Here is a 72089-nt window from a genome sequence, read left to right as displayed (position 1 = left end):
AGCATCAGAGTCTTTTCCAATGAGTCAACTTTGTGCATGAGGTGGCCAAAGTATTGGAGTTTCAGCTTTAGCATCATTCCTTCCAAAGAAATCCCAGAGGTAATCTTCATAATGGACTGGTTGGATCTCCTTGGAGTCCAAGGGACTCTCAAGAGTCTTCTCCAACGCCACAGTTCAAAAGCATCGATTCTTCAGCACTCAGCCTTCTTCACAGTACAACTCTCACATCCATACATGACCGCTGGGAAAACCATAGCCTTGACTAGACGGACCTTTGTTGGCAAAGTAATGTCTCTGCTTTTGAATATGCTATCTAGGTTGGTCATAACTTTCCTTCCAAGGAGTAAGAGTCTTTTAATTTCATGGCTGCAGTCACCATCTGCAGTGATTTTGGAGCCCCCAAAAATAAAGTCTGACACTGTTTCCACTGCTTCCCCATCTATTTCCCATGAAGTAATGGGACCAGGTGCCATGATCTTCATTTTCTGAATGTTGAGCTTTAAGCCAACTTTTTCCCTCTCCTCATTCACTTTCATCAAGATGCTTTTGAGTTCCTCTTCATTTTCTGCCATAAGGGTAGTGTCATCTGCATATCTGAGGTTATTGAGATTTCTCCCGGCAATCTTGATTCCAGCTTGTGCTTCTTCCAGTCCAGCGTTTCTCATGATGTACTCTGCATAGAAGTTAAATAAGCAGGGTGACAATATACAGCCTTGACGTACTCCTTTTCCTATTTGGAACCAGTCTGTTGTTCCATGTCCAGTTCTAATGTTGCTTCCTGACCTGCACACAGATTTTCATCTAGTCAAGGCTATGGTTTTCCCAGTGGTCATGTATGGATGTGAGAGTTGGACTGTGAAGAAAGCTGAGTGCTGAAGAATTGATGCTTTTGAACTGTGGTGTTAGAGAAGACTCTTTTGAGTCCCTTGGACTGCAAGGAGATCCAACCAGTCCATCCTAAAGTAAATCAGTCCTGAATATTCATTGGAAGGACTGATGCTGAAGCTGAAACTCCAATACTTTGGCTACCTCATGCACAAAGTTGACTCATTGGAAAAGACCCTGATGCTGGGAGGGATTGGGGGCAGAAGGAGAAGGGGGCGACAGGAGATGAGATGGCTGGATGGCATCACCGACTTAATGCACATGAGTTTGGGTGAACTCCGGGAGTTAGTGACGGACAAGGAGGCCTGGAGTGCTGCGATTCATGGGGTCGCAAAGAGTCGGACATGACTGAGTGACTGAACTGAACTGCACTGAAACTATCTTTGATTCTATCTGTGGGTTTTGTCTTCTGTCACAATGACCAGATATTTATCTATTCCTCCACTAAAACTAGATTATTTATGAAGACAAACTTCTATTGTAATACTTGGTGAAACCAACCCTCCTTGTATTTCCTATTTATCTGAATTTTCTTGGTTGACTTGAAGAATTTAGTTTTGGAGGTAAACCTTAAGTCAACCTCATTAGAACAAAAATTTATTTATCGGGACATGAGTCAGAGGCTTCCTTGGTGGCTCAGACAGTTAAGATTCTGCCCAAAAGGCAACAGACCCAGATCAATCCACTGGTTGGGAAGATCCCCTGAAGGAGGACATGGCAACCCATTCTCCAGTATTCCAACTGGAGAATCCCACAGACAGAGGAGCCTGGTGGGGATACAGCCCATAAATACGCTGAGTCAGACACAACTGAAGCAACTGAGCTGCACAAACACGGAATACTAAATCTGGCAGAGCATACAGAACTTGGTACACATAAAATCAAGGTGTAGAAGAGTGATTCAGTGTATTTAATACCTAATTTCACACAGCAGGTCAGAGAAGAGCTGAGACTCAAGGCCCTAGCCACTAGCTCCAAGTCCCAATTTCAGTTCCCAGTATGTAAACTTATGCCTGTCTGGTCAGAAGGTAGAGATATCTTACCAGTTATGCCACTCTTTATGTGGGTCATGCTGACTGTAGCCTGACATTGTGCTAGACCCTAGGAAATGGCTAAATTCTAGCCTCTCCCTAGTAGCCTCATAAACCTCCTATGGTAATGGAACTGCCCATTTAATGCTTTCAGAAGTAGGGAGAGGATTTGGGACATGAGACCATGTGACACATCCTGCAATTCACACTTCACAGCATGAGCTATTTCCATGTAAACAACGTTCTCACAGGGGTAGCTACTTAGAGCCACTCCCTTCCTCTTGGTTCAACACATCATGAAGTTCCTGGTCCCCAGTGCAGGACAAAGAACAGCAGTGGCACTAAGTGTCCCTGAAGAAATGCTGGCTCCTCAGAAGACACCCACCTAAGAAGCAGAAAATGGCAAATGCCATTGGGAGAAAGAGGGGACCAGTGATGACCCTCTTAGGCCATCTCTGATGTCACCTGTCAATAACCAGAGGGACTGGCAAAAATTAAAATGTTACTTCGCCAATGCTACTTCGTCTCAGTGAGAAAAAAAATTACAGGACTCAATACACTTCTGCTAGTGCATTGACACTAGTCCCCTATTATGTGTGAGCTGATTGACATGATATGGACATATTAGGTAACAAGAGGCTGGATGTGCAGGTGGACTGTGCTTGCATATTCTGCCACTGTGCTGAAGGCCAGAGTGAGACATATATTATCTATGCCCCAAAACAACAATTTTATCCAGCCAGGCTGGTGATGTCACAGGTTACACATTTGTTATTTTGCTTAGTCTTCACTCAACATCCCCATGTAGCAGATGACAGAATGACTTGGAAAGTTACAACAAACTTGCCCATACTCCCACAGCTTGCCAGGGACAGGGTGTAGGTTCTGTCTAACCCTGGTCCCAAGCTCTCAGTGACCACATGTGTCACTTCTCACCATCACTGAAAACCTCCTGCCTCACATCCTCCCTGCACAGAACACAGACACTGGCCACAATGGGCAATGTTGCAGTGATTTTATTAGATTCAGCCTGATAGAGGCCACATCAGGTGGGGAAGGTGTCTGGATTCCAGCTTCAGGAACAGAAGGAGAACAGGGCAGGAAGACCAAGTGCAGACCCAGCACAACTGGCAAAGCTTATCACACCAAAGAGAGCAGACTGGAAGCCAATCCTCTAACAGCATTCACCACCGAGGACAATTTATAGCCGGTGCAATCATTACTGAAGATGATAGACACCTGGAAGGGAGAAGGAGGTGGAGGGACTGGACCTGAGCCCACAGCCAGGCTATCCTGCCTCCCCAGGAAAACCTCACTCCTCACCTTCAGGGATTCAGCCCCATCCCTACCAAGAACCTCTGCCCACAGTCCCACCACTGGAAAGGGGGCTGCAAGCAGGCACCAGGGGGAGGATGGCTCTCTAGTAGACCAGGCACAGGTGTCAGGAGGGAGACAGATCCACCAGTCACACCAGGGAGGGGAGGAGATGACAAGGGTCAGCAGTGAACAGCCAGGGCTGATCCAGAAGGAGGAATATGGTGCTGAGGACTGGGTTTGGGTCACACCTGAGCCTCCTCGGTCAGGTGTCCTGGGTGGATGGAAGGTGCATGCAAGTGTCATAAACAGCCCCATGTGCCATGGGGGCTTCTATTAGTGCATGATATTCTGGATCATGGTAAACCACTTGTTTTGAACAGTTAACAATTTGAGGAAGATATACAAAGACAGGTTATTCAAATCTCAAATACTATATCAGAAGAAAAACAATCACAGCAAAAAGATGGTTCTTCGAGAGATACACTATTTGCCCAAGTGAGTGGTTGCATGTACCTAGAAACTGCCACAGGAGCATTAGGCACCAAAACCCCAGAGTGGAATTTCTGGCTTGTAGGCACTGAGACCATGTCGGTGGAAATGGGGCTCTGAGCCAGAGCAATGGCCATCAAAAAGGGATAAAGAGGAGGTGATGTGACCACAGGTCAGAAAGCTTATAAGCCAGGGAGTCCCATGCTGGAAGAAAACCTAAAAACCTGGGGTTCTTTTTAAATATTCCTAAAGTAGAGGTGACAGACTGCTACATGTATGAGAGCTGAATGCTTCATTTCCTGCAAAAATTAAAATGTTACTTCGCCAATGCTACTTCGTCTCAGTGAGAAAAAAAATTACAGGACTCAATACACTTCTGCTAGTGCATTGACACTAGTCCCCTATTATGTGTGAGCTGATTGACATGATATGGACATATTAGGTAACAAGAGGCTGGATGTGCAGGTGGACTGTGCTTGCATATTACAGGTGCTGCAGGTTGAAGCAAATGTTTATGTGCTTCTCTCTTTATAGCTCTATCACACATTCCATGACTGAATGATCTATTACCATGTGGCATACTGAACTATGTGCATGTGAGTTCTCAAGGTCAGTGTGGGTAAAGGTAAGTTACCTTATATTTCAGATGATTAAACCTGTCCTCAGGTTCTGCTTCAATGAAGCAATCCCAGAGTTTTCCAAAGGCTGCTTTTTCAGCTTCATTAGCATCGATCGAATCCAAGGTTTCATTCAATGCTTTACGTGGGAGTCCAAGGCTCACAGCAAAAACGGTTTCATAAAACACAGGGCAGGCTTCCACTGAAGGCAGAGACAGAAAACACCTTGTCAAAAGAATCACCAGGTTAGAAGGTTCTGTTTCCCAACACTTGATAGGAACTCATACATCCAAAGCTTCAGACTCACCTCCCACAGAGACCCGCCCTCTCCCAGGACTGCTTACATCCCAGGCAAAATCTTCCCTATGAGGAACTGCCAGCAGAGGGAGCAGAAAGAGGGGCTAGGCCTGGAGACCCCTCTTCCCTTCACCGCTGCCCCCAGGCATACCAGCCTGCTTCCTCCATCTCACTAAGCACCACTACCCCCAACAAACTATCCCCCAGGGTTTGCACAGATAATGACCCTTCCAGCTCCACACCACCAGCCCCATTCAAACACTGAAAGCCTCAGGAAATTTGTGCAGGACTCCTGGGCACTGATCTGACACCTGCCCTCAGAATCTGCCCCAGAAGTGGCTTGGACAGGACTGGGAAGGATGCAGTGAATGGCAATGAGCAAGGATCAGCGGGGCCATCCAGACTCTCCTTCCTACCCTCATGTGTCTTGAAGGTCAGCTCTCTGGTCACTATCAAGGCCAGCACAAGCAGTGCTCCCTTCATCATGGTGGCAGCTGGAGTGCTCTGCTCAGGGCAGGGTTTTGCCTGCTTTATAAACCACTAGCTCCCCAAGTCCAGCCCACTTCCCTCCCAGTTGAACGACAGGCCTGTGGCCAGGCTCCTGGCACAGGTGGCTCCCTTGGCCCTTGGGATATTTGCTGTGGAAAATCATCCTATTCTGAGAGCAGAGCTCTTAGAGGACATGTTGGGGTATCTTTGCCAAAGGACAAGTGGAACTAAGTGACTCCATTTGGAGCCAAATGCTCTATTTTCTGGTCCATAACCATCATCTGTTTTCCTGATCATCCTTCCCCCAACCTAACCTGGCTCTGAGGGAAGCATTGCCCCAAACTAAGCAGATGGAATCACAAAAATGTCAAGGACATATCTATGCCACTGTAAGGTAGAAAAAAGGTCATCCAGAATTCTGGCTTTTCCCCCACACATTAATTTCTATAGATAAGAACGTAGAGCTGGACCTTACTGAAGCCCCCAGATGTCTTAACATCTGCAGTCTCTAGACAGGGCCTGGACACTGCTGGTCAGCAGCTTTGGGCTCTGATTCATGCCCAACAAGGAACTTGCAGGACTTAAGGCCAAGTGGCTTTTCTCAGGTGCTGGTAATTCTGTACTTTGGGGTCATGCCACCAGCTTTCCTCAGACCCTTTAGCCCACTGGTTCCTGAGCAGGCTGCAGCCTTGTGCCTTCTCCTGGCTTTCCTTCTCCTCCACAGTGAGCCTGGTCTCAGGAGGTGCTTGCACTGTGCAGTCTATCCAGGAACATCAGGAAGAAGCTGTGGGTTTGAGGGTTTATCTCCTGGGGCAGAGACTCTGAGGTGCACAGCCCTACAGGCCACTGTGGACGGGAGTTCTAAGGCCCAGAGGGCTGGGTTGATCAGAGTTGGCAGTCTGTATGTGAAAACTCTTTCAGAGTCAAATTCAACCTTCCACATTAGGAAAGCAGTTTGTTGGGACAAACCATTTGAGATGTGCCGGGAGCCAGCACGGGAGATCCCACCCATGACAAGGTCATGTGGGAGAGACCTGACGGGCAAGGCGAATCAGGACTTGAGGGACCCCCTGGACCTGCTTGAGCATCTACCCCAAAATCAGAATCTGTCTGTTTTACTATTTTACGACTTTCACCAACTCCTCTGACATTAACGAGGGGCTATCCCCAACCACCTTTCTCTGAAGGAAATCAACTTAGAGCTCTAGTTAATAAGCCTCCTGGGCACAATAGGAGTGTTTCCATCCAAACCCCTCAGATGGCTTTCTAACTTGCCTGAATGGTTTATCTGGACTCTTACAGCTACGCATGTGATTGTTTACAGCCTCCCAACCATGAGAGGCACAGGAAGCTTAAAACATTCTAACAATATAGAGCCTTTTGAGGAGTTAGTAGTTATTAGAATAGAACTGGTGAAGGATTTCATTGTTGAGTCAATGTTTGCTGCCAAGTTTCCATATCCCTTACCCACTGTGTCCCTGGGAGTATATTAATTAATATAGTTGGTATATAGAAAAATAAGTAGTGGCCTTGGTGTTAACAACTTTAGACCTTGAGGTAATAAATTCTTTCCTTGCTACAGCCCACTGCACCTTTGCCCTATGGGAATGCAACTTTAGTGCTTTCGGAGAGTGGCACCAAACTTTAGAAAAATTACTTTTAGAGAAAATAAGTTTTCTGGTTAACTAACCTTTATCAGAACAAAGAGTCATAAAATGCTAATAGGCCTCCTGGCCAGAAGATGATGTAAATCACCTAAAGCCTTTGTATATGATAGGTTTGCAGAAAGAAAGCCTGGTCTCAACAAGGGTCAGGGCTGCTGACCCTGCATGACTCTGCACCGTGCATTCTCATGTATGTACAACTGAGGGTATAAAAGCTCATTTTAAAAATAAAGTTATGGGCCTTGCTCACCAAAGCTCAGTCTCCCCGTGTCATTCTTTTTTTCCCTTTTCTCTCTTTTTCTCTCTCTGTTCTTCTTTCAGGATGACTACTTGGAACACAGGGGCTCTCTGAGTTCACCTTTTTGCCTGGGCTTCTAAGACCCAATTGGGAAGGTGCCATGCATCTTCACTGGGGAGAGGGCGTCCTGCGTCCTCACCCCACCGAGAGGGTGCCTGTGGCCTCCGTGAACAGAGCAAGTTCCGTGTCAGGAGCTTTATTGGCTTTCTGTGTAAACCAAGGAAGATCAAGCCTCTTTCTCTCCCCTTTTACTTTCCCTATTCACCGACGCCATCCTCCTGAGGGAATCCATGGATCCTGCCAGGGCTGGACCCCGGTAGAGATGGCCCTTGAAAACACTAGAAGGAAGCCTGAGAATCTCCTAATGGCCAAACTGGAAAGGGTTTGACAGACAATATAAGTAACAGAGTATTTGATGATAAACCAATGTATAAAGTAATATGTGTGAATCCATACTGCCTAAATTGCTGTCTAAATAAATCAATGTGGGAGAGGAGGCAACCATTCCTTACAGAAACATCCTGAATAACAGCCATAGACTATCCCCTCCAGGAGGATGAACATACTGCCCTACCCTCCCTGAGTGTGAGCTAGACTTAAGAACTCATCTCCAAAGAAAAGAGGAGGAGGAGAGGAAAGCACTGCAGAAACCTGACAAACTCAAATAATCAGCTAATCAAGGCTGATTATTCCCAGTGGTAAGGCACACTGCTGTCACATGTATCCTGATGTAAGGGGACTGGAAGGGAGCTTCACCTGTGTGGTGTCTTCCTCGAAACCCAAAGTCTGAACCCCACTCGACAGTATCAGAACAACAGCAGCTAAACTTAGCTTGGGGGCCTTCTACCGTCCCTGGTCCCTGATAGTTCTCCTCAAGACTCTTAAGGCCATGACAGACCAGGAGAGAATGAGTAACTCGACAGAGCAGAGAACACCAGGGACACATGACAGTGAATGCAGTGAGTTTCAGGTCTGGATAGGATCCTGGAATCCAAGATTAATGGACAAGCTGCTGAAATTCAGATAAACTTAACACCTCATTAGTCATAAGGTTCCAATGTTGTCTCTCAGTTTTGACAAATATTTGCACTTTTTCCATAAAACTAAAATTATTCCAACTTAAAATTTTACTAATAACAGCTTGAAACAGGAAGCTCAACTCTGTCCTCTGTGACAACCTAGAGGGGTGAGATGTGTTGGAGGATGGGGATTATTCAAGACAGAACTGATTTATCTATGGCTGAGTCATGTTGTTGTATGGCAGAAAGCAATACACTATTGCAAAGTAATAGCCTCCAATTTAAAATACATTAAAAACAACAACAACGACGATGACCTGCATTAGGACACGGCTACATCAGCAGCATTTCTACATTGACCCTAACCAGCTCTTCACTCTGATGTCACCAAATGTCCCCATAGTTAGGGACATCTCAGAGGACCCTGTGGCATCCTTGAAAGGGCACTGGGCTGGATCCATAGTAGCCACCGGCATTACTCAGCACTCCAGGCCCTGGTTCCTCTCCTCATAGAGCTGCGGAGGCCATTTGGGGGCAGTGTCTTCTCAAGGACAGGAGGCATGGGATCCATGGGCAGCTGTCTCACCACACAGAAGTCCTGTGGCCACAGACAAAGAGCCAACGTGTGCAGCCTGGGCCATGTGGTGTTCACCTTCCTGCCCAGGAAACTTTAACTCATACCTACAGCCACCTGAGGCCCTCTTGAGGTGACCTTCACAGGGGTGGACCCCAGGCAGCAGGAACCATGGCAAGGAGTCTCTGCACAGAGGTCAACTGACATTGCAGCTCAGTACTTGGTTCCTCTTTGCCAGGACCAGTTACCGGATGTGAATCCTATTTGGCACAAGGTTCTGCCTATTGTCACACCATGTGTCCAAACCTCAGATTAGCTTTTCAGCAAACATTAATCTGCCACAGGTGCCTCAGAGAAGGGACAGCCAGATGCCTCCAGAGAAAGGTTACTTGATGTGACTTCAAACATTTTAATCCTTTACCTTATTAATTCAAGGCAATGTTCATAAACATATTTACAGTAAGTAGTATGAAAGATATTCCTGCTTATCAACTCCAGAGAAATGGAATATTTCTGCCATTATTCTAACAAACAGTGTGCAACATCTAATGAATGCTGGGCCCTCTCCTAGTCCTGGGATGCAACAGCACACAGCACAGTTATCGCTCTCCTGCAGCTCTTCATCACCTAAGAGGGAGTGAAAGACAGTGACCCCATGGGAAGAAGTGCTCTGGGCAAATTTAAGCAGGGGGAGAAGACAGACGGCCATTGGGGTAGGAGAGGGGCAGACTGCTTTGATATTTGAGCTCAATAGTTGGGGAAGTCTGTGCTGTGTGTTACCTGAAGACACCTGAGGATGAGGGAATGAATCATGCAGCCACTGGAGGAAGAGCCTTCCAGGCTGGGAGGGCTCCATGTGCAGAGTCCCTGCTGCAGGAGCACACTTGGTCAGGTCAAGGAGCAGACAGGAGGCACTGAGGGAGGGGAGAAAGGCATGGATAAGGTCATACAGGCAGCAGCAGTGTGGGGCTGGTTGTGCAACTGGCCCAGAGGTTGTGATCTAGAAGGGGCTTGGCTTTTTCTCAAGTGAAGAGGTGATCATGGGAACAGTACAGAGACACTCAAGAGGTGAAAGAGGTTGCAAAAAGTGATGGACCTAAGCACTGTCTTGCTGACTGAAATAAGTCAGAGAAGCAGAAACGTTTTATGACATACCTTATATGCAGACTCTAAAAAGACAAGATACAAAGGAATTTATTTACAACCCAGAAAGATGACAGACTTAGAGAATGAACTCATGATTGCTAGAGGGAAGGATGAGGTTAAGGGACAGTTATGGAGTTTGGGATGCTTGTGTACAAACCACGATATTGAAAATAGATAAGGATCATATGCCATGATCCAGTCAGGTATATTCAAGGGATGCAAAGATTCTTCAACATATTCCAGTCAATCAATGTGATGCACCATATTAACAAATTAAAACATAAAATTCACATGATAATTTCCATAACTGCAATAAAACTTTCAACAAAATTCAGCACCCATTTATGATAGAAATTCTCAGGAAAATTGGCATAGAAGGAATCTATCTGAACATAATAAAACTCATGTACCATAATCCCACAGGAAATATTGTTCTCATTGGTGAAAAACAGAAAGCATTTCCTCCAAGATCAGGAGCAAGACAAGGGTACCCACTCTGACCACTATTATTCAGTATAGTTTTGGAAGTCCAGCCATGGCAAACAGAGAAGAAAAAGAAATGGTGAAATACAGACAGGAAAGGAAGAAGTAAAACTCTCAGTATTTGCAGATGACATGATATTATACGTAGAAAAAAGTAAAGATGCTAAAGATACTAGAGGTAACAGTAAAGATAACAAGCTAATCAGTGAATTTATTTGTATAGTCATAGGATACAAAATCACTATACATCAATTCCTTGCAATTCTGTACACTAACAAAGAATACTCAGAAAGAGAAATTAAGGAATCAATTCCATTCACCACTGACATAAAAAGAATAAAATACCTAGCAATAAACCTACCTAAGGAGACAAAAGGTATGTATACAGAAATCTATAAGACACTGATGAAAGAAATTAAAGATGACATAAACAGATGGAAAGATATACCATGTTCTTGGAAGGGAAGAATCAATATTGTGAAAATGACTATACTACTCAAAGCAATCTACAGATTCAATGCAATCTATATAAATTTACCAATGGTATTTTTCACAGTACTAGAACAAAAAATTTCACAATTCATACGGAAACACCAAAGACCCCTTATAGGCAAAGAGATCTTGCAAAAGAAGAATGGAGCTGGAGGAATCAATCTTCCTGATTTCAGACTATACTACAAAGCTACACTCATCAAGACAGTATGCAACTGGCAGAAAAACAGAAATATAGACTAATGAACACGATAGAAAGCCAGAAAAAAGCCCACACACCTATGGGCATCTTATCTTTGACAAGGTAGGAAAGACTATGTGAAAGTGAAAGTGAAAGTTGCTCAGTTGTGTCCAACTCTTTGCAACCCCATGCACTATACAGTACATGGAATTCTCCAGGCCAGAATACTGGAATGGGTAGCCTTTCCCTTTTCCAGGGGATCTTCCCAACCCAGGGACCAAACACAGGTCTCCTGCAATGCAGGTAGAATCTTTACCAGCTGAGCCACAAGGAAAGCCCAAGGATACTAGACTGGGTAGCCTATCCCTTGTCCAGCAGATCTTCCCAACCCAGAAATCGAACTGGGGTGTCCCACATTTCAGGTAGATTGTTTACCAACTGAACTACGAGGGAAGCTACAATGGAGAAAAGAGTCTCTTTAATAAGTGATGTTAGGGAAATTGGTCAGCTACATGTATCATATAAGAATGAAATTAGAACACTGCCTAGCACCATACACAAAGATAAAATGGATTAAAAACCTAAATGTAAGATCAGAAACCACAAAACTCTTAAAGGAAAACACAGGCAGAACACTTTTTAAAATAAACCACAAAAAGATCCTCTATGACCCACGTCCTGGAGTAATGGAAATATACACAAAAATAAACAAATGGGAACCAATCAAACTTAAGAGCTTTTGCACAGCAAAAGAAACCTAAACAAGATGAAAGGACAACCCTCAGAATGGGACAAAATAATTGCAAATGAAGCAAATGACAAAGGATTAATCTCCAAAATATACAAGCAACTCATGCAGCTCAACATCAGAGGAAAATAAATTAAAAATGGGTAAAAGATCTAAACGGCATTTTTCCAGAGAAGGCATCCTAATGGCTAATCAACCCATGAAAGAATGGTCAACATTGCTTATTATTAGAGAAATGAAAATCAACACTACACTGAGGTATCACCTCACATCAGTCAGAATGGATATCATCAATAAATCTACAAACAATAAATGCTGGAGAAGATGTGGAGAAAAGGGAACCCTCTAGCACTGTTGGTGGGAATGTAAATTGACATAGCCACTATGGACATTCCTTAAAAAGCTAGAAATGAAACTATCATATGACCAAACAACCCCACTACTGGGCATATACACTAAGGAAATTATAATTGAAAAAGACACATGTACTCCAATGTTCATTGCAGCACTATTCACAATAACTAGGACATAGAAGCAACTTAGATGTCCATCAGCAGATCAATGGATAAAGAAATCGTGGCACCCATATACAATGGAATACTACGAACCCATAGAAAGGAATGTATTTGAGTTCGTTTTAATGAGGTGGGTGAAACTAGAGCCTATTATACAGAGTGAAATAAGTCAGAAAGTCAAAAACAAATGTTGTGTATTAATGCATATATGTGAAATCTAGAAAAATGGTACTGATGAACCTATATGCTGGGCAAGAATAGAGATGTGGACATACAGAACAGACTTATGGACACAGTGGGGGAAGGAGAGGGTGGGATGAATTGAGAAAGCAGCATGGAAATGCATACATTATCATGTGTAAAAGAAATAGCTAATGGGAAGTTGTTGCATAGAGCAAGTAACTCAGCCTGGTGCTCGTGAAACCTACAGGATGGGATGGGTTGGGAGGTAGGACAGAGGTAGAAGAGGGAGGGGACATGTGTATACCTCTGACTGATTCATGTTGATGTACGGTAGAAACTGACATAACACTGGAAAGCATTTATTCTTCAATTAAAAATAAATTTTAAATAAATAGATAACCAACAAGGATAACTGTAGAGCCCAGGGAACTCTGCTCATTGTTTTGTGTTAGCCTAGATGAGAGGCAACTATGGGAAAGAATGGATAATGTGCACACATATAGAAGAGTCCATTCATTGTCTACCTGGGACTATCATAACATTCTTAACTGGCTATAATCCAATCCAAAAAAAAAAAGTTTAATTAAAAAGAAGAAGGAGAGGCTGCAGAAAATATTCCTGTGTAGAACAAGGTACTATCAAAGCCAGTTGTCAAGTCTAGATCAAGAGAAAACTAGAAACCTGGGGCAGAGCATACAAGAGATTTCAGGGCTCTATAAATGATTTGGGAAATTGGCCCAACAGAGGCCACTGACAAGATCAAGGCACAGTGATAACAGCAGGGCAGGAGCCACCAGAGAGCCTGACAAGGGGCTCAGGGCTCATGCTCTGGCCTGCCTGGCACTTACTCCCTGTGAGACCATTCCTAAGCATGACCTTCCCCAAACCCACAAGTCCACACTAATCTTTCTTCAAGGTCACATGTTCTGACATGCTCCCACCAGCCATCATTCAGGAGGCATTATAGGGAACATTTTTATCCTTTTTGGTCAACCTGGGGATTTTCAGTTGTTAATATTCCTGAGTCAGCTGCCCTTTCCACAGAGCCCTCCAGTGGGGAGGAGGCTGAGCCAGTGCCCTCTGTGGACTCAAGGACTAGCATCTGGTCAACACACACAGCTCCTCCTGTGCAGCCCCTGGCACCTTCACACTGTGGCCTGGCAGAATCTCCTGATAAAAGAAAGCATGCAACACAGTCCCCTGGGGTGAGGACAAGCACAGGCATAAAAGGGCTCCAGGTGAGCAGGGAGCACCTGCCACCGGCACCATGACGCGGGCTGGGGCTCTCCTGCTGCTCTGCACTGCCTTGCTCTTCATCATGGGCGGAAGTGAGTGGCTGCGACCTGGGCTCCCCAGGGGTTCTGACACCTCCCCAGGGCAGCACTGAGCATGTCGGGAGCAGGAAGGGAATAGGGTGTTCTTATGAGTGCCTTACAGGGAGTGTCCCCTTATCTTTCTGTTTCAGAGTGTGATGACATCTGCCCAGCCTTGAGGGACACTGTTGACCTGTTCATGTTGGGAAGCCATGAGGCTTATATTGAACAAGTTGAAAAGTATAACCAAAACTCTGATGTACTGGAAACAGCCGATACCCTGAAGAGCTGTGTTGATGAGAAGTTGACAGCGGAGGATAAGCAGGATGCTCTCAGTGCTCTGGTGGGTCAGGCTGGGTGTGAATGTGCCTGTGGGGCATGTGTGGGTGGTGGGCGGGGATGTCAGGGCCCTATTCAGGGCACTTGGAGGTGGGGAGATCATATCCTCCCACCCTGGCCCTTCCCTGGAAACCTGGGAGGATAAAGATCCTTATGAATTAGGAGGTAGAGAGAATGTGGCCAACACCCACAGGGTGGGGAAGGGTCATGGAGGGAGACTCAGTCCAGCACTGGAGCTCCTGAGCTGGCCCTGGCTGCTCAGCTCTGCCTGGTCACAGGCCTGGGACCCTCCAGGCCCTGCTGATTCTGTGGTGCCACCTGCCTTTGGAGTTAGGCCCTCAGTGCTGGCCTCCCTGACTCCAGCCTCTCCAGCACAGGAACCTGACTCTGCAGCAATTCATTCCTACTGAGACCTTCTCTTCTACAAACATCCGTTTCTACTCCAGTGCCTCAAGGACCTACTTCGTTTCTCCAAACACCCACATATGTCCTTGGTCCCTGGATGCCAAAGGGCCATTAAGCCACACATACCCTAAGAGGAGGCTGTTCCAAAAGCTTCCCTCCTGCCCTCCCCAGGCCTGGGATGCTCAGAGTCGAGGGTCAGGGTGAATCTTTTCTCTGCTGCCATAGAGGTGGTGGGACAAGCAGCTGTTTCACCTCTAAGTGTCCAAGGGCCAGAGGGAGGAAGCAGACAGGGATCAACTCACCCCTGACAACTTCCAGGAGTCACTCCTGAGCCCTGCCAGGTGGTCTTCAGCAGTGTCCCCCATTCTATCCTGGGAGACTGCCCTCAGCCCTCCAGGGAGACCACACAGTCTCTGTCCCATTGGAGGAAGACTCTTTGGGATGTATCCACGTTTACCCACTCACATTCAGAGGCCTCTCTCCACAGACCCTTCCTTTGTGTTCAGTGCAGCTTCATGTCTCTTGGAACCCTGAAGCCTCACCAGGTTTATGCATCTTCTCTTACAGAATAAAATATACTCAAGTTCTCTCTGCTGATGGAGCCATCCCTGCCAGGAACCCAAGGAAGCCACTTGCCTGATCCCTAAGTCATGTCAGCAACCTGCCACATCCAGGTGTCTGATTATAGAGGATTCCAGCAATAAAAAGCCTTGCAATTCACAGGAGAGTGCTTACTCTTTGACTTCAGAGGGGGGTGGGGAGGGAACACAACCACAGTGGAGACCATCAGTGTGCCTTCCCACTGCAGCTGGATTTCAGTGCTGTCAGATGCTCCTCCAAACATTCAACAGGTGGAGCCTGGGTAATGATCATTGCATCAGCTAGAGGATCTGATCACTTCTGTCACATCTGCTAGAGTGTGTTTTCAATTCTGTCACCAAGCCCCACAGATCATGAGCATATTCCACCAAATTTCAGCCTTGCAGCAACCTGAAGCATAGGAGTAATAATCCTCATCTTACAATGGAGAATCTGAGGCTCAGAGAGGGTAAAGCTCCTGCTGAAGAGACACAGCCTTCCCCACCCATCCATGCTCGGGAGATGAGCTCAGCTAAATCACCCCATGACTGTTCACATATTATAGTCTTTCTTTGGGCCTCTGATTTCCATTTAAAAAATGGAACTCCCTCCAGTCTCCAAGTCTGGTGTAAGGCCAAACTAAAATAATGACTGACAAATGGCCCTTGTCCTAAGTGCCTGACAGGAGAGGAAGAACAAAGGGTCAAGGTCCATGTGCTGAACTCTGTCACTCTTTGGACCTCAGTTTATCCTAATGCCAACCCCCCAGTTGTGGACTCAGCTGCTTCCACATAAACACACTGTGAGTTGAGTCTCACGTTCAGAGTGGATATCCAGGGGTTTCTTGCTCCTCCTGTGCCTCTGCTGCCTGCCCATGCACAGGGCCCCGTGCTCATGCTGTCTCATTCTTTTTTCCTGACGCCACCCCATCTCTAAGAGCTTCTTCCCACCCAACAGCGCCTCTAAAGGTCAGAGTCTGCTGGGCTTATGCCACAGGGCTGGGTTTAGGACGGGGAATCTCTAAGGTCCTCATGATGAGAAGGCTTAGGACAGGTCCCCAAGGTGATCCAGAGCTGCTGCTTCTCCCTGTGGAGGGAGCCTGGGGGACATGGGGGAGGTCTCCTTACCCAGAGTAATACTGGGCTCTTATCTCTGCCCACCACTACATCCCCACCAGGGTCTGTCTGGGGGCACTTCTAAGATGGAGACCTGCCTCTGTGGGAGTTAAGGTGTGTTGAGCCTGTATGAAGAGGTCCTGGCACAGAGACCCTTCTCCTCATCTGACCCAGGATGTGTATTCCATCCCACCCCTACCCAACTGATGTGAAAGCTCCAAGCCTTCAGGAAGGAGGAATGCCACCCTGAGAAGTAAAGTGCCTCTTACAATGCCTTGGATAGAAACTCACCCTGCTCTCCAGTGAGTGTACAAATGTGATGGGACCTGTCCAAAGATTCAGTGGAGATGAGTGCGGGACAGTTGGTCCTCCTGGGATAGACACAATCTGTATCCTGGCTCTTGCTCAGCTGCACAGAACTCCTGGATCTGCTGGGAAGACACTTCTATATTGCCCACTGCCCCCTCCCCTCTCCCTTCCTTCCTCTAATCTCCGGCACCCTTATCTAACCTGGGGTTAGTAGAAAAGGCAGCATCTGATTTCTCCCAAATACTTTTCTGTCTGACATCCAAACCTCAGATAGCTGCGAATGTAACTAAAAAACCTGTGGCTTTGGATCTCTGATTCTCACATGACTTCCCTTTGAGATCATAGGACCCCTGTTTCATTTTCACCTAGGCCAACCTGAGTTTACCTGTAGCTGTGGGATAATCCCCCACTGTAGACACTCCCCTCCTCAAACTCCTGCATCTCCCCTACCTGCTTGGTGGATTTCTCCAGCAACTGGGAGCTTGCTGAACTATTGGTGCTTGTGTGCTCAGTTGCTTCAGTTGTGTCTGATTCTTTGCAACCCTGTGGACTGGAGCCCAGTAGGTACTGCTGTCCATGGGACCCTTCTGGAAAGAATACTAGAGTGGGTTTCCCTTCCCTCCTTCAAACCACTGGGAAGTTCACTAGGAGGTTCCTCACTTGGGCAACTGACATCACCTTCCTAATTACCTCCCTGCTCCCAAGTCCCTGTGTCTGGGTCACCTTTGTTGGGAACACAAATCTCATGGTGTCCTATTTCCATCTCCCTAATCAGGAAAGCCAGGAATTCAAGTGAAAGATACCCAGTAAAGACAGAAGGTAGAAGGGAGAGGGATACCATAGTTGAAGCTTTAGAGGCATTACAGAGTACAGGAGCATCCCTACACAGAGAAGAGAAACCTGTTTGGCAGAGGGAGATGCTCTCTGACCATGTATTTCTCTGTGGACCTTGCAATGAGATATTCTCAGTCAGCTGGGACAAGGTGTTTTGAGGGTGTACCCCAACCCTAGACCATAGGAATCGATGGGGGAATTCAGGCTGAAGCACACACTGCTCCATGGATCAAGACCTGGGAACCAGAAAGTCATAGAGAGATAAGAGCAAGATCTGGGTGGCAGGATAGAGGCTACAAAACTGAGACAAGCCTCCAACAAGGAAAAGGCCAGAAGCAGGCCATAGTTGAGGACAGGGCTTGCCTTCATGGTTGCAATATGAAGACCTGAAGAGATACATCCACTGCTTCAGTGTTACCATCATACCTTGAAGTTTCCTTAAAAATACTTTAAAAATATATTCTACTATATTGAATATAGGTCCAATGGTATAACATATTTACACTCAACTTTATGCTGGCATGCTCATGGATTCAGAACACAGGATACCCAGCTGGGGCTTCAAACCCAGGCTTCTGAAGGGGTTCACATGGAAGGGTCAGATGTTCTTTCATGTGCCCCAAGCAGGTACCTGAGGAAGCCACAGAGCTCAGTCTATCCTAAGGAGATAGATAAGATAGATGACAGAATCACATCTTCCACTCGGAAGGACATCATAGAAAACACACACATGTATTCATCATGTCCGTTTCCAGATTACTCAGGTAACAGCAAACTCACTACTTAATAGACAAATAGGTCCCCCTTGTAAAGCCTGCAGAGCTGCACAGAGGCCTGTGTATCTGGGCATTCGGGGCACAGAAACTAGCATGGTCAACACAACACAGCCAGGTGAGGAGGCCCTGAAGATGAGAGCAGGACAAGCCCAGATTCACATCATCACCGGTTCTACCACAGAGGCAGCTCTGAGCAAACACACAGGGCTGGCCCAGTCTTAGGAGCATCTTCCATGCTCAATTCATGAGGGTTTAGCCCATTCTAGATTCCTTCAGCACAGGCGTGGAAGGAATAATAATAAGTCACAGAAATATCTAAACGATTTTCATTAGTTGTCTGAGAGAAAAAATTAGAGCAAAGTCCAAGATAACTAATAAAGCTCCAAATGAAAAGAGACCCTGATGAGACTTTCCTGGTGATCTAGTGGTTAAGAATCTGCCTTCCAATGCAGAGGATGCTGGTGTGACCCCTGATAAAGGAACTTAGATGCCACTTTCCATGGGATGACAGAGACCTTTGTGCCACAGCTATAGAAAACCCTGCAGGCTACAAGGATCTTTCCTACATCTGCCACAAGAAGACCCCACATCCACTGCATTGGAAGACAGCCTCTTAACCACTGGATCAACATTGTAAAGCAATTATCCTCCAATTAAAAAATTAAGTTTAATTTTAAAATATTTTTTAAAACTTCAAAAAGAAGTAGAGAGAAAGACCCTGAGAAGAGGCCAGGAAGAATAAGTCAACACAGGATTCAGGTTGATGATCCAAGTTCAGGGGGACTTCGCACAGTGGGGTGATATGGTATACTGCTATGTGGTTGCAATACAGGCTTACAAAACATTCTACTCCTGAACCATCTGATTGCTTTGGAGTGGAAATTAAAAAGTGAAAAATAAATGACTCATTCTCCTCTCCTCAATATGCTATGAAAAAGATAGTAATGGAATTTTAAACTATGACCCCATAAGGACAAAAAGAACAATATGGGATTATCAGCTAATGATGAAATAGAACAGATATTCAGAAAAGAGAAAACACAGAAATATGGGGTGACTGTGGGCAGAGAAAGTCATATCTAACAAATAAGCAGAGCCTGTTTTTCCTACTTAATTCCAAGGAGCTCTGGGCTACAGAGACATGAGCACTGCAGTGGGTAAGTGTAAATATGGCTGCAGAACTGAAAAGAGGTAACCGATAAAAAGAGGTAAGTGATATCTACGTGGAATCACTGAAACCTCTAACCCTACTCCCCACCTCTTTCATGCACAGAATACATGCATTCAGGTAAACATCCTCCAAGTAGAAAGCTGGAGAGCCAGCTTGATATAATGGTTAAGATCAGGGACTCTGAAGTTGCACTTCATGGTTCCAAATTGTTTGCATTCAAAACGTGCACTTTCAATGGCACCACTGCAAGCTAGAACATAACAGGGGAGTGTCTTCAGATTTCTAAAGCAAATTTAGATTTCCATCCTGAAGAAGGTATCAATCCAAATACATAACAATCAAATAATTCTCCTTCCTTGCATCTTCTCTCAGGAATGTACAAGAGGATGTACTTCACTAACACAAGAGAACAGACTGAGAAGGGGAAGATGTCTGAATCCCCAAGATGAACTGAGGGAAATTCGGGACAACCTCTGCACTGGGCTTGGAAAGTCATCATTCCAGACTGGAGTCTAGAGGGAGGGGCGGCTCTAGGTAATATTGCTCTAGACAGGGCAAAGGCAGATCAATACATTGTTTTATGTGTCCAGTCATGGGAAGAAGAGCTTTCATTTTTTCTTAAATGAGATTTTTCGTAAAAAGAGCTTTTCATTTTCTCTTGGAATAATTTGGATACATGCAAATAAAAACAAAGTATGAGCAAGGCTAATATATTACCAACAAAGTACAAAAATATATATTTTATTTTTAAAGTTTATTTTATTCTAAGAATGCAAACATAGCTTAGCATTACAAATATATATAAAAAACTGCATAAATACAACTGAGCAGGACCCTAAGAGGTCTCCTCACAACAGATCAACCCCCAACCATGTCCTTCACATGCCTTTTGTCTGTAGAAACACTTTTGTCTTCTAGGCCTTTCCCAAGTTCCAAAGAGTACATTGGATCAGATACCTGAGAAAATGCAGAAAGAAAAATAGTCAATCAAAAAATATAATAATATTTGAGTCATTAAATAATGCCAAGGGCCTTCAGTTACTCTTCAAGTGCCATACATAATATTCTGAACCATATCCTTGGAGGTTTTTGAAGATACTGAAACCCCCATTAGGTGGAAAAAGTTATATTGAAGCTCAGGGCTATGTTCCTTTGTTGCTGGAGAATTTGTGTGGTATGTCTTGCTCTGGAACTTGTTGGCTCTTGGGTGGTGCTCAGTTTTGGTGTAGGTATGGAGCCTTGTGATGAGCTCTTATCAATTAATGTTGCCTGGAGTCAGGAGTTCTCTGATGTTCTCAGGTTTTGGACTTAAGCCTCCTACCTCTGGTTTTCAGTCTTATACTTATAGTAGCCTCAAGACTTCTCCATCTATACAGCACCGATGATAAAACATCTAGGTTAATGATGAAAAGTTTATCCACAGTGAGGGACACCCAGAGAGGCTCACAGAGTTACATGGAGAAGAGAAGAGGGAGGAGGGAGATAGGGTGACCAGGTGGAGAAGAGGGGGAATCAAAAGGGGAGGGAGCAAGCTAGCCAGTAATCACTTTCTTATGTGCTCTCCACAGTCTGGACCCCTCAGAGATGTTCACTGAGTTACACAGAGAAGAGAAGAAGGAGGAAGGAGACAGAAGTGGTCAGGAGGAGAAAAGGGGGAATCAAAAGGAGAGAGATAAATCCAGGCAGTAATCAGTTCCTTAAGTGTTCTCCACAGCCCAGAACACACAAAGAGATTCACAGAGTTGGGTAGAGAAGAGAAGGGGGAGGGAGGAGATAGAGGCAATTTGGTGGAGAAAAAGGAGAGTCAAAAGGGGTATAGAGCAATCAAGCCAGTAATCTCACTCCTAAGTGAAAATGGGTACTGAAGATTGGGTTCTTAAAGGTACAAAATTGATAACAAATATCAAAAAGCAAAGATTAAAAATCTAGACTAGAGGTTAGATTCTCAAAAATACAATATTTAAAAAACCAAAACAAAGTAACAAAAATTATTATATATATATATGTATATATATATATATATGTATATATATAAAGTTTGCTTTAAAAATAGGGTCTTTTTTTGCAGGGTAATAGGTTATAAAAACAAAAATTTAAGGAGTAATAGAGGTCTTAAATTTTTTTTTAAAAATTTAAAAAATGATAATAGTAAAAATATATCTAGGAATTTCTCTTGAGCTTTTGTAGACAGTGTGTGGTCAGTTCATTTTCAGATAGTTCCTTGATCCGGCTTATACTTCTTCTCAAGATCTATAGGCCCCTTCCAATGTAGTCAGTGCTAACTACAGGGTTTTAATCTGTTGCACCTGTCACTTCCAAAGCGGTTCCCTCTGTTTATTTTAGCTTCTTCTGTTTACTGGTCTCTTCAGTGTCTAATTTCTGCCCTGACACAAGAGGGTGATGGGGGTCACTTTTTTAGGCTCACTTGTTCAGTCGTGCTGTGGGGAGGGAGGAACACTGCAAACAAATCACTGGCGTGTGTGGGGAGTGCTCTCAGTGTTTCAGCCGCACTGGGTTTATCCCTGCTCACAACGTGTGTGCTTTCCTGGTCTACACTTCTCAGGCTCTAGGTTGCTCTGCCGGGAACTGTCTGAGGTGGGCCCTGGGTTGCATGCACTTCCCATGTCTAAGTTGCTCAGGTTCAGGTTCTCAGGTACTCCACAAAGGCGCAGACTCGGTTGGGCCTGCGTTTTGTGCCCTGCCCAGGTCCGAGCAGCTCAGGTGACCAGGTACTTGGTGAGCACAGTCACCCCCAGGTGGCGGGTGCATCTTATCGCCTCCCCCATCCCAGCGGCTTGCTTTTCTGGGTGTGCAATGGGCACACCTTCTCGGGTGTGCCATGTGTCTCTTCTGGGGGGCTGATCTCTGGCTGCAACCCTCCTGGTGGATGTCAACCATTCAGAATCCCAAGAAGTCTTGGTTAGCAATGAAGCCTGTTTGCAGTTTGGTAGAGGATGCCTCTCTGGGGCTGTGATTGCCCCTTTCCGGCTCTGGCTGCCCCGACCTGCCTGTCTCCAGTGGGGGATATGCCAATATGTAGCTGGCTAGCTCTGCTCAATCCTATGTCTGTGAGCGGGCCTGGCAGTGTCTTAGGTTAGGGCTTTTCACCAGATAGTAGTTCTCTCTCTCTCTCTCTCTCTCTCTCTCTCTCTCTCTCTCTCTCTTTCCTCTCTCTCTCTGGCTATCCCACAGTCTGGATTATATCTCTCGTTAGTTCCCTCATATTGCCCTCAGGGCATTCAGGCTCGGTCCTTACCCTAAGCAATGCAGCCCGCGCCTTCCTGTCCAGCCCTTGCTTGCTAGTGGCAGATGTGAACATCTGGGCTGCTTCTCCACTGGGAGTTGCCGTTAGGAATGTAATCTGTGGGTTTTAATTTTTTTTTTTTTTTCCTCCTGATTATGTTGCCTTCTGAGATTCCAAGACTTGCCACAGACCCGCTGGTGAGAGCGTTTCCTGGTGTTCGGAAACGTCTCTCTTTTTTAAGACTCCCTTCCTGGGACAGATCTCTGTCCCTACCTCTTTTGTCTGTCTTTTTATATTTTGTCCTACCTCCATTTGAAGACAATGGGCTGCCTTTCGGGGTGCCTGATGTCCTCTGCCAGCATTCAGTCATTGTTTTCTGGAATTTTCTCAGCATTCAAATGTTCTTTTGATGAATTTGTTGGATAGAAGTGGTCTCCCCGTCCTATTCCTCTGCCATCTTAGGACCGACCCCACCCCCCTGCCAGCAGTCCATTTAAAATGAGAAACAAGGTAATGATGTTTTAATGACTGTTTGTACTAAACATTTGCTATATTTATTAACCAATGCAGTACAAAAATAAAGTTTGATGATATCAAAGTAGACAACAGATAAACAGGAATATCAGACTTCCCTGGTGGTCCTGTCGGTTGGGAATCCACTTGCCAATGCAGAGAACCTGGGTTTGACCCTGTATGGAGAAGATCCCACATGCTGCAGGACAACTAAGCATGTGCATCACAACTACTGAGCCTGCCCTCTAGAGCACAGGAGCTGCAAATACTGAAGCCCGCACACCCTAGAGCCCACATGCTGCAACTACTGAAGCCCGCAGATCCTAGGGCCCATCTTGTTCAAGTAGACAGCTCCCACTTGCTGAAACTAGAGAAAGCCCACATGCAGTGAAAAAACACAGCCCAGCAAAAAAAAAAAAAAAAAAAAAGAGGAAAATCAATGACCATCCAAACCATGATCTTTGAAAAAGCAAAAAAAAAAAAAAAAAAAAGATAAATCGCTATTACTTATTTGAAAAGCAGTAAGACACAAATTATCACAATAAATAAAAGAAAGGATGACTTTATAGATTTATGTAAAAAATATAAGGAAGCATGAAGAACTAATTATGCCAATTAGCTGGATAGCTTAGATGAAGCATACACCTTTCTTGAAGACAAAAATTACACAAAGTGAATCAATACAAAAGAGAATACCTGAATAGCTCTATATCTGTTAAGAAAGATAAACTTTAATTAAACCATAATTCATAGAAAATTTCAGGCCCATAGATATAAAGTTGAATTTTATCAAATATGTAAAGAAGAAATAATATCAATCCTATATAAATGCTTTAAGAAAACAGGACAAATGAATCTTCCCAACTCATCTCTTGAGGCCAGGAGTTTCTCATATATTTTCAGGAAAAAGTGTTACCAGAAAACCATGGACTGATACCATTCATAAACATATACCCACAAAAACTAACATAACATTAGCAAATAAAATCTGGACACACACAAAAGAAGTGGCACGTAAACACAAGTGATGTTTATCCTGGGACTGCAGGCTTGGTTTAACATTCAAAGTCAATCAATGTAATTCATCACGTTAACAGAATAATGGGGAAAACTCATATGATCCTCATAACAGATGCAGAAAATACGTTTTAAAAATCAAAACATTCACTTGGGGAGGGGGAATGGGGTGGGAGTCGGGAAGGAGGTTCAAGAGGGAGGGGACATGTGTACATCTATGGATGATTCATATTGGTATGGCAGAAACCAACAAATATTGTAAAGCAATTATCCTCTAATTAAAATTAAATTTTTAAAAATAAAAACATTCATAATAAAACACATCAATAAACTAAGAGAAAAGTATACTTCATAACGTTATGAGTTACACCTACATAGCCACCTACAACTGACTATACCTAATGGGGAAAGATTGTATGCTTTCCTTCTAAAATGGAGCAGAAGGCAAAGATGCCCATTTACATGATGAAAACATCATGGAAACATTTTTCTGGTAGTTCTGACCAGTAAAGCAAAAGAATAGAAAAGAAATACAGACTGGAAAGGAAGAGGTAAAACTATATATCAAAACATGCAGGGGAAAAAAATGAAAAAGTTAAACATCCATTACATTTTTCAGTACAATAGTAATAGAAGAACAGGGATACAATCTAATAATTGGCATCAAAAATAACAAAGAAGACTTCAGCTACACTACATTTAATGAACAAAAGCTGAATTGTTTCTCCTAAGATCAAGGATAAGGGAAAGGTGCCTACTCTTTCCATTTCTCTTCAACATTGGACTGGAAGCTCTCACAAGTGAAATAAGGCAAGAAATGATGTAAAAAAAAAAAAAAAAACTACAGTTGGAAGGGAAAAACTCAAACTCTCTTCAGAGTAAATTATAATATACAGAGAAAAACCTAAGGAATCTATAAAAACACCACTAGTGCATATAAGTCTGTGTGTTAGTCACTTAGTCATGTCCAACTCTTTGTGACCTCATGGACTAAAGCCTGCGTGGCTCCTCTGTTCTTGGAATTCTCCCGGCAAGAATATTGGAGTGGGTTGCCATTTCCTTCTCTCAGGGACATATAAGTGAGGTTAGCATATTTGTAAAATACAAGTCAATATATAAAACGTCAAGTGTATTCTACATAGAGACAACAAACAATCCAAAATTGAAGTAAAATGTCATTCATAATAGCACCAGAAACAAAATACTTTGACAGGGAATTAATAAAATATGTGTAAGACCTGTAAAATGGAAACTTTACAATTTAATTTCTGATAAAAGTAAAAGTCATAATTAAATGGAGACATGTACTAGGCTTACATATTTAAATACTCAATAATGATAAGATCAATTCTATCGATCTTTAGATTCAAGGCAATCCTTGTTCACATCCCAGCAGGAGGTATGTAGAAAGTGAGAAACTGAGTCAAAAACGTATACAGAGTAGTGTCAGGAGGATAGTTTAGTAGGATATCCCAGTCTCTAAGCCACCAACGAGAAAAACAACATAGTTCTGACACAGCTCAGGAGTCCACTTAAGAAGCTGAAGCAACACAGTAGTGTTGCAGGAAGGGGACCCCTTCCAGGGTTCAAAAGGGGGTTCTTGTCTAACACTCAGAAATGAATTGTCTGAGGAGACACACATGCCAATAAAGCAAGAGACTTTATTGATAAGGGGTGGCAGGGTAGAAAGCAGTAGGTAAAGGGACCCAAGAGAACTGCTCTGCCACCTGGCTCACAGTCTTCGATTTTATGGTGATTGCATTAGTTTCCATTCCAGTCCATCTTAGTTCGCTGATTGCTAGAATGTCGATGTTCACTCTTGTCATTTCCTGTTTGCCCACTTCCAATTTGCCTTGATTCATGGACCTAACATTCCAGGTTCCTATGCAATATTGCTATTTACAGCATCGAACCTTGCTTCTATTACCAGTCCCATCCACAACTGGGTGTTGTTTTTGCTTTGGCTCCATCTCTTCATTCTTTCTGGAGTTATTTCTCCACTGCTCTCCAGTAGCATATTGGGCACCTACCGACCTGGGGAGTTCATCTTTCAGTGTCCTATCTTTTTGCCTGTTCATACTGTTCATGGGGTTCTCAAGACAAGAATACTGAAGTGGTTTGCCATTCCCTTCTCCAGTGGACCACATTCTGTCAGACCTCTCCACCATGACCTGTCCATCTTGGGTGGCCCCACACAGCATGGCTTAGTTTCACTGAGTTAGACATGGCTGTGGTCCATGTGATCAGATTGGCTAGTTGTCTGTGTGTGTGGTTTCAGTTTGTCTGCCCTCTGATGCCCTCTCTCAGTGCCTACCATCTTACTTGGGTTTCTCTTACCTTGGACGTGGGGTATCTCTTCACAGCTGCTCAAGCAAAGCACAGCCACTGCTCCTTACCTTGGAAGTGGGATAACTCCTCTCAGCTGCTGCCCCTGACTTTGGACATGAGGTAGCTCCTCTTGGCCACTCTTCTTTACCACCGTCGCAGCCACTATGGTTTTTCCAGTGGTCATGTATGGATGTGAGAGTTGGACGGCTGAGCACCGAAGGATTGATGCTTTTGAATTGTGGTGTTGGAGAAGACTCTTGAGAGTTCCTTGAACTGCAAGGAGATCCAACCAGTCCATCCTAAAGGAAATCAGTCCTGAATGTTCATTGAAAGAACGGATGTTGAAGCTGAAAGTCCAATACTTTGGCCACCTGATGTGAAGAGCAGACTCATTTGAAAAGACCCTAATGCTGGGAAAGATTGAGGGAAGGAGGAGAAAGGGACGACAGAGGATGAGATGGTTGGATGGTATCACCGATTCAATGGATATGGGTTTGGGTGAACTCCAGGAGTTGGTGATGGACAGGAAGGCTTAGTGTGCTGCGGTTCATGAGGTGGCAAAGAGTCGGACATGACTGAGCAACCGAACTAGAACTGAAACTGGATTAGTTTCCAGGTTGTCTTTGGCCAATCATTCTGTCCGTGTGTTTCCTGTAACAGTACCACAAATTAAAATGACCTAAAGCTGTGGATGAAACTAACAGCCAGCACAACCACTGCATGAGCCCAGCGCTTTCAGCACAAAAGGTCTCACAGGATTTTATGTCTCAGACTCCTGGTGCTGAGTCCCTCCATCCTCCCTAACAGGACCCATCACAACTAGTGCCTCCCTGGAACTTGGTACATCCATAGTACATGCAGCAAAGCTAGTCCTGGTCCTGAAGTCACGCATATACATGCCCCCAGCTCTGATTTCAGCAACTGAACTTGTGCCTGCAATCCACCCCAGATCCTATCACAGGCCCTGTCCTTGCCACTGTGCATATACCGCTGTCCTGTGCATTCACCTACAGACCCACAGCTGAGCATGTGCACATTTCTGGCACTAGCAATCCCCACTACCTGCCCTAGTCCCTCACTGCTGTACCCAGAGTCAATACTGAAGAACCACAACAGTTGTGTTTCTGTACACTAAAAATGAAAGCTCCAAAAAGAAATTAAGAAAAGATAAAAAACATAGGAATAGAATGAATCACGGAGGGGAAAGCCTTCTACCCTGAAAACTACAAAATACTGACGAAAAACATTAAAGAAGACACAAAGAAGTAGAACAACATCCCGTATTCATCAACTGAAAGACTAATATTTTAAAGATATCCATACCATCCAAAATGATATAAACAGTCAATGAAGTCCCTGTGTAAATCCCAAGGAATTCTTTACAGAACTAGAAAAAATGGTCATAAAAATCATATGCAACTACTAAGGACTCTGAATAGCTAAAACAACCTTGAGAAAGAAAAACAAACCTGGAGACACCACTCTTCCTCATTTCAAAACATATTACAAAGTTGCAAGGGAGTTGGGGGGGGGGGGTTCAGGACGGGGAACACGTGTACACCCATGGCAGATTCTTGTTGATGTATGGCAAAACCAATACAATATTGTAAAGTAATTAGCCTCCAATTAAAATAAATAAATTTAAATTAAAAAATAAAATAAATCTAAGGAACCACACCAAAAAAAAAAAAAAAAAACATATTACAAAGTTGCAGTCATTAAAATAGTATGATACCAACATGTGGACTCATAGATCAGAGGAACGTAATAGAGAGCCCAGAAAACACACACACCCACACGCACACAGTCAATTGATCTTTGACAAGGTTTGCAAGAATACAAAATGGAGAAAGATGGTCTCTTCCATAAATGGTGTGGGAACCACCAGATATAGAGAGGGAAAAGAATGAAATTTGATACTTATCTTACACCACACACACAAAACATTTCAAAATAGGTTAAACCCTGAAACATAATGCCTAAAAATATAAAATTACTTGAAGGAAATATAGGGGGAAAACAGTATGACATGGGTTTTGGTAATGTCACGCGAGTGTATGTTACTTAGTTCTTTGTCTCATCACAACAAAGATTTGGAGCGACGGACATTAAAGCCCTTGGCGCGTCACAGCTCTTGGGTCTTGGACAAACCGTGCTACAGCTCTTAGGCAAATCAGTGTTACAGCTCTATTTTATTTAGAAGATAGCAGGAGAATCCAAGACTTGAAGAGCAAAGAGTGGAGGAGTGCGTGGGGAGGGAGAGAGAGAGAGTGAGAGAGAGAAAGAGAGAGAAAGACAGAACGCATGCACGTGGGAGAGTCCGAGAGAAAGCGCTTTGGCTCCTCCTTTTATATGTTTTTTCCTCCACCTGGGCCTGCCCTATGCAAATTGGGCTTAGCCAGGAGTGCTGTTTGTTCTGCCTGAAGTCTTCACTCTGGTCCTCGGACCTTCCTTGTCTTTTAGCCACTGCCATTTTGGACTCCTTTTCCCTATTCTACCTACCTAACAGTAATAATTTCTTGGATATTAAATCCAAAGCACAGCAACAAAAAAGAAGACAAGTGGGACAACATAAAATAAAAGGCTTCCAAATAGCAAAGGAAATCATCAACAGAGTAAACGGCCATCTATATAATGGGAGAATATTTTCAAACCACATATCTGATAAAGAGTTAATATCTAAAACAAACAAGGATTCCTACACAAGGCTTCTCAGGGGATGCTAGTGGTAAAGAACCCACCTGCCAATGCAGGAAAGATAATGAGATGTGGGTTCGATAGCTGAGTCAGGAATATCCTCTGGAGGGGAGGGCATGGCAACCCACCCCACTATTCTTCTCTGGGGAGTCCCATGAACAGGAGAGCCAGGCACACTGTAGTCTATAGGGTGTCAAAGATTCTGGCACGACTGAAGCAACTTAGCTTGCAAGCACATGTACCAACATCTCCATCAGATCAGATCAGATCAGTCACTCAGTTGTGTCTGACTCTTTGTGACCCCATGAATCGCAGCACGCCAGGCCTCCCTGTCCATCACCAACTCCCGGAGTTCACTCAGACTCACGTCCATCGAGTCAGTGATGCCATCCAGCCATCTCATCCTCTGTTGTCCCCTTCTCCTCCTGCCCCCAATCCCTCCCAGCATCAGAGTCTTTTCCAATGAGTCAACTCTTCGCATGAGGTGGCCAAAGTACTGGAGTTTCAGCTTTAGCATCATTCCTTCCAAAGAAATCCCAGGGCTGATCTCCATATATAAACACAAATATCTTATTCAAAAATAAGATATTATTTTTATTTAAATTGGACCTAAACTGACAATGTCCAAAGATAAACATACAGCCCACAGGTATATACAAGGTGCTCAATATCAATAATTATCAGGGAAATACAAAGCAAAACCACACTGAGATATCACTATCACTTTATACCTATTATAAAGGCCATTTAAAACAAAATACTCAAGTACTGGCATGGATGTTGAGAAATTCGGAACTGAAGCTGGTACTGCCATTATAGATAACAGCATGGGGTGTTCTCAAAAGCCAAAAAATGCAATTGCCATATGATCCACCAAACCTAATTCTGGGTCTTTATCTTAAAGAATTAAAATCAAGATTTCAAATAGATATTTTAATCCCAGGGTCACTGTAGCATTATTCACAAGGGCAAAGACAACAGGATAAGCCAAATATCCAACAACAGATATATACCTAAAGAAAATGTGATATATACACAAATATACATAGTGGAATGTTGTTCAGTCTTTCAAAAGAAAAAAAAATCTTACTATATACAATAAAATGGATAAAGCTTAAGGACATTATTACATGTAAACTAAGCCAGTTACAGAAAGACAATTTCTGCACGATTCCACTCATATGAGGAAATATCTAAGTTAGGTAGTTAAACCCAGGTGGTACAGTGGTTAGGACTCTATTTCTCATTGCTGAGGGCCCGGATTTAATCCATGGTCAGGGAACTAAGAACTCAGAGGCTACATGGGTTGACCAAAATATTTTTAAAAATCTTTGAAGTATTTTTTAAGAACTATTTGAACCCATAGAAACAGAAAGAAGAATGGTGATTACCAGGGGCAGATAGTCCTTGTTTTTGTTGTTCAGTCACTCAGTCATGTCCAGCTCTTTGCAACCCCATGGACTGCAGAATGCCAGGCTTTCCTATTCTTCACTACCTCCTGCAGTTTGCTCAAACTCATATCCATTGAGTCGGTGATGCCATCCAACCATTTCACCCTCCATCACTCCCTCTTCCAGCTAAGAGTCAGTTTCTAGACAGGTTGATAAGAAGTCCGGGTGTCCTCAAGGAGAGAGGAGTCTGGGGTTCTCAAGGAGGAGGAAAGGACAAACGTTTTTTTCCCTCTACATTCCTTAGTCTTAGTCACATAAAAGGTTTTTATCTTTAAGCCTCAAACTGATGATTACACAAAAAACAACTCAGTTTAAACTCTGTACTAAGGATTATATAACAACAATGTATCCTACTTGAGGACAGTTTCTCCTTCCTGAAAACCTTCTGGCTAATCCTGTTATTTTAAAATGTAAATTATGGGAATGGGTCTGGTAAGATCTTCACAACCTCCAGACATTCTTCCAATTCATTGTAATAACTAATTAAAAAGTATCTAACTCCCTTGCTAACACTAGCAAAGGGGCCACTTTTTCTGCCCCCTTCTGATGTCTATTTCAGAAGCTTTCTATATCTCTTTTATACTTTAATAAACAGCCCTAGGATTTCTTTGGAAGCATCATTTCTGATGCTAAAGCTGAAACCCCAGTACTTTGGCCACCCCATGCGAAGTGTTGACTCATTGGAAAAGACTCTGATGCTGGGAGGGATTGAGGGCAGGAGGAGAAGGGGATGACAAAGGATGAGATGGCTGGATGGCATCACTGACTTGATGGACATGAGTCTGAGTGAACTCCAGGAGTTGGTGATGGACAGGAAGGCCTGGTGTGCTGTGATTCATGGGGTCGCAAAGAGTTGGACATGACTGAGTGACTGAACTGAACTGAACTGAAAACTTTATTACACAAAAGCTCTGAGTGATCAAGCCTCATCTCTGGCCCCAGATTGAATTCTTCTCCTCCAGAAGCCAAGAATCCCAGCGTCTTTTGTGTCAGCAGCAACCTTTTGTCTTGGGGGCTCATCCAGGATTCTTCAGGACAAGGTAAGGATGCTTGGATACTAGTTCTTTGTTCTCCTAGTGAACACGTTTTCTGCTGTACTCTACTAACTCTACAGTGTGCTTGTGTGAATGAATGACACACCCTGCATGAAGCAAATGAGGAGCCCTGCTCTGCAGTTCCACAGTGACCTTATATGGCTTATGGCAGAAACCTGTCAGGGGTTTATACTGACCTGCCAATGCCAAGAGGCACCCAATGTCTCCCTCAAGGAACGGACCAGAAATTGGCAAAGCATGTGGACCGAACTCTCCTTTCTCAGTCAAACCTTCCAGTCTCTTTGACCATTTCATAACTTCTTGGGAACTAGAACTACTAACCTATCTGTTGGATCAAAGACTTTCAAGGGACTTGTGGTCTATGCTGTTACTGTGTATTGTTATTTAGATCCCAAACTTGGATTGGTAGTCAGGAAGTGCCTAGCCTTGCTAGGAGTCAAAAGTTCAGAAGCTAGATGGAGCTCTAGCTCCAAGAGCATCTCTGAGGTTAATGAGTACAATGAGTTTCTTTCTTTGGTAATGCTAGCTCTTAGTGGACCAGAGGAAGCTTTCCAGTGGCTTTTGTCCCAACTCCTTAGATATTCTTTCTGTGGAATCTGTGGGAATGAAACGGAAGGACTGGCCCATATTAGGACAAAAATCACTTTTTCCTCACTGGCCAGCCCTTCACCATCTCTTTTGCTATCGCTTATACTGGTGTGGCGACACTTGGAAGGAACATCTCAGTTTTATGTTCGTACCAGTCTTATTGTGGTCAGGAATATACTCAGCATCATGCACAGGCACTCAGGTGACAAATGTTGCCCCCAACGGTCTTAGCTTGGGAGGCATTCCGGAAGGTTACTCTGATTGCACCCTGGGTGGCATCAGAGGCAAGCAAGGTTTTAATGGTGAGGACATCAGTCTGGGGTGCCATCAGGTCTACCCCTGGTGCATCTCCACCCTGCCTCAGTGGTAGAACTGGGAGGGACATGTATGGCACCTGCGTTGGTAAGAAGCAGACTAAGTCTGACAAGGGAAGAAAAGGTTTGATGGAAAGTCTGTCTACACCCCGTCTAAAGCAGGAAGGGACGCTTCCAGTAGAAAGATGGCACTGGTTGCTTTTTTTCTCTCTTACAGGTGGAAGCTAACAATTCCAGCCTCCCTCCTTTGAACTGTATCCGAAAAACTGGGATAGATTTGATCCCCAGTGCTTAAAGAAGACACATCTGATCTTCCTATGTGATACTGCATGGCTACGTTATCCACTGGAGGATGGTGAATGGTGGCCAGTTGGAGGATCTCATAATTATAATACCGTTTTACAATTAGACTGTTTCTGTAGAAATCAAGGGAAATGGGTAGAAATAGCATATTTGTTACCCTTTTTCTCTCTGTGAGATATGCCAGACTTATGTCCTAAGGGTATAGATTTGGGTGTGAAACCTTCAGCTCCCTCCTGTCCTCCTACTTTGCCCCTGGACCTGGGGCTCCAAACTGAGCATACTGAAAGTCTGGGAAGCACTCCCCGCCAGGAAGTGTTGCCTTGGTCTCAGTAAAAACCCAAACTGAGATTCAGACAGCCCAAGTAGAGGTCCAAACAACCCCTGTCTCAGTACAACCTCATACTACTCTGGTTTCAATAGAAACTCAGACAATCAAAGTAAGAGAAGCTCAGGCAGCAAAAACTAAGGGTGAAATACAGGATGAGATGGAGAATAGGAAATAGAGAGATAAGGAAAAGCAGGTTTCTCCAATCTATCCCTGGGATCATATGTGCAGAGCAGCCAGAGAGGCTGAGGAAGAGCCATACAAGCTGTTGCCTCTTAATGAAGCACCCACCGGGAGAAATTAATCAGTCTATGAGAGTTAATAAGCCCTTTTCTTATCAAGAAATACAAAGTGTCAAGGAGGAATTGGGAGACTATTTAGAGGATCCAAAAAGTACATTGAAGCCTTTACGGTACCAACTGCCTTATGATCTTACGTGGAAGGATGTGATGTATATCTTGGGACAAACGCTGAATTCTGACTCAAAAACTCGAGTTTGGGGGGAAGCTGTTGCTTATAGAAATGAATGGCTTGGTAATGAAACAGTAGGGAAGAGGGAGGACAAGACAGCCACCTTCCCCACTAGGAATCAGGCAGTCCCAACTATAGAACCAGACTGGGATTATAACATGCCTAAAGAAAGATAGGATCAGAGTCATTTTGCCAGATGTATTCTTGAAGGACTCAGGCAAGTGCATGCTAAGACTTTAAACTGTGCCAAATTGGCAAACATAGAACAGGAGGAGAAGGAAGCTCCTGGTAAATTCCTAGATAGACTGAGAGTGAAGGAGGAAACAGACAGAACAGGCTCCATCTTGAAAGCAGGATTCCATCTTGGGTCAGACTATGGACTTTGAGCTATATGCCCAGTATCTATGGAAACAACATGCCAACTAGAAAACCAGACCCCTGGATGGAAGGGACCAAGGGCTCATACCTAGACTCTCCATTGCCTAAAAGAATACCTTAATTATCTGCGTAACCAAATAGAATCATAAATTCTATTATGCTTATTGGGGTATGACCACAGGCCTATTGATAATTGTCCACTGTTAACTACTTAGGCTTAAGGCATATGAATCACACGTTAACTTTGACTGCATTTTTCTTTTCCTTTGTTCAGACTAATTTCAGGGAATTTGGGGAGGTGGGTTTGGACACCTACACATAGGGTATATAAGGTTTTCACAAAAAGTTGTCAGGGTCCTTAGCTAAGAGGAGACTCTGCCTTGGGCCCACCAGGGTAATAAACTGCACTCCACTATCTGCATTGTCCTTCTGAGTGAGTTTGTTTCCCAGAACGGATGGCTACAAAATTTGGTGCATTGGCCGGGAAACTCCGACAAGTCCCATTTGGGACTACTCCGAGGCCTTGCTGCTTGAATCTTCTAAGGGGGGGAAGATGCCTTGCCCTTCTGGAAGGATTCTGCTTCTCAACGCCTGGACCTATCACTTTAGCAGGTAGTGGATGGCAGCAGGGGAACTGAGCACTCAGGTGAGGAGGAACCCACCTGGCAGGGTGGAAGAGGCGGCCTGATCACCCCCCGGGTGGGACTAGAAGGACCAACATGAGCCTGGAATAGGCAGGTGGTGGTGATTGCTTGGTACACAGGTAGACAAGCATGTTAGGGCTTTGGAAGGAAATTTGTGAAGATCACTTAGGAGGTGGTGTCCACACTGCCTTGTGGAAAATTATTACCAAGTAATCATCAGGGGATTGTTAGGAGAAGAAACTTGGTCTTTGTGTGTTCGTATTCTGCCCTCCACAAGGAGGTGTCCCATCTACTGTGAAATTCTTGACCCCCTTGGAATTTTCAGGATAGAAGGAGGGGGATACATAAGTGAGTACGAATTGGCTTTTCCTGAGATGGCCTGAGATGTGGGATATTTAACCCATCTGTGTTTTCATTCTCACCCAATCAAGCCCACCAAGCCAGAATGGACTTTTAAAGTTAAAGGAGAAACACTCTTGGACCATGTGGTGTTCTGGTTCAGTTGTGCCAACTGGCAGGTGAAGACATGCCGATCCTCCTTATCCCTCTGGGATCTGGCAGGTAAGGCTCTTCTCACCCCAATTAGGAAGGAGGTGGAATGGCAATATAAGTGTTTCACTGAGTGGAAATATCAGAAGTACATAGGGTACTGAGAACTTTGTAGACAGAATGAAAAGGAAAAGTAGAAGAAGATCCTAGAAGGTAAGCAAGATGGGAGGAAATTAATTTAAGGCAACTGTATTGGAGTGTGTGATTAAAATTTTAAAGAAGGGATTTGGAGAAGACTATGAGTTCAAAATGATGCCTAACTGCCTCCACATACTCTGTGAGGTCGAATGGCCCCCTAGGGGAGTAAGAAGGCCACCAGAGGACACCATGAACTTAAAAATAGTGGAAGCAGTCTATACAGTAGTCACAGGAGAGCTGGGACATCCAGGTCAATATCCATATATTGACTCATGGCTAGGGTTAGCTCAAGACTCTCCTCCTTAGACAAGGTTCTGTATCCAGAAGGGAAAGGGGAAAATATTAATGGCACGAAAGTTGACTGATGATAAAAAATAAATTCTACAGGATTTAGACGGGGATGACCTGTACAAAAAAGATCTTCACGACCCAGATAATCACGATGGTGTGATCACTGACCTAGAGCCAGACATTCTGGAATGTGAAGTCAAGTGGGCCTTAGAAAGCATCACTATGAACAAACCTAGTGGACGTGATGGAATTCCAGTTGAACTATTCCAAATCCTGAAAGATGATGCTGTGAAAGTGCTGCACTCAATATGCCAGCAAATTTGGAAAGCTCAGCAGTGGCCACAAGACTGGAAAAGGTCAGTTTTCATTCCAATCCTGAAGAAAGGCAATGCCAAAGAATGCTCAAACTACCGCACAATTGCACTCATCTCACACGCTAGTAAAGTAATGCTCAAAATTCTCCAAGCCAGGCTTCAGCAATATGTGAACTGTGAACGTCCTGATGTTCAAGCTAGTTTTAGAAAAGGCAGAGGAACCAGAGATCAAATTGCCAACATCCGCTGGATCATGGAAAAAGCAAGAGAGTTCCAGAAAAACATCTATTTCTGCTTTATTGACTATGCCAAAGTCTTTGACTGTGTGGATCACAATAAACTGTGGAAAATTCTTCAAGAGATAGGAATACCAGACCACCTGAACTGCCTCTTGAGAAATTTGTATGCAGGTCAGGAAGCAACAGTTAGAACTGGACATGGAACAGCAGACTGGTTCCAAATAGGAAAAGGAGTATGTCAAGGCTGTATATTGTCACCCTGCTTATTTAACTTCTATGCAGAATACATCATGAGAAACGCTGGACTGGAAGAAGCACAAGCTGGAATCAAGATTGCCGGGAGAAATCTCAATAACCTCAGATATGCAGATGACACCACCCTTATGGCAGAAAGTGAAGAGGAACTCAAAAGCCTCTTGATGAAAGTGAAAGTGGAGAGTGAAAAAGTTGGCTTAAAGCTCAATATTCAGAAAACGAAGGTCATGGAATCCGGTCCCACCACTTCATGGGGAATAGATGGGGAAACAGTGGAAACAGTGTCAGACTTTATTTTTCTGGGCTCCAAAATCACTACAGATAGTGACTGCAGCCATGAAATTAAAAGAAGCTTACTCCTTGGAAGGAAGGTTATGACCAACCTAGATAGCATATTCAAAAGCAGAGACATTACTTTGCCAACAAAGGTTCGTCTAGTCAAGGCTATGGTTTTTCCTGAGGTCATGTATGGATGTGAGAGTTGGACTGTGGAGAAGGCTGAGTGCCGAAGAATTGATGCTTTTGAATTGTGGTGTTGGAGAAGACTCTTGAGAGTCCCTTGGACTGCAAGGAGATTCAACCAGTCCATTCTGAAGGAGATCAGCCCTGGGATTTCTTTGGAAGGAATGATGCTGAAGCTGAAACTCCAGTACTTTGGCCACCTCATGCAAAGAGTTGACTCATTGGAAAAGACTCTGATGCTGGGAGGGATTGGGGGCAGGAGGAGAAGGGGACGACAGAGGATGAAATGGCTGGATGGCATCACTGACTCGATGGACGTGAGTCTGAGTGAACTCTGGGAGTTGGTGATGGACAGGGAGGCCTGGCGTGCTGTGATTCATGGGGTTGCAAAGAGTCGGACACGACCGAGTGACTGATCTGATCTGTGGCTCATACAAGGTAAAGAATCTCCCTGCAATGCGGGAGACCTGGGTTCGATCCCTGGGTTGGGAAGATCCCCCAGAGAAGGGAACAGCTACCCATTCCTGTATTCTTGTCTAGAGAATTCCATGGACAGAGAAGCCTGGCAGGCTACATGGGGTCAGAAAGAGTCAGACGCAACTGCTCGATTTTCACTTTCACTTTCACAGTATGACCTTAACACTTAATACTAACTACAGCAGAGTGTCCAGCACTTGGTAGATTAAATCAAGGTATAGGAAGAACAAACAGTGAATTTAAATACCTAATTTAGGAAGTAGGTCAAAGAAGATCCAGGACTCAAGGCCCTGGCTACTTAGCATCAAGTCCCAAGTTCAGCTCCTGGTATGTGACCTTAGTACATCTGCCTGGCCAGAAGGTATAGAGATTTTTGTCAGTTATGCCACTCTTTCTGTGGGTCATACTGGGAGTAGCCTGACAATGACCTAGACCCTAAGAAACTGGAATAAAACCTACTCCCATTCTGGTAGCTTCACAAATCTCCTATTGTAATGCAATACATTACAATTGTATTGCATCTATCTATTTCATGCCTTTACAAGTAGGTTGGAGGGTTCAGGACACGTGCCCCATATGGCACATCCTTCAATTCACACTTCATAGCATGAGCTGCTTCCACAGAAACAACATTCTCACTGGGGTAGTTTCTTCTATACACTTCTTTCTTCCTGGTCCAACACTTCATAGAGGTCCTGGTCCCCATGGCAGGACCAAGAACAGCAGTGGCACTTAGTGTCCCTGAAGAAATGTCAGGCCAGAAGTAGAAGATGGCAAATACCACTAGGAGGAAGAGGGTACCTGTGATGACCCTCTCGGGTCATCTCAGGAGTCACCATTCAATAACCAGAGGGATATTTAAAGGACTGGAAGTTCTGCCTCTGTGCTGAAGGCCAGAGTAGGAGATATTCCATCTGTGTCCACAAACAATTTTATCCTTAAAAGCTATTGGCTATAATCTTGTTATAAACTATGTTACTGGCTTAATCTTGGCACACAATCCCCATTTAGCAGATAACAAAATGACTTGAAAAAGTTAAACAAACTTGCCCAAGTTTCCACAGCTTGCCAGGGACAGGGCTTAGGTTTACCATCATTCTGTCTGACTCTGGTTCCCATGCTCTCAATGATCACATGTGTCACTTCTCACCATCTCCCAAGACCTCCTGCCTCACATCCTCCCCAGAGCACACACACACACGTGGCACACAGAGCAATATTGCAGTCATTTTATTAGAGTCAGCCTCATAGAGATCACATCAGGTGGGACAGGTATCTGGATTCCAGCTTCAGTTGAGGAGAACAGGGCAGGAAGCTTGAGTGCACCCTGGCATCCCTGGGAAAGATCATCTCACCAAAGACATTACACTGAGAAGTAATCCTGAAACAGCATTCACCACTGTGGACACTCTATAGCCAGAGCAATCCTTATTGATAATGATGGAACTCTTGGAGGGAATAGGAGGAGAAAAGACAGGACCTGAGCCCACAGCCAGGCTATCCTGTCTCCCCAGGATCACCTCACCCTCAGGGATTCAGCCCCATTCCCAGCAAGAACCTCTGCCCACAGACCCACCACTGGACAGGGGGCTGCCAGCAGGCACCAGGGGAAGGATGGCTCCCTAACAGCCCAAGCACAGGTGTCAGGAGGAAGACAGAGTCACCAACCATGCCAGGGAAGGGAGGAGATGACAGAGTCAGCAGGGCACAGCCGAGACTAGTCCTGAGGGAGGAGCAAGGTGCTGGAGCCTGGGTTTGGGTCACACTTCTTGCACCTTAGCCTCTTCTGTCAGGTGTGCTTGGTGGACTAATGTGCATGCAGGAGTCGTAAACAAACCCATGTGCTCTGTGTGCTCCTATTAGTGCATGAAACTCTCTCTGCAGAACCTCTCATTTTGAACAATCAACAATTTGAGGAAAATATGTTGAGAAAGACTATTCACAATCTCCAGTATTACTTAACAATAACAAAAAAGGAAAGATGGTTCTTTGGGAGATACACTGCTTGCTCAGATGAGCAGTCACAGATACCTAGAATCCTCCTCAGGAGCCTCAGGCACCTAAACACCACAGTGAAAATTCTGGCTTGTAGACACGGAGACCATGTGGATAGAAATGGGGCTCTAAGCCAGAGCAATGGCCATCAGAGTGGGAACAAGAGGTGACGAGATCACAGGCCAGAAACTTCACAAAGCCAGGGAGTCTCATGCTGGAAAGAGACTCTAAAGCCAGGGGCTCCTTTTCAATATTCCTAAAATAGAGCTGACAAGACTCTTACATATGTGTGAGCTGAATGCTTCCTTTCCTGCCAAACATTAAAATTCTACTCCTCCAATACTAGCTCCTCTCACTGAGGCAAAAAAATAATGACTCAAGACACTTGGCCTACTGCATTGATATTACAGCCCTATTCTGTGTGTGAGTTGACTGGCATGATACAGGCATATTCAGTAATAAGAGGCTGAATGTGCAGATGGACTGTACTTGCATATTACATGTGTTGCAGGGTGAATCAAAGGGTTTATGTGCTTCTTTGTTTATAGCTCTTATCTGTCACATATCCCATGACTGCATGATCTATTCCCATGTGGCATACTGCACTATGCATGTGAGTGGGCAGGGCAGGGTAGGGTAGGGGATGAAGAGAGCAAATTACCACAAGTTCTATAATGAAAAGCTTGGCAGGAAGTCCATTCTCATTGAAGCAATCCTGGAGTTTTCCAATAGCTTCCTTTTCCTCATCAGTAGCATCAACCAAATCGAACGTTGAGTTCAACAATGTTTTGCTTCCAATAAAAATTGTACCAAGGGCTCCATAAAACACAGGGCAGGCTTCCACTGAAAACACAGACAGAAAGCACCTTTTCAAGAGGATTATCAGAGTAGGAGGTTCCTGTTTCTCACCACTTGATAGAACTCACATCCAAAACTTCAGACTCACTCCCACAGAGACCTGCCCTCTCCCAGGACTGCTTACATTCCAGACAGAAAACCACCCAGCAGAAGGGAGCAGTAAGATGGGGTAGGCCTGGAGACCCCCTCTGCCCTTGACCACTGCCCCAGGCATACCAGCCTGCTTCCTCCCTTCCAATGAGCACCACTACCCCCAAACTAACTATCCCCCAGTGTGTGCATAGCTAATGACCCTTCCAACTCCATACCACTCCTTCCATTCAAAGGCTGAAAGCCTCAAGGAGTTTGTGCAGGGTTCCTGGGCACTGATCAGACAGCTGCCCTCAGAATCTGCCCCAGAAGTGGTGTGGACAGGACTAGGAAGAATTCAGTGAGACGGCATTGGGCAAGGATCAGATGGGCCATCTGGACCCTCCTTCCTACCCTCATGTGTCTCAAAGTTCAGCTCTCTGGTCACCAACAAGGCCACCAAAAGCAGTGCTCCCTTCATTGTGGTGGCAGCTGGAGTGCTCTGCTCAGGGCAGGGTTTTGTGACTTTAAAAACCCCTAGCTCCCTGAGCTCAGCCCAAACCCCTCCCAGGAGGAACACAGTCCTGTGGTCAGGCTCCTGGAACATGTGGTTCCCTTGTCCTTGGGGTGTTTACTGTGGGAAGCCCTTTCCTCTCTGAGAGCAGAGCTTCTGGAGAACATGTTGGGGTGTCTTTGCCAAAGACCAAGTGGAGCTGATGAAACCATGTACAAGCCCCTGTGACCTTGTCTTTTGAAGTAAAATGCTGACTCAAGAGTTAATGACTGGGAAATGTGAAGATGTAGAAACAAAGAATAGCTGTTGGGCTGGGGAACTGGTAACAATTTAGACTATAATTCTGCAACATAACAGAATAGCCAAACTCCAAGTTTCCTAAAACATACAAAGGCCTGACACACATTCCTAAGTTGTTTTTACAGAAAGTAGACCCTCATCCAGATGAAATCTGCTGACCACAAGAACATAGACCATAAACTGGCTGAAACCAAAAGGTTGATGATGCTTAAAAATTCACCTTGATGCCAACCTATCCAAGAACTGTTCACCAGCTGATCACGCCCTGCCCCTGAAATACCCTAAAACTCCTCACTTACCTGCCCCAAGGTGGTTCACATGGTCTTCAGGACATTAGACCACTGTGTTCACCTTTGCCTGGCAAAGCAATAAAAGCTACTCTTTTCTACTTCACCCAAAACACTGTTTCTGTGTTTCTATTCGGTACCAGAGAACAGGCTGTGATTACGGCAACACTGACATTTCTAAGTGATTCCATTTGCAGCCAAGTGCTCTGTTGTCCCAGCCCCAATGATCACCTGTTTTCCTGATCAACCTTCCCCCAACCTATCCTGTTTCCAAGGGCAGCATTCTCCCAAACTGAGCAGACAGAATCACAAAAGAGCCAAGGACAGGTCTACACCACTGTCAGGTAGAAAAAAGGTCACAGAATCCTTTCTTTTTCCCCAAGGTTAAGCCCTGGAAATAAGAATGCATAAAACTGTGCATTTGGGGCCTTGCTGAAGGGGCCTTACTGAAGCCCTCGAATCTCTTAACATCTTCAGTCTCTAGACTGGGCCCCAAGCAATGGTGGACAACCAACCTTGGGCTCCAAAGTATTCCCAACAAGGAACTCATAGGACTTACAGCCATGTAGGTTTTCACTGGGCTTATAATTCTGTTAATTTCACATCATGCTACCAGTCTTTCTCAAACCCTTAAGAGAACAAGTTCCTGGGCACATTCTTCACCCCTAGCAGTCTAGCTTTGCCCTTTTTGGCTGTCTCATTCTCTTCCATCAGTGAACTTGATCTCAAGAGGTACCTAAACTGCACAGTTTATCCAGAAACATCAGCAAGCAGCTGTGGAGTTGTAAGGTTTGTCTCCTGCATCAGAGACTCTGAGGTCCACAGTCCTACAGGCCACTGGGGATGGGAGTTCTAAGGCCAAGAGTGCTGGGTTCACCAGAGGCAGCACTCCATGTGTGAAAACTCTGTCAAGAGTCAAACTCAAACTTTCTCATTAGGAGAGCAGTTTGTTTGCACTGCTGCTGCTAAGTCACTTCAGTCGTGTCCGACTCTGTGACCCCATAGATGGCGGCCCACCAGGCTCCGCTGTCCCTGGGATTCTCCAGGCAAGAACACCGGAGTGGGCTGCCACCTCCTTCTCCAGTGCAATAAAGTGAAAAGTGAAAGTGAAGTCACTCAGTCGTGTCCGACTCTTAGCGACCCCATGAACTGCAGCCCACTAGTCTCCTCTGTCCATGGGATTTTCCAGGCACAAATACAATAAAATGGACCTTGAAACTCTAAAAGGAAGTCTGAGAAGCTCCTACTGACAAATTGGAAAAGGTTTGATGGACAATATAAATAACAGAGTATTGGATGATAACCCAAAGTATACAGTAATATGTGTGAGTCCACACTAATATGCATGAGTCCACACTAATAAAATAAATGATTATGTAAATAAATAGGAACTTCCCTGATGTCCAGTAAATGATTACGTAAATAAATAGGAACTTCCTTGGTGTCCTGTGGATAAGAATCTGCCCTCTGATGTAGTGGTAATTGGTTCAATCCCTGGTCAGGGGCCTAAGTTCCCACATGCCCTGGGGCAACTAAAACCCTCCTGCTGCAACTAGAGAAACTGTGCTCTGCAAAGAGAAGTCCCACACACCACAGTAAGACCTAGCACACCTTGTCTCCACACCCTCTCCAGAATTTACTGTTTGTAGACTTTTTGACAATAGCCATTCTAACTGGTGTGAGGTGGTATCTCATTGCAGTTTTGATTTGCATTTCTCTAATATTGAGCAATGTTGAGCATCTTTTCATGTGTTTGTTAGCCATCTATATGTCTTCTTTGGAGAAATGTCTTTTTAGGTCTTTTTCACACTTTTTGATTGGGTTGTTTGTTTTTCTGGTATTGAATTGCATAAGCTGCTTGTATATTTTGGAAATTAATCCCATGCTGTTGTTTCATTGCTATTATTTCTCCCATTCTGAGGGTTGTCTTTTCACCTTGCTTGTAGTTTCCTTTGCTGTACAAAAGCTTTTAAGTTTAGGTCCCACTTGTTTATTTTTGTTTTTATTTCCATTACTTTCAGATCAGATCAGATCAGTTGCTCAGTCGTGTCCAACTCTTTGCGACCCCATGAATGGCAGCACGCCAGGCCTCCCTGTCTATCACCAACTCCCAGAGTTCACTGAGACTCATGTCCATTGAGGCAGTGATGCCATCCAGCCATCTCATCCTCTGTCGCCCCCTTCTCTTCCTGCCCCCAAATTACTTTAGGAGGTGGGTAATAGAGGATCTTGCTTTGATTTATGTGTGCTGCCTGTTTTCCTCTAAGATTTTTAAAGTTTCTGGTCTTACACTTAGGTCTTTAATCCATTTTGAGTTTATCTCTGTGTATGGCATTAGGAAGTGTTCTAATTTCATTCTCTTGCATGCAGCTGTCGAGTTTTCCCAGCACCATTTATTGCAGAGGCTATCTTATCCCCATTGTATATTCTTGCCTCCTTTGTAAAAAATAAGGTACCAATGTGTGTTGGGTTTATCTCTGTGCTCTCTATCTTGTTCCATTCGTCTATATTTCTGTTTTTGTGCCAGTGCCATACTGTCTTGATGACTGTAGCTTTGTAGCATAGGAGAAAAGGGAACTCTCCTGCATTGCTAGTGGGAATGTAAATTGATACAGCCACTATGAAAGATGGTATGAAGATTCCTTTAAAAAGCTAGGAATAAAATCACCGTATGACCTAGCAATCCCACTACTAGGCATATCCTGAGAAAACCAAAACTGAAAAAGACACATGTACCCCATAGTTCACTGCAGCATTATTTACAATAGCTAGAACATGGAAGCAACCTAGATGCCCATCAACAGATGAATGGATAAAGAAGCTGTGGTACATATGTACAATCGAATACTACTCAGCCATAAAAAGGAACTGCATTTCAGACTCGTTTGTTGACTATGATGGCTGCTCCATTTATTCTAAGGGATTCTTGCCCACAGTAGTAGATATAATGGTCATCTGAGTTAAATTTACCCATTCCAGTCCATTTTAGTTCACTGATTCCTAAAATATCAGCGTTCACTCTTGCCATCTCCTGTTTGACCACTTCCAATTTACCTTGATTCACAGACCTAACATTTCAGGTTCCTATGCAATATTGTTCTTTGCAGCATTGGACTTTACTTCCATCACCAGTCACATCAACAACTGGGCATTGTTTTTGCTTTGGCTCTGTCTCTTCATTCTTTCTGGTGTTATTTCTCCACTCTTCTCCGGTAGCATATTGGGCACCTATCGATCTGGGGAGTTTATCTTTCAGTGTTACATCTTTTCACCTTGTCATACTGTCCATGGGGTTCTTTTTTTTTTATTATTTTATTTTATTTTTAAACTTTACAATATTGTATTAGTTTTGCCAAATATCGAAATGAATCCACCACAGGTATACCTGCATTCCCCATCCTGAACCCTCCTCCCTCCCCTACCCTCCCTCTGGGTCATCCCAGTGCACCAGCCCCAAGCATCCAGTACTATGCATCGAACCTGGACTGGCGACTCATTTCATACATGATATTATACATGTTTCAATGCTATTCTCCCAAATCTCCCCACTAATGCAAGAATACTGAAGTGCTTTGCCATTTTCTTCTCCAGTGGACCACATTTTATCAGAACTCTCCATCATGACCCATCCATCTTGGGTGGTCCTACATGGCGTGGCTCATAGTTTCATTGAGTTAGACAAGGCTGTGGTCCATGTGATCAGTTTGATTACAGTTTTCTGTGATTGTGGTTTTCATTCTGTCTGCCCTCTGAGGGACAAGGATAAGAGGCTTATGGAAGCTTCCAGATGGGAGAGACTGACTGTGGGGGAAACTAGGTCTTGTTCTGATAGGAAGGGCCATGCTCAGTAAATCTTTAATCCAATTTTCTGTGATGGGAGGGGCTGTGTTCCCTCCCTGTTGTTTGACCTGAGACCAAACCATGGTGGTGGTAATGAAGATAATGGTAACTTCCTTCAAAAGGTCCTGTGCATGCACTGCCTCACTCATTGCCCCTGACCCTGCAGCAGGGCACTGCCGACCCATGCCTCTGCCAGAGACTCCTGGATGCTCACAGGCAAGTCTGGGTCAGTCTCTTGTGGGGTCACTGTTCCTTTCTCCTGGATCCTGGTGCACACAAAGTTTTGCTTGTGCCCTCCAAGAGGGTCATTGGAAAAGACCCTGATGCTGGGAAAGATTGAAGGCAAGAGGAGAAGGGGACGACAGAGGATGAGATGGTTGGATGGCATCACCAACTCGATGGACATGAGTTTGAGCAAAACTTGGGAGTTGGTGATGGACAGGAAAGCCTGGCATGCTGCAGTCCGTGGGGTAGCAAAGAGTCAGACATGACTGAGCAACTGAACTGAACTGATAAAAAGGAACACATTTGAGTCAGTTCTAATAAGGTAGACGAACTTAGAGTCTATTATACAGAGTGAAGTAGGCCAGAAAGAGAAATATAAATGTCATATACTGACACATATATACGGAATCTAGAGAGATTGTACTGATGAATTCATTTTCAGGGCAGCAATGGAGAAACCGATATAGAAAACAGACTTGTGGACGCAGGGGGAGGAGAGGAGGGAGAAGGTGAATGTACGGAGAAAGTAATGGAAACCTACATTACCATATGTAAAGTAGATAGCCAATGGGAATCTGCTGTATGACCCAGGGAACTCAAACAGGGGATCTGTGACAATCTAGAAGGGTGGAGTGGTGAGGGAGATAGGAGGGAGGTTTGGGAGGGAGGTGACATGGGTTAACCTATGGCTGATTCTTGTTGATGTTATGACAGAAAACTACAAAATGCTGTAAAGCAATTATCCTTCAATTTAAAAAAATTAAAAGACAAACAAACAAAAAGCCCTAGTGCACCTAAACAAAACTAAAATAATGTGGGAGAAGAGACAATCATTCCTTACTGAAATATCTCTAGTTACACAGATAGATTATCCCCTTCAGGAGGGAAAACTTACTGCTCTGCACTCCCTGAGCATGGGCTAGACTCAGTAACTCATTTCCAAAGAAAAGAGGAGGAGAGGAGAAGGGGAAAACAGTGCAGATCTGACAAACATAACATTAATCAACAATCAAATATGACATATCCAGTGGTAAGACACACAGCTGTCACATGTACACAGATTAAGAAGACAAGCAGGGGGCTTCAGCTCTGTGTTGTCTTTTGCAAAACCCAAAGTCTGAACCCTCCTCTGTGCTGTGCTCAGTGTTATAAGTTATGTTTGACTCTTTGTGACCCCAAGGACTATAATCTGAGAGGCTCTTCTGTCTGTGGAATTCACCATACTGGAGTGGGCTGCCATTTCCTCCACTCTGCATTATAAGAACAATAGCAGACAGACTCAGCTTGGAGGGCCTTCGACCATCCCTGACCAGTCCTTCTCAGACCTCCCAAGGTCATGACAGACCAGGAGAGAATGAGAAATTCCACAGAGCAGAGGACACTGGGGACACATGACAATGAATGCAGTGTGTGTAGATCATGTATTGCATCCTGGAATCCAAAGACACATTAATGGACAAGCTGGTGAAATCCAAATCCTCATATATTGTGAGGTTGAGTTATTAGTAATGCTCCAAAGTTGTCTGTCAGTTTTGACAAATATTTTCAACTATTTTATAAATCCAAAATTGTTCCAAATAAAATTTTATTGAAAAACAACTTGATACAGAAAGCTCAACATGGTACTCTGTGACAAACTAGAAAGGTGGGATTGGGTGGAAGGTTGGGGGAGGTTCAAGAGGCAGGGAACATGTATACTTATGGCTGAGTCATGTTGTATGGCAGAAGTCAACACAAATTCAAAATACATTTAAAAAAACAACCTGCATTGGGAAAGGGTTACATCAGGTGAATCCTCCATTGACCCTACCCAGCTTCTCACTCTGATGTCACTAAATGTCCCCACCATCCAGGGATGTGTCAGAGGACTCTATGGCACCCTTGAAAGGGCACTGGGCTGGATATATAGCAGCCACCTGTGTTACTCAGCACTCCAGGCCCTGGCTCCTCTCCTCACAGTGCTACAGAGGGCATTGGGGGCAGTGTCTTCTGAAGGACAGGAGGCATGGGATCCATGGGCAGGGGTCTCACCACACGGAAGTCCTGCTGCCATAGACAAAGAGCCAGCATGTGCAGCCTGGGCCTTGTGGTGTTCACCTTCCTGCCCAGGAACCTCTGAGACACATCTGCAGTCACCTGAGCCGCTCGTGGGGTGACCTTCAGAGAGATGGCCCCCAGGCAATAGGAGTCATGGTGAGCAGGGGCTGCACGGTAGTCAGCTGACACTGCAGCTTAGTACTTGGTGCCTCTTTGCCAACAGCAGTTACCGGATGTGAATCCTGTATGGCATTAGGGTTCTGACTGGTCACACTTTGGGTCCCAACTCAGCTCTGGCCTTCAGCAAACTTTAATCTGCTACAGATGACTCAGACAAAGGCCAGTCAGGTGCCTCTAGCAAAAAGCTACTTGATTTTGACTTATCAAACATTTTAAATCTTTACCTTATTTATTTTCTCTCAGGCAATATTTAGAAGCATATCTATAGTAAATAGAACTAAAAATATTCTTGTTTATCAACTCCAGAGAAACGGAATATTCCTGCCATTATTCTAACAAACATTGTGCAACATCTGCCAAATGCTGGGCCCTCTCCTAGTCCTGGGGATGCAGCAGCACACAGCACAGCTCTCGCTCTCCTGCAGCTCTTCATCACCTAAGAGGGAGTGAAAGACAATGACTCCAAAGGAAGAAGCGCTCTGGGCGAAGATGAAGCAGGGGGAGAAGACAGAGGGATGTGAGGGGAGGAGAGGGCAGATTGCTTTGATAATAGGGCTCAATAGTCGGGGGAAATCTGTGCCCTGTGATACTTGAAGATACCTGAGGATGAGGCAAGGCATCACACCACCACAGAAGCAAGAGACTTCCAGGCCAGGAAGGCTTCATGTGCAAAGGCCCTGCTGCAGGAGCACGCTTGGTCAGGCCAAGAAGCAGAAAGGAGGCACTCAGGGAGGAGAGAAAGGTAGATATATGTTAACAGAGGCAGCAGCAGCAGCACAGGGCTGGTTGTGCAACTGGCCCAAAGATTGTGGCCTAGAAGGGGCTTGGCTTTTCCTCAACTGGGAGGTCTGGAGAGGAGATGGTGGAAACAGTACAGAGACACCCAAGGGTCAAAAGAGGTTGCAGAAAACAGATGGACCTAAAAACTGTCATACTGAGTGAAGTAAGTCAGACAAAGAAGCAGAAATAACTTATGACATCTCTTGTATGTGGAATTTAAAAAGACATGATGCATGTAGAGGATCATGTCATCTGCAAATAGTGAGAGTTTTACTTCTTCTTTTCCAATTTGGATTCCTTTTATTTCTTTTTCTGCTCTGATTGCTGTGGCCAAAACTTCCAAAACTATGTTGAATAGTAATGGTGAAAGTGGGCACCCTTGTCTTGTTCCTGACTTTAGAGGAAATGCTTTCAATTTTTCACCATTGAGGATAATGTTTGCAGTGGGTTTGTCATATATAGCTTTTATTATGTTGAGGTATGTTCCTTCTAGTCCTGCTTTCTGGAGAGTTTTTATCATAAATGGATGTTGAATTTTGTCAAAGGCTTTCTCTGCATCTATTGAGATAATCATATGGTTTTTATTTTTCAATTTGTTAATGTGGTGTATTACATTGATTGATTTGCGGATATTGAAGAATCCTTGCATCCCTGGAATAAAGCCCACTTGATCATGGTGTATGATCTTTTTAATGTGTTGTTGGATTCTGATTGCTAGAATTTTGTTAAGGATTTTTGCATCTATGTTCATCAGTGATATTGGCCTGTAGTTTTCTTTTTTTGTGGGATCTTTGTCAGGTTTTGGTATTAGGGTGATGGTGGCCTCATAGAATGAGTTTGGAAGTTTACCTCCCTCTGCAATCTTCTGGAAGAGTTTGAGCAGGAGAGGTGTTAGCTCTTCTCTAAATTTTTGGTAGAATTCAGCTGTGAAGCCGTCTGGACCGGGGCTTTTGTTTGCTGGAAGATTTTTGATTACAGTTTCAATTTCCGTGCTTGTGATGGGTCTGTTAAGATTTTCTATTTCAAAACCACTATGAGGTACCATTTCACACCAGTCAGAATGGCTGCGATCCAAAAGTCTACAAATAATAAATGCTGGAGAGGGTGTGGAGAAAAGGGAACCCTCTTACACTGTTGGTGGGAATGCAAACTAGTACAGCCACTATGGAGAACAGTGTGGAGATTCCTTAAAAAACTGGAAATAGAACTGCCTTATGATCCAGCAACCCCACTGCTGGGCATACACACTGAGGAAACCAGAAGGGAAAGAGACACGTGTACCCCAATGTTCATCGCAGCACTGTTTATAATAGCCAAGACATGGAAGCAACCTAGATGTCCATCAGCAGATGAATGGATAAGCAAGCTGTGGTACATATACACAATGGAGTATTACTCAGCCATTAAAAAGAATACATTTGAATCAGTTCTAATGAGGTGGATGAAACTGGAGCCTATTATACAGAGTGAAGTAAGCCAGAAGGAAAAACATAAATACAGTATTCTAACGCATATATATGGAATTTAGAAAGATGGTAACAATAACCCTGTGTATGAGACAGCAAAAGAGACACTGATGTATAGAACAGTCTTATGGACTCTGTGGGAGAGGGAGAGGGTGGGAAGATTTGGGAGAATGACATTGTAACATGTAAAATATCATGTAAGAAACGAGTTGCCAGTCCGGGTTCGATGCACGATACTGGATGCTTGGGGCTGGTGCACTGGGACGACCCAGAGGGATGGTATGGGGAGGGAGGAGGGAGGAGGGTTCAGGATGGGGAACACATGTATACCTGTGGTGGATTCATTTTGATGTTTGGCAAAACTAATACAATTATGTAAAGTTTAAAAATAAAATAAAATTAAAACCAAAAAAAAAAAAAATAAAAAATAAAAAGACATGATGCAAACGAACTTATTTGCAAAACAGAAAGAGACTGATGGACTTAGAGAATGAACTTACAATTGCCAGCAGGAATGATGAGGGTAAGGCATAGTTAGGGAGTTTGGGTTGGACAAGTACACACTACTATATTTAAAATGGATAAGCATGGCATACCATGATCAAGTTGGGCTTATCTAACAGATACAAGGATTATTCAATGTACATAAATCAGTCAATGTGATACATCATATTAACAAATTTTAAAATTTTATTTATTTTTTAATTGAAGGATAATTGCTTTACAGAATTTCGTTGTTTTCTGTCAAATCAACATGAATCAGCCATGATAAACTCCACAGATGCAGAAAAAGCTTTTGACAGAATTCATCACCCATTTATGATAAGAACTCTCCAGAAAATCAGCATAGAAGGAACTTACCTGAATGTAACAAAGGCCATGTATGATAAACCCACAGGAGACATTATTATCAATGGTGAAAAACTGAAAGCATTCATTCTAAGATCAGGAACAAGACAAGGGTGCCCACACTGACCACTATTACCCAACAGTTTTGGAAGTCCTAGCAATGGCATTCAGAGGTGAAACCAAAATAAAAGTAATCCAGATTGGAAAAGAAAAATAAAACTCCCACTGTTTGCAGATGATATGGTACCATACACAGAAAACCCTAAAAATACTATCAAAAAATTAACAGGGCTAATCAGTAATTTAGTAATGTCACAGGATACAAAATCAATACACAGGAATCTTCTGTATTCCTGTACACTAACAATGGCAACCCCCTCCAGTACTCTTGCCTGGAAAATCCCATGGACGGAGGAGCCTGGTGGGCTGCAGTCCATGGGGTCACTGGGAGTCAGGCACAATTGAGCGACTTCACTTTCACTTTTCTCTTTCATGTATTGGAGAAGGAAATGGCAACCCACTCCAGTATTCTTGCCTGGAGAATCCCAGGGACAGAGGAGCCTGGTGGGCTGCCATCTATGGGATCGCACAGAGTCGGACACGACTGAAGCGACTTAGCAGTAGCAGCAGCAACAATGAATACTCAAAAAGAGAAATTAAGGAATCAATCCCATTCACCATTGACATAAAAAGAATAAAATACCTAGCAATAAACCTACCTAAGGAGACAAAAGAATTGTATAGAGAAAACTATAAGACACTGATGAAAGAAATCAAGGATGACATAAACAGATGGAGAGATATACCATGTTCTTGGAAGGGAAGAATCAAAATTGTGGAAATGACTATACTACTGAAAGCAATCTACAGATTTAATGCAATTCTTATCATAGTACCAATTGCTTTTTTCACAGAACTAGAACGAAAAATTTTAAAATTCATATGGAAACACCAAAGACCTCTTATAGTCAAAGCAATCTTGAGAAAGGAGAATAAAGCTGGAAGAATCAATCTTCCTGATTTCAGACTGTACTACAAAGCTACACTCATCAAGACAATATGGTACAGGCAGAAATAGAAAAATATAAAACAATGGAACAAGATAAAAGCCCAGAAATAAACCCACACACCTATGGGCAGCTTATCTCTGACAAGGGAGGCAAGACTATACAATGAAGAAATAGCCTCTTCAATAAGTGATGTTAGGGAAATTGGACAGCAATGTGTATTGTAGAAGAATGAAATTAGAACACTGCCTAGCATCATACACAAAGATAAACTCAAAATGGATTAAAAACTTAAATGGAAGACCAGAAACTATAAAACTCTTAGAGGAAAACACAGCCAGAAAACTCTTTGACATAAACCACAGTGTGATCCTCTATGACTCACCTCCTAGGTAACATAAATAAAAACAAAAATTGACAAATGGGAACCACTTTAGTGGTCAAAAGCTTTTTCACAGCAAAGGAAACCATAAACAAGATGAAAAGCAAATCCTCAGAATGTGATAGAATAATTGTAAATGAAGCAACTGAAAAAGGATTAATCTCCAAAATATACAAGCAGCTCATTTAGCTCAACATCAGGAAAACAAACAACGTAATAACAAAATGGGCAGAAGATCTAAATAGACATTTCTCAAAAAAAGACATACTATAAATTAATCAATACATGAAAAAATGCTCAACATTACTCAGTATTAGATAAATGCAAAACTACAATGAGATATCACTTCACACCAGTCAGAATGGTCATCATCAAAAAATCTACAAAAAATCTGGAAAGCATGTGGAGAAAAGGGAAACCTCTTGTGCTGTTTGTGGCAATGTAAATTGATACAGTCACTATGGAGAACACTATAGAGAATCCTTAAAAAATTAGAAATGAAACTATCACATGACCCAACAATCCCACTACTAAGCACATACACTGACAAAATCATAATTGAAAAAGTCACATATACTCCAATGTTCACTGCAGCACTATTTACAATACTTAGCACATGGAAGCCACCTAGATGTCCAGTGGCAGATACAAGGATAAAGAAGTTGTGGTATATATATATATGCAATGGAATACTACTCAGCCATAGAAAGGAACACATCTGAGTCAGTTATACTGAGGTGGATGAAACTAGAGCCCATTGTACAGAGTGAAGCAAGTCAGAAAGAGAAAAACAAATATTACGTACAAATGCACACATATAGAATCTAGAAAATGGTACTGATGAACCTATTTGCTGGGCAGGAATAGAGACTGAGACATAGAGAACAGACTTGTGGACACAAGGAGGTAGAGAGTGTGATGAACTGTAAGAGTAGCATTGAAATACATACATTACCATGTGTGAATAGATAGCTAATGGGAAGTTGTTGCATAGAGCAGGGAGTGCATCCTGCTGCTCTGGGAAAACTTAGGGGAGTAGAATGGGGTGGTCAGGTGGGAGAAAGATTCAAGAGGGAGGGGACAAGTGTTTACCTATGACTGATTCATGTTGATGTATGGTAAAAACCAACGCACATTGTAAAACATTTATCTGTCAATAAAAAATAAATAAATTTTAAAGAAATAAAATAGATAACCAATGAGGATCAACTCTAAAGCAAAGGGAACACTCCCCAATCCTGGGTAGGAGAGGAGTTTGGGGACAAAATGGATAGTTGTGTGTATATATATGGCTCAGTCCCTTTGAACTCCACCTGAAATGATCATAACACTGTAAATTGGTTATCAGATCAGATCAGATCAGTCGCTCAGTCGTGTCCGACTCTTTGCGACCCCATGAATCGCAGCACGCCAGGCCTCCCTGTCCATCATCAACTCCCGGAGTTCACTCAGACTCACATCCATCGAGTCAGTGATGCCATCCAGCCATCTCATCCTCTGTCGTCCCCTTCTCCTCCTGCCCCCAATCCCTCCCAGCATCAGAGTCTTTTCCAATGAGTCAACTCTTCGCATGAGGAGGCCAAAGTACTGGAGTTTCAGCTTTAGCATCATTCCTTCCAAAGAAATCCCAGGACTGATCTCCTTCAGAATGGACTGGTTAGATCTCCTTGCAGTCCAAGGGACTCTCAAGAGTCTTCTCCAGCACCACAGTTCAAAAGCATCAATTCTTCAGTGCTCAGCCTTCTTCACAGTCCAACTCTCACATCCATACATGGTTATACTCCAATATAAAAATAAAGTTTAATTTAAAAGAAAAAAGAAGTTGCAAACAATATTGCAGTGTAGAATGGGGTGCTATTAAAGTTGCCAGGTAGTAGGACCTGGCCAAGAGAAAGATAGAAATTTCTGGGCCAGCACATAGAAGAAGTTTCCAGGCTCCAGATACTGATTCAGGGAAGTGGCCCAACAAAGGCCACTGAAAAGATGAAGGACACAGTGACAGCAGCAGGACAGGAGCCACCAGAGTCTGACCAGGGGCTCAGGGCTTGTGCTCGGGCCTGCCTGGCACTAACGCCTGTGAGACAATTCACTAATCACTGATCTAACTGTAAACTGCTAAAGTCCACACGATCCTGTCTTCAAGGTCACATATTGTACTAACAGGCTACCACTGGCCGTCATTCAGGAGGCATGATTTGGGAGCACTTTTGTCCTTTTTGGTCAACCTGGGTATTTTCACTTGTTAAGCTTCCTGAGTCAGCTGCTCCCTGCCCCCACTCCAGTGGGGAGGAGGCTGAGCCAGTGCCCTCTGTGGACTCAAGGACTAGCATCTTGCCAACACACACAGCTCCTCCTGTGCAGGCCTGGGCACCTTCACACTGTGGCCTGGCATATGTCCTGAAAAAACGAAGCATGAGACACAGTCCCCTGGGGTGAGGACAAGCACAGGCATAAAAGGGCTCCAGGTGAGCAGGGAGCACCTGCCACCGGCACCATGACGCGGGCTGGAGCTCTCCTGCTGCTCTGCGCTGCCTTGCTCTTCATCGGGGGTGGAAGTGAGTGGTTGTGACCTGGGCTCCCCAAGCGTTCTGACACCTTCCCAGGGCAGGACTGAGCCTCTCGGGAGCAGGAAGGGAATAGGGTGTTCTTATGAATGCCTTACAGGGAGTGTCCCCTTATCTTTCTGTTTCAGAGTGTGATGACATCTGCCCAGCCTTGAGGGACACTGTTGACCTGTTCATATCAGGAAGCCATGAGGCCTATATTGAACAAGTTGAAAAGTATAACCAAAACTCTGATGTACTGGAAACTGCCGATACCCTGAAGAGCTGTGTTGATGAGAAGTTGACACCACAGGATAAGCAGGATGCTCTCAGTGCTCTGGTGGGTCAGGCTGTGTGTGAATGTGCCTGTGTGGGGCGGGGTTGTCAGGGGTCTGCTCAGGCCACTAGGAAGTGGAGGGCATCATTTTCTCTACACCCTGGCTCTTCCCCGGGAACCTGGGAGCAGAAAGAACCTCATGAATGAGGAGGTAGAGAGGAAGGGGCCAACACCCACAGTGTGGGAAAGGATCCTGCAGGAAAACTCAGTTCAGCCCTGGAGCTCTTGAGCTGGCCCTGACTGGGCTCTGCCTGGTCACAGGCCTGGGACCCTCCAGGTCCTCCTGACTCTGTGACATCACCTGCCTTTGGAGGTAGGCCCTCAGCACCGGCCTCCCTGACTTCACCCTCTCCAGCACAGGAATCTGACTCTTCTGTAATTCATTCACACTGAGTCCTTCCATTCTCCAAACATCAGTTCTTTCCCTAGAGCTTCAAGTCCCTACTCTACCCCATCTAACACCCACATTTGTCCTTATTCCTTGGACCCAACAGGTCTCACATGCCTAAAAGAGGTAGCTGCTTCCAAAAGCTGCCCTTCTGCCCTCCCCAGGCCTGGGATGCCCAGAGTCGAGGATCAGTCGATGCCTAAGGTCAATCCTGTCTCTGCTGCCCTAGAGGTGGTGGGAACAAGCAGCTGCTTCAGCTCTGTGTCCAAGGGCCAGAGGGAGGAAGCAGACAGGGATCAGCTCATCCCTAGAGGCTCCCAGGTATCACTCCAGAGCCCTGCCAGGTGGTCCTCAGCAGTCCCCCACTGTATCCCAGAAGACTGCCCACAGCCTTCCAGGGAAACCCCACAATCTCTGTTCCATCGGAGAAAGCCTCATTGGGAAGTATCCACCTTTACCTGCTCACATCCAGAGGAACTTCCTCCAAACAACCTGCAGGCCCCTCTCCTTGTTCAGTGCAGCTAATTGTCACTTCCACCCCTAAGGCCTCACCAGGTTTCTGTACCTTCTCTTACAGAATAAAATATACTCAAGTTCTCTCTGTTGATGGAGCCATCCCTGCCAGGAACCCAAGGAAGCCACTTGCCTGATCCCTAAGTAATGTTAGCAACCTGCCATGTCTAGGTGTCTGATTATAGAGGATTCCAGCAATAAAAAGCCCTGCAATTGACAGGAGAGTGCTTATTCACTGGAAATGGGGCTTTATGGGTGCGGGAGAGGACATGGCCATAGTGGAGACCACCAGTGTGCCTTCCTACTGAAGCTGGATTTCAGTGCTGTCAGATGCTCCTCCACAAATTCAACAAGTGGGGACATGGATAATGATCATTACATCAGCCAGAGTGTCGATCATTTCTGTCATCAAGATTCACGGGTCACATGCATCATTCTCCAAATTTTATTCCTCCCAGCAACCTTGAGGGGTAGGAGTAATCATCCTCACCTGACAGGGGAGAATCTGAGGCTCAGAGTGGGTAAAGCATCTGCTGAAGAGACAGAACTTTCCCCACCCATCCATGCTGGGGAGACGAGCTTGGCTACCTCCCCCTGTGACTGTGCACGTATTACAGTCCTTCTTTGGGCTATTGCCATTTATAAAATCGAACCACCTCCAATCTTCAAGGTTGGGGAAAGGACAAAATAACAGGTGAGAAGGGCCCCTGTCCTAAGTGCCTGAAGGAGAGGAAGAACAAAGGGTCAAGTTTCACGTGCTAAACTCTGTCACCCCTTGGGCCTCAGTTGATCCTAATGCCAGCCCCCATTGTGGACTTAGCTGCCTCCACATACAAGGTGAATTGGGTCTCATTCTCAGAGTGAACATCTAGGGGCCTAGAGATTCTTGCTCCTCCTGTGTCTCTGCTGCCTGTCCACGAACCAGGCCCCATGCTCACGCTATCTGATTCTTCTTCACCTGACCCCCACTCCCTCTCTAAGAGCTTCTTCCCACCCAACAGCTCCCCTCCAGAAAAGAGTCTGCTGGGCTTACCCCACAGGGCTGGGTCTAGGACAGGGAATCTCTAAGGTCCTCATGGTGGGGAGGCTTAGGACAGGTCCCCTAGGTGATTCAGAGCTACTGCTTCTCCCCGTGGAGGGGACCTTGGGGGATGTGGGGAGGTCCCCTTGCCCTGGATGACACTGGGCCCTTGTCTCTGCCCACCCCCACCAGGCTCTGGCTGAGGGTGCTTCTAAGATGGAGACCTGTCTCTGTGGGAGCTGAGTTGAGCACGTGTAAGCAGGTCCTGGAGCAGGGCCCCTTCTCCTCATCTGACCCAGGATGTGTATTCTACCTCCGCCTCCCACCTAACAGATATAAAAGCTCCAGGCCTTCTGAAAGGACAGTTGCCACCCCTATGAGTTAGGTGCTTCTTACAATGTCTTGAATATAGACTCATCCTGCTCTGCAGTGAGTGTAGAGTTGTTATGGGGATCCATCCAAGGATGTGGCAAAGATGAGTGAGGGGTAGTTGGTCCTCCTGGGACAGAAAGAGTCTGTCTCTAGGCTCTTGCTCAGCTTCACAGAACTCCTGGGTCTGCTTGGGAGACACCTCCATATTGCCCACCTCCCCCTCCCCTCACCCTGCCTTCCTCCAAACTATAGCACCCTTATCTAATCTGGGTTAGCAGAAAAGGCAGCATTTGATTTCTCCCAAATCCTTTTCTGACATCCAAAACCTCAGATGGGTGGAAAGGTAACTATCAAAAATTTGTGGCATTTGATCTCTGATTCTCACATGAATGTCCCTCTGAGATCATAGAAGCCCACCTCACCTCCACCTAGGCCAACCTGAGTTCACCTGCAGCTGTGGGATAATCCCCCACTGCCGACACTCCCCTCCTCAAACACCAGCATCTGGCCTTCCAGCTTGGTGGATTTCTCCAGCACTTGGGAGCTTGCTGAACAGAGCTCAGTAGAAAGTGTGGGGATTCATGCCCACAGGGCAACCCTCAGACACTACAGACCCCAGACTCCTTGATTGCTGGTGTGTCTCCTCAGAGGTGAGCTCCACACTCTCTCTTAAAGGCCTCCAGGGGCCCGAGCTCCATCTGCTCACCTCCGTGGCCTTTCTCACTTGGGTGTTCACTGTCCTTAGTTCCTCACTTCAGCACCTGACATCACCTCTCTAATTACCCATGTACCCCCAAGTCCCTGTCTGGGTCTCCTTTGTTGAGAACACAAAGTCTCATGGTGTCCTATGTCCATCTGCCTGTTTATGAAGGAGAAGAATTCAAGTGGAAGATGCTCAGTGAAGGCAGCAGGAGGAAGGGAGAGGGATACCATAGTTGAAGCTTCAGAGGCATCATCACCCTACACAGGGAACAGGAACCCCAATGCAGGAGGGAGATGCTCTCTAGCCATGTATTTATCTAAGGACCTTGCACTGAGACATTCTCAAACTGCCCTGAAACAGTGTTTTGGGGGTGAATCTCCTACCCAGCCCATAGGAATCTATTGGGGATTCCAGGCAGAAGGACATATTGCCCCATCTATCAAGACCTGGTAGTCAGAAAGTCAGACAGAGAGATGGGTGCAAGCTCTGAGTGCCAAGACAGAGGCAACAGGACTGAGACAAGCCCCCCAAAAGGAAAAGTCCAGAATCAGCCAATAGTTGAGGACAGGGCTTGCCTTCATGTTTCCAATGAAGACTGGAATAGATACACCCACTGCTTTTGTGTTGCCATCATACCTGGAGGTTTCCTTCTGATTTCCTTTTGAAAAATATTCTACTACATTGACTACAGTTCCAGTGCTAAGACTGGCATAGATACACCCACTGCTTTTGTGTTGCCATCATACCTGGAAGTTTCCTTCTGATTTCCTTTTGAAAAATATTCTACTACATTGACTACAGTTCCAGTGCTATAATGTATCTCCCCTCATCCTTAGACTGGCAATACTCATGGACTCAGAACATAGGATGCCCAGTCAGGGCATCAAACCCAGTCATCTGAAGCCGTGCACATGGAAGGGCAGATGCTCTCTTATGTGCCCCAAGAGGGACTCCTCAGGAAGGCACAGAGCTCAGCAGATCCTGAGGGGTGCTCAGCACAGGAAAGAGTTGACAGAAGCACATCTTCCATTCAGAGGACACTGTAGAAAATAGATGGATGGATTCATCTTGTCCATTCCTAGATTACTGAGGTAACTGCTAACTGACTACTTTGCTAGATAAATAGATCCCACTTGTAAAGTTTGCAGGGCTGCACACAGCTTCATGCATGTGGACACCAAGGACACAGAAATTGGCATGAGCAACACTGCAGAGTCAGGTGGCCAGGCCCTACTGATGATAGCAGGGCCAGCCCAGATTCAAATCATCACTGCTTCTACGACAAAGGCAGCTCTGAGCAGACACATAGGGCTGGCCCAGACTCTGGAACATCTTCCACACTCAACCCATGAGGGGTAAGCTTATTCTACACTCTTTCAGAAGAAGCATGGAAGGAATATACTAAATCAGAGAGATATCTAAACCATTTGGACTAATGATCCATGAGAAAAAATAAAGAGCAAGGGATAAGATTACTGAGGAAGCTCCTACGTAAGAGAGACCTTGATGGGACTTCCTTGGTTTTCCAGTGGTTAAGAATCCACTTCCAATGCAGGGGACGCTGGTTTGATCCCTGGTTGTAGAATGCCACATGCTGTGGGGAACCTAAAACCTGTGTGCCACAACTAGAGTGAAGCCTATGAACTGCAACAAAAGTTCCCATAAACTGCCATAAAAATATCCCTTTTGCCACAACTAAGACCAAACAGAGCTGAAAATAAATAACTAAATAGATATTTTAAAAAGAGAGAGAGAGAGAGTGCTTGCTTTTGCCACACATATACTAAAACTGCAACAATACAGAGGAGCTTAGCATGGCCCTTGAACAAGGATGACAAATAAATCTGTGAAGCATTCCATATTTTTTATGTGTAAAATAGACATCTAGCAGGAAGCTACTATATAGCACAGGGAGCCCAGCCTGGCACTCTCTGATGACCTAGAGGGTCATTAGAGACCTAGAGGGGTGGAACTGGTGATGGTGGGGGGAGGTTCAAGAGGTAGGAGGTATATATATGTGTGTAGGCAAGAATACTGGAGTGGATTGCCATGCCCTTCTCCAGGTGCATGTGTATATGTATATACATATATATATACACATACAAACACACATATATATAACTAATTAAGTGTAAAACTATATATATTTTAAAGTTTATTTTATTCTAATGCAAACATAGCCTAGTATTACAAATATATATAATAAACTGCATAAATACAACCAAGCAGAACACTTAGAGGTCTTCCCAGAACAGACCACTCCCTACCATGTCCTCCACATGCCTCTTGTATGTAGAAAAACCTGTCTCCTAGGCTTTTCCTTCAACATGAATCTGCCACGGGTGTATACATGTTCCCCATCCTGAACCCCCCTCCCACCTACCTCCCCATACCATCCCTCTGGGTCATCCCAGTGCACCAGCCCCGAGCATCCTGTACCATGCATCGAACCTCCCCATCAGGTGGAAGAAATTAACTGTATGTTTCCCACAATAATGTAGACTCCAGTCCTTCTGGAACCAGACAGTTGATGTTGACTCTAGATTACCTCAGCACCAACCAATCACAAGAATGTCCACCAGCTGATCACATATCCTAAAAACCCTCCTCCCTCAACCTGTCTTTAAAAACCTTTCCCAGAAACCCTTTGGGGAGTTCGGGCCTCTGAAGTACTAGCTACCTCGACTCCTTTATTGTGTTGCATTGCATTGCATTAGTCACTCAGTCATGTCCAACTCATTGCGATCCCATGGACTGTAGCCTGCCAGGCTTCTCTGTCCATGGGATTCTCCAGGCAAGAACACTGGAGTGGGTTGCCATTCCCTTCTCCAGGACTCCTTTATTGGTGCCCTAAAATAAACACTGCACTTTCCTTCACCACAACCTGGTGTCAATAGATTGGCTTTACTGTGATTGGGGAAACAGACTCATACCTAGTTCAGAAACATACACAGACTGAAGTAGAAAAATTGACTGATCTCTTAACTGATAAAGGAAATAAACAGTATTATAATACTAAGCAGTTATTGTGATTTAGAAAAAAACTTTAAAAATAAGAATAAAGAGTTCTTCATAATCATGATAAAAGGCGTTTATAAAAAAAACTCAGCAAACGCCATATTTGATGGTAAAATGATATAAGCAATCCATTTAAAATGAGAAACAGGGTAATGATGTTTGAATTGCTTTTTGTACTAAATACTGTACTATATTTACTAACAAATTCAGTACGAAAAGAAAGTTTGATGATCTCGAAGTAGAAAACAAATAAATAATCAAGAATACCAGACTTTCCTGGTGGTTCTGTCGGTTTGGAATTGGCCTAACAATGCAGGGGACATGAGTTTGATCTCTGGTCTGGGAAGACCCACATGATGCAGGGCAACTAAGCATGTGCACCAGAACTACTAAACTCCCACTCTTAGAGCTTGGGAGCTGCAACTACTGAATCCTCCGTGCCCTAAGTCCCATGTACTGCAACTACTGAAGACTGCACATCCTAGAGTTCACCCTCTGCAAGTAGATAGTCTCTACTTGCTACAGTGATGAAGACCCAGTACAGCCAAAAAAAGAGAGAGAAAAGAATATCAATGACCTTTAAAACAAGGATCTTTGAAAATTCAAAAAATTTGATAAATGTGTATCACTTATTTAAAAAGCAATGACAAAAATTACCATAATAAATAAAAGAAGGGATGTCTTTATAGATCCACATACATAAAAATAAGAAAGCACTAGAAACAAATTGTGCCAATTAATTGAATGGCTTAATGAATTGGCCACTTTTCTTGAAGACAAAAATTACATAAAGTGACTCAATGCAAAAGAGAGTATCTGAATAGCCATATATCTTTTAAGAAAGATAAACTTTAATAAAACCATCACACAAAGAAAGTTCAGGCCCACAAAATTAAAGAGGGGAATTTTATTATATATTTAAAGCAGAAATAATAACAATCCTATATAAATACTTTAAGAAAATGGAGAACAAAGGAACCTTCCCAACTCATCACTTGAGGCAAGTATTTCCTCATATATTTTTAGGAAAAAACATTACCAGAAAACTATGGACTGATACCATTCATAAACATCTACTCACAAAAATCAACACATTAGCAAATCAAACCCAGCAACACATAAAAGAAACGGCACATAAAGACAAAGTGATCTTTATCCCGGACATGCATATTTTGTTCAACATTCAAAGTCAATCAAGGTAATCCATCACATTAACAGAATAATGGAGAAAAGTCATATGATCACCTCAACAGATGCAGAAAATATGTTTTAAAATCAAAACATTCATCTAGAGGGGTGGGATGGGGTGGGAAGTGGGAGGGAGGTTCCAAAGGGAGGAGACATATTTATACCCATGGCTGATTTACACTGATTAATGGCAGAAACCAACAAATATTGTAAAGCAAGTATCTGCCAATTAAAAATAAATAAATTTTTTTTAATTGAACTATTTATAATACACATCCATAAACTAAGAGAAAAGTATTCTTCAACATTATGAGCTATACTTACAAAACTACCTACTAACTGAATACTTAATGGGAATACTAACTAACTGAATACTTAATGGGAAAAGATTGAATGCTTTCCTCCTAAAATCGAGAAGAAGGCAAAGACGTCCACTTTTATAATTTTTTTGGAACATTTTACTGACAGTTCTGACCAGTAAAACAAAAGAATAAAAAAGAAATACAGACTGGAAAGGAAGAGGTAAAACTATGTATCAAATCATGCAGAAAAGAAATAGAAAAAACTAAACATCCATTAAATTTGTCAGTACAATAGTAATAGAAGAACATAATCTCCATCTAAGAAATGGCATCAAAAATAACAAAGAAAACTTCAGCTGACACTGCATTTAATGAACAAAGGCTGAATTGTTCCCCCTAATAAGATCAAGGATAAGGGAAAGTCACCTATTCTCCATTTCTGTTCAACATTGGACTGGAAGCTCTCACAAGTGCAATAAGGCAAGAAATAATCCAGACAGGCTACAGTTGGAAGGGAAAAAAAATCAAACTCTCTTCCTCACAGAAAAAAATTATGATATACAGAGAAAAACCTAAAGAATCCACAAAAACACCACTAGTGCATGTAAGTGAGTTTAGCACATTTGTAAACTACAAGTCAATATATAAAAAATTATGTGTATTTTACACACTGGAAACAATTCAAAAATCAAAGTAAAATATCACTCACAGTAGCACCAGAAACATAAAATACTTTGGGAGGGAATTAATAAAATATGTGTAAAACCTGTAAAATGGAAAGTACAAAACATTAATTTCTAAATAAAGTAAAAGTCACAAAGAAATGGAGACATACACTATGCTTACATATTTAAAGACTCAATAAGATTTCAATTCTATTGATCTTTAGAGTCAATGCAATCTTGATTTATATGCCAAGTAGGGGGCTTCCCAGGTGGTGCTAGTGGTAAAGAATCTGCCTGCCAATGCAGGAGACTTAGGAGATGTGGGTTCACTCCCTGGGTCGAGAAGACCCCCTAGAGGAGGGCATGGCAATTCACTCCAATATTCTTGCCTGGAGAATCCCGTAGACAAAGAAGCCTGGCAAGCTACAGTCCTTAGAGTCGGATAGAGTTGGACATGACTGAAGTGAATGATTACACATGTACATACCAAGCAGGAAGTATGTAGAAAGTGAGAAACTGATTCTAAAACTTATATACAGAGTAATGTTAGCAGGATGGTTTAGTAAGAGATCCCAGTCTCTATCTCCCCAATGGAGGGAAAAAAAAAAAATTGGACAGGCAGATGTTAATGAAAATAGCTCTGACAGAGCTCAGGAGTCCAGTTAAAAAACTGAAGCAACACGGTAGTACTGCAGGAAGGGGCACCCCTTCCAGGGCCAAAAGGGGGCTGCAGTCAAACACTCGAAATGAAATATCCAAGGAGACACACATGCTGACGAGGTAAGAGACTTAATTGGAAAGGGGTGGCAGGACAGAAAGCAGGAGGGTGAGAGAACGCAGGAGAACTGCTCTGCCACGTGACTCACTGTCTCAGGTTTTATGGTTATGAGGTTAGTTTCTGGGTTGTCTCTGGCCAGTCATTCTGACTCAGAGTCCTTCCTAGTAGTGCATGCCCTGCTCAGCCAAGATGAATGCCACTGATGATTCTGGGAGGTGGTAGGACATGAAGCATCTCCTTTTGATCTTTCCCAAATTCTTCCGGTTGATGGTGTCTTACTAGTACCATGTTTCATGCAGGACTTCCTGTTGTAAAATAACTCACACAAATGATTACTATGGTGCCTGGCCAAGGTGGGCAATTTCAGTCAGTGTGTATCCCCTAACAGTAGCATGAATTAAAATGAGGGGAAGTTATGGAGGAAACCAACAGCCAGCACAACTACTGCATATGCCCACAGCTCTCACCACAGAAGGTCTCACAGGTTTCAAGGTCTCAGACTCCTGATGCTCTCTCCACCCTCCCTAATAGGACCCATGACAGCTAGTGCCTCCTTGGAACTCAGCACAGCCATCATGCATACAGCTAAGCTAGCCCTCATCCTGAAGCCAGGTGCAGACCTGCTACCAGCTCTGACCTCAGCAACTGAACTTGTGCCTGCGATCAGACCCAGATTTTAACACAAACCCTATCCTTGCCACGATGCATACTCCACTGCCCCTGTGCATTTACCTACAGCCTCACAGCTGAGTCTGTGCACACTCCTGGAATTTACCTTCAGCCTCACAGCTGAGTCTGTGCACACTCCTGGAACTACCAACCACCACTACCTGCCCTAGTTTCCTATTACTGAACCCAGAGACACTGCTGAGCACTATTACAGTTATGTTTCCATACAGTAACAGTGAAAACTTCAAAAGGAAATTAAGAAAAGATAAAATACTTAGAATGAATCACAGAGGGGGGAAAACTTCTACATTGAAAACTACAAAATACTGATGAAAAACATTATAGAAAACACAAAGTAGAACAACATGCCATATTCATGGATTGGAAGGCTAATGTTGTTACAATATCCATACCACCAAAAATGATATAAACAGTCAATGAATTCCCAGGTTCCAAGACATATTTTTAAAGAACTAGAAAAATGGTCATAAAAATCATATGCAACCACAAAGGACTCTGAATAGCTAAAACAATCTTGAGAAAGAAAAACAAAGCTGGAGGTACCACACCTCTTTGTTTCAAAACATATTACAAAGCTGCAGTCATTAAAACAGTATGATACTGACATGCAGACATATAGACCAGTGGAACAGAAGAGAGAGCCCAGAAAACACACACTCATACATGTACACTCAACTGATCTTTGACAAGGTTGCCAGGAATACAAAATGGGAAAAGATGGTCTCTTCCATAAATAGTGTTGGAACTACTGGATATGGTAAAAAAAAAGAATGAAATTTTATTTTTATCTTACACCACACACACAAAACAATTCAAAATAGGTTAAACACAATGCCTAAAACTGTAAAATTACTAGAAGGAAACATAGGGGGGAAACTGTATGACATAGGTTTGGCAATGATTTCTTGGATATTAAAACCAAAGCGCAAGAAACAAAAACAAAAGAAGACAAGTGGAACAAAATAAAATAAAAAGTTTCTACAGAGCAAAGGAAATCATCAACAAAGTGAAAATGCCACCTATATAATGGGAAAATATTCTCAAACCACATATCTGATAAGAAGTTAATATCCAAAATAAACAAGGATTCCAACACTAGGCTTCCCCGGGGGCGCTGGTAGTAAAGAACCTGCCTGCCAATGCAGGAAATATAATGAGACATGGATTTGATCCCTAGCTGGGGAAGATCCCCTGGAGGAGGACATGGCAATCCACTCCAGTATTCTTGCCTGGAGAATCCATGGATAGAAACTGGCATGCTGAAGTCCATGGGGTCACTGAGTTGGGACACAACTGAAGTAACTTAGCATGCACACAAAAGTACCTGCTGTTGCTACTGCTGCTGCTGCTAAGTCGCTTCAGTCGTGTCTGACTCTGTGCAAGCCCAGAGACGGCAGCCCACCAGGCTTCCCCATCCCTGGGATTCTCCAAGCAAGAACACTGGAGTGGGTTGCCATTTCCTTCTCCAATGCATGAAAGTGAAAAGTGAAAGTGAAGTCGCTCAGTCATGTCTGACTCTCAGCGAACTCATGGACTGCAGCCCACCAGGCTCCTCCATCCATTGGATTTTCCAGGCAAGAGTACTGGAGTGGGTTGCCATTGCCTTCTCCTCAAAAGTACCTACACCTCCATAAAAAACAAAAAACATTCCAACTGAAAATTAGGCATTGGACCTAAATAGGCAATTCTCTGAAGAAGACAAAAGAAGGGCCAGCAGGTATATAAAAGGTGCTCAATATCAACAATTATCAGGGAAATATAAAGCAAAACCACACTGAGATATCACTTTATACTTATTATAAAGGCTATTTTTAAAAATACATGCAAGTACTGGCATGAATGCGGAGAAACTGAGACCATAAGCTGGCACAGCCATTATAGATAAGAGCATGGAGGGCCTCCAAAAACTGAAAAATACAATGTCATCTGATCCAGCAACCACACTTTAGGGTATTTATCTAAAAGAATTAAAATCAAGATCTCAAAGAGATATTGCAATCCCGCGTTCATTGTACCATTATTTGTGGTACATGCGGGTAACCCAAATATCCATCTGTATTTTATATAGATAAAGAAAATGTGATATATACAGAGTGGAATATTGTTCAGCCTTTAAAAAGAAAAAAATTTTACTATATGCAACAAAATGGATGAGCCTTAAGGACATTATTGCAAGTGAAATAAGCCAGTCACAGAAAGGCAAATTCTGCTTGATTCCACTCATATGAGAAAGTATATAAAGTGGTTAGTTAAACTCAAGAACTCCCTGGTGATTCAGTGGTTAGGACTCCATCTCTCATTGCTGAGGGCCCAGATTCAATCCCTAGTCAAGGAACTAAGATCTCACAAGTTACATGATGCAATGAAAATATAAAATTATTTTAAAAGTATTTTTTATTAAAAAAGAAAGTATTTAGAGCCATAGTAACAGATAGTAGACCAGTAGGCTACCAGGGGCTGATGGTAGTTGTCAAATGGGAATATCCGTTGACAGGTTATACAGTGTGCAAAATGCAACATTTCTGGAGAACTAACATACAATATTGTGCTTACAGTGAACAAGATGTACAAAGTCATTAAAAATGTAGATTTCCTGAAGGAAGTGTTAGGGCTGCTGGGACACTGACACAATAGGTATAAACTGGGATTGTCCCACTTATAGGAGATAAAGAAGCTTCAATTTTGGCTCCTTTGGGGATGGTGTTATTTTTCTACCAGGTATACTACTATGACTGAGTTTTCTAAACATGTCATTTCCTAGGTTTGAGTTCACTTAGCTAATGAGAATACATGAGCTCAGCACACAAGCCTGATATCTATGGCTATGTGTCCATTGGTTGATCTCTTTTTCCATTGAAAGTAATTTAACTCTGCCTGATGGACTAGGCTGTCTTGGTTCTTTAGTTATAAGGATAGAGCTCAACAAGCCAGGGGACAAAAGACCTAGCACATGCTGCCTGGTCAATAAATATTTCAACAAAGGAGCCATTGTTGGAGGTGTTATTGAAAGCCACCAACTTCCTCACCTCACCTGAGAAACTGTTTCTGTCCTTGTAACAGTAGTGATCTCAGAGGAGATTCTATGGCTGGGAATGTATGATTCATATAAACAAATAAATATTTAATAGAAATTTAAATGAAGAATCAAAAAGTAAAAAAAAAAAAAAAGGAGTGTAGATTTCATATGGTCTTCCATGACAATAAAAATACAATTTGGAAAATAGAACAGAAATGTCTGCCATCAAGTAAGTAGATTAACAAATTTTGGTATACCAACATGAAGAAATACTACTTGGTAAAACCTAACCTAACCTATTGCTGCACACAACAACATAATTCAACAACAGGACTAGATATATTTAGTCCCAGACCAGATAGATGGTATATTTCATGATTCCATTTACATGGGTAAAATTATGGAAATGTTTAAAATATTGATTATACTTATCAGTGTAAAAAAATTTTCAAAACAGCAAAATGTATACCAAAATTGAGTGTATTCATTGTACATGGACCCCTTCATGGATCACAGTCCTGGCATAACTCAATGAAGCAATGAGCCATGCTATGCACAGCCACCCAAGATGGACAAGTCATAGTGTTCTGACAAAACGTGGGCTATTGGAGGAGGAAATGGCAAACCACTCCAGTTCTTGCCAGGAGAACCTCATGGTATCTAAAGGTAAAAAGATATGACACTATTTGCGACTGGAAAGTATCCAATATAATACTGGAAAAGAGTAGAAGGCAATTACTAATAGCTCCAGAAAGAATGAAGAGGCTGAACCAAAGCAGAAATGACACTCAAATGTGGATGTGTCTGGTGGTGAAAGTAAAGATCAATCCTCTAAGGAACAGTATTGCATAGGAACCTGGAATGTTAGGTCCGTGAATCAAGGTGAATTGGATGTGGTGAAGCAGGAGATGGCCATAGTGAACATCAACATCTTAGGAATCAGTGAACTAAAATGGACGGGAATGGAGAATTTGATTCCAGATGATCAGTATATCTACTACTGTGGGCAAGAATTCCTTAGAAAAAATGGAGTAGCGCTTAGAGTCAACAACAACAACAAAAAAATTCCAAAATGCAGTACTTGGGTATAATCTCAAAAATGACAGAATGATCTCTATTCATTTCCATGGCAAAGCATTCAACACCATGGTGGCTCAGATCATGAGCTCCTTACTGCAAAATTCAGGCTTAAATTGAAGAAAGTAGGGGAAACCACTACACTATTCAGATACAACCTAAATCAAATTCCTTATGAATATACAGTGGCAGTAACAAATAGATTCAAGGGGTTAAGTCTGGTAAACACAGTGCCTGAAGAACTATGGAGGAAGGTTTGTAATATTGTACAGGAGTCAGTGACCAAAACCATCCAAAGAAAAATAAATGAAACAAGGCAAAGTTGTTGTCTGAGGAGGCTTTACAAATATCTAAGGAAAGAAGACAAGAGAAAAGTAAGGCAAAAAGGGAAAAATATACCCAACTGAATGCAAAGTTGCAGAGAATAGCAAGGAAAGATAAGAAAGCCTTTTTAAATGAACAGTGAAAGAAATAAAGGAAAACAATAGAATGGGAAACACTAGAAATCACTTTTTAAAAAACTGAAGATATCCAAGAACATTTCATTCAAGGATGAGCACAAAATAGAACAGAAACAGTAAGGACCTAACAGAAACAGAAGAGATTAAGAGGTGGCAAGAATACACAGAACTATTAAAAAAAAATCTTAATAACCTGGGTACCCATGATGGTGTGGTCACTCACCTACAGTCAGACATCCTGGAGTGTGAAGTCAAATGGACCTTAGGAAGCATTACTCTGAACAAAGATAGTGCACACGATTTTAAACAGTTCAGCTGCTCTTAAAGTGCTACACTCAATATGACTGCAAATTTGGAAAACTCAGCAGTGGCCACAGGACTGGAAAAAGTCAGTTTTCACTCCAATCCAAAGAAAGTGAAAGTGAAGTCTCTCAACCATGTCCGACTCTTCGCGACCCCATGAACTGCAGGCTACCAGGCTCCTCTGTCCATGGTATTTTCCAGGCAAGAGTACTGGAGTGGGTTGCCATTGCCTTCTCCGAATCCAAAGAAGGGCAATGCCAAAGAATGTTCAAAAACCGCACAACTGCATTCATTTCACATGCTAGCAAGGTAACGCTCAAAATCCTTCAAGTTAGGCTTCAGCAGTACGTGAATCAAGAACTTCCAGATGTACAAGGCGGATTTAGAAAAGGCAGCAGAACCAGAGATCAATTGCTTACATTTGTTAGATCATAGAAAAAGCAAGAGAATTCCAGAAAAACATATATTTTGCTTCATTGACTACACTAAAGACTTGACTGTGTGGGTCACAACAAACTAAGGAAAATTCTTAGAGAGATGGGAATACCAGACCACTCTACCTGCCTTCTGAGAAATCTGTATGCAGGTCAAGAAGCAACAGCTAGAACAGGACATGGAACAACAGACTGGTTCCAGATTGGGAAAGGAGTACATCAAGGCTGTGTATTGTCACCCTGTTTATTTAACTTATATGCAGAGTACATCACGGAAGTGCTGGGTTGGATGAATCATAAGCTGGAATCAAGAATGCAGGGAGAAATATCAATAACCTCAAATATGCAGGTGACACCACCCGTATGGCAGAAAGTGAAGAGGAACTAAAGAGTCTCTTGATGAAAGTGAAAGAGGAGAGTGAAAAAGCTGGCTTAAATCTCAACATTCAAAAAATGAAGATCATGGCATCTGGTCCTATCACTACATGGCAAATAGATAGGAAAAAAGGAAACAGTTGCAGATTCTATTTTCCTGGGCTCTGAAATCACTCTGATGGTGACAGCAACCATGAAATTAAAAGACACTTGCCTCTTGAAAGAAAAGCTATGACAAACATAGACAGCATATTAAAAAGCACAGACATCACTGTGCCAACAAAGGTATGTATAGTCAGAGCTATGGTTTTTCTAGTAGTTATGTACAGATGTGAGAGTTGGACCAAAAAGAAAGCTCAGTGCCAAAGAATTGATGCTTTCAAACTGTGGTGCTGGATAAAACTCTTGAGAGTCCCTTGGACAGCAAGGAGATCCAACCAGTAAATCCTAAAGGAAATCAACTCTGACTATTCACTGGAAGGACTGAAGCTGAAGCTCCAATTCTTTGGCCACGTGATGCGAACACCCGACTCACTGGAAGAGATCTTGATGCTGGGATAGATGCAGGGCAAGAGGATAAGGGGGTAACAGAGGAGGAGATGGTTGGATGGCATCATCGACTCAATGGGCATGAGTTTGAGAAAACTCCAGGAGATAGTGAAGGACAGGGAAGCCTGGTGTGCTGCAGTCCGACGGGTTGCAATCAGCTTGACATGACTGGGCCACTTAACAACAACCATGAGAAGTGTGCTGTGGTTCTTCTCTTTGCTCCTCTGTTTCTCTGGGTGCTTTGAAAGTTTCCTTTTCATCACATTTACGAAACCTGACTGTAATGTGCTAAGTACAATTTTCTTTGTGTTTCTTGTGTTTAAAGTAAACTATTATTGATATATAGGTTAAGAGTTTTATTCAATTATGGAAAGATGTTGGCCATTTTTTCCTAAGAGATTCCAATTAACCATGTATTCCCCCTCCCCAGGTTGTCTCACAGCTCACTTATCTAATTTTTATCATGTTTCAATTATCTCTGCTTTTCACCTGAATAGTCTCTATCATTGTCCATTTAATACTCACTAATATTTTCTTCTACAGTGCCTAGTTCCATTGTTAATTCCATCTAGTAGAATATATTTTTTATCTGTTCAAGCTTAATTTGGGTGCTTTAAAAATGTATCTATGCTTCTAGTGTACATGTCCAAGTGGTCCTCCCTTCTTAAACATTTGGAATATAATTTTAATAACTGTTAATATTTGTTTACCAACTGTACCATGCTTGTATTTTTGGGGTTTGTTTGTATTGATTTTTTTTCAATTATTTATATTTTTTCTTTATATTGATTATTTCTGGTAACAATTTATAACTGTTTATATTTTTCTGCTGTTTTGCATGTCTATTAGTTAGTTTTTGGATGCCAGATATTCCAAATTTTAAATTTTTAGATATTAGATACCCTCTGTAGTTCTACAGATATTCTTGATCCTTGTTTCTTTTATTTTGAAATAATTGGATTTATCTGAAGCTTCTCTTAAGTGTTTTTAAGATGGCACAAAAAATCAGTATGAAAAGGAAAATTTTATATGACTGCTAAGATATCTTCCTGAATAAACTACTTGACTCCCCATGAATAACCATGGTATTCTTCTAAGGCTGTTAGAAATACAACTATTTTTCAGACATGTTTAATTTCCTGGGATGGTTTCCTCCATTCAGGTTGTTATTCCCTCACTTTGGGCAGTTTTTTCATATGCATACTGAGTAGTATTCAGTGAAGTCTTGATGGGGACGTTTTTGCA

General features: G+C 43.5%; 1 protein-coding gene and 1 non-coding gene across 2 annotated transcripts; both read left to right on the top strand.

Annotated features, from left to right (window-relative positions):
• Nucleotides 1-54603: 54603 nt before the first annotated feature.
• Nucleotides 54604-56056, top strand: LOC139177358 (major allergen I polypeptide chain 1-like). Its single transcript, XM_070772447.1, has 3 exons — nt 54604-54666; nt 54804-54994; nt 55957-56056. The coding sequence occupies exons 1-3, from the start codon at nt 54606-54608 to the stop codon at nt 55984-55986; spliced, it is 282 nt and encodes a 93-aa protein (XP_070628548.1). The 5' UTR covers nt 54604-54605; the 3' UTR covers nt 55987-56056.
• Nucleotides 56057-59749: 3693 nt separating this feature from the next.
• Nucleotides 59750-59854, top strand: LOC139177425 (U6 spliceosomal RNA). The gene has a single exon (XR_011561868.1). It is a non-coding gene; the product is annotated as a U6 spliceosomal RNA (small nuclear RNA).
• Nucleotides 59855-72089: the final 12235 nt, after the last annotated feature.

The sequence above is a fragment of the Bos indicus genome, chromosome 18 (genome assembly GCF_029378745.1).
Source record: "Bos indicus isolate NIAB-ARS_2022 breed Sahiwal x Tharparkar chromosome 18, NIAB-ARS_B.indTharparkar_mat_pri_1.0, whole genome shotgun sequence".
Classification (NCBI taxonomy): Eukaryota; Metazoa; Chordata; class Mammalia; order Artiodactyla; family Bovidae; genus Bos; species Bos indicus.
The sequence above is the reverse complement of the archived record's forward strand: the minus strand, read 5'-3'. Positions and strand labels throughout refer to the sequence as shown.

Excerpts from the sequence above, each read along its gene's own strand:
- LOC139177358 (XM_070772447.1), top strand. The coding sequence starts at position 54,606 with ATGACGCGGGCTGGAGCTCTCCTGCTGCTCTGCGCTGCCTTGCTCTTC. Across the intron at positions 54,667-54,803 it reads GCTCTTCATCGGGGGTGGAA|AGTGTGATGACATCTGCCCA; the intron begins GTGAGTGGTTGT and ends TTTCTGTTTCAG. Across the intron at positions 54,995-55,956 it reads AGGATGCTCTCAGTGCTCTG|AATAAAATATACTCAAGTTC; the intron begins GTGGGTCAGGCT and ends CTTCTCTTACAG.